Source organism: Patagioenas fasciata, chromosome 2, assembly GCF_037038585.1.
Source record: "Patagioenas fasciata isolate bPatFas1 chromosome 2, bPatFas1.hap1, whole genome shotgun sequence".
Lineage (NCBI taxonomy): Eukaryota > Metazoa > Chordata > Aves > Columbiformes > Columbidae > Patagioenas > Patagioenas fasciata.
Genome location: NC_092521.1, coordinates 9,329,289 through 9,401,377, shown reverse-complemented (window position 1 = coordinate 9,401,377; position 72,089 = coordinate 9,329,289). Strand labels below are relative to the sequence as shown.

The window sequence follows — 72,089 nt, the reverse complement described above, 5'->3', positions numbered from 1 at the left end:
CATCTTACAGGCAGTTTCCCATTGCCACCTCACTAAGCAAAAAAAAAGGCAAGCTCTGTCCATACTCTTGTATTCACTTTTGTGTTTGCATTTTGTAGTGCTAGTCAAATTTCATGTCAATTCATGCTGTGGCCTTGGGAGTTGTGGGAGTTGCAAATAGTAGACAGCAGACTCTGTTTATCAACCATATTCCTTCCACAGAGAGAAGAAATTTTCATCATAGCATATCACAATCTCTCACATTGCCACAGATCTGATCTTTAATGAAAATGTCTTTAAAGAAACTGGTCCTTAGACTAGAGTTTTAGCAGTCTCAGCACTGTACCTGTTCTGGTTTACTGCACTTAATAATACAAAATGCATCTGCAGAATCCTAGAGATGCTGCTCAGGCTGTAGGGATTCAATCAAAAGTATCTTTTAGTAAGTCATCAACATAACAAGGGTTCTGGTTATTTATCACAAATATGTAGAGGATTAATTTCACCTCATTTTATACCGAGTGCCTTAAACATATGCATCATCACAATAAACTTGTAACCGTCGTTATATACCTAAGGAAACTGAAGCAAGAACAATCTAGCAGCAATATTCCAAAATAGCACTTGGATCCGCAAAAGAGAATTAACACAGAAAGTGGGTGTTAAACCCAAGGAGATATCCACAAAACAGCCACTAAATAGCTATGATATTAGGAAATTAGAATTTCTGTTAAATTACCTTCACACCTTACATGCAGCACCTGTCCCTGCAGATCTACTGCTGCAGACTGTGACACTGAGGGTGTCTGCAACAGGTAGAAAGCACCAAAGCCACCAAAGCTCCTACACCAACTCTACAGTGCCCTCCACTGTGACAGCCACAGCCACGATCCCCCAGCACCAACCTGGAGCCCACATTCTGCCCAGGATCCCAGTGCCAGGGTGTGTGCAGTGGGACTGGTGAGCATCCCTACTTCTCCAAGCTGAGAAGACTCCAGCATCCCCGGGGGGAGGACATACTCATGGGAGGGGACATTGAAGCTGGGAAAATGAAGAATGGGAGAAAAACAATCTCTCCACTCCCCTTGAGGATGTACTGCCTAAAATACAAGATTCAGAGAACAATGAGGGCTGTGAGATACTGAGATGCTCAAGCCAGTAAGGAGATTTCCTATTCCTAAGCAGGGAAACCAGTTTTCAGTTTCCTTTTTGACTGTTTAGGCATTAAGAAAAAAAAAAACAAACAAAAAAGGGCAATAGAAGGCCCATAGAACCCATGGAAAGCGATTTCCAGGGAAAACATCATGTTAACCTGGAGTAAAAGCCACAGGGAGGTAGGAGGAGAAAGAGAAACCTCAGTGCAATTTTGTCATTAAAAGGAGCAAGCCACTCAGTTTATGTTTAACCACAAAATTCAGTGTGGCGAGAAGATTATGTCCCAGGGAGAGTCATGTCTCTGAAATCCTTCTGTATGCCCACAGCAGGACTTTACCCCACCCTGTGTAGGAAGGCTTCAAGCTTTCTTTAGGTGGCTGGTGGCAGTGTCCCAAGTCAACTGGAGGCCTTCAAGTTCAAAACAAAACAGAACAATCCCTTCCTAGGGAGTTTCTTCCTGTAAAGCATTTTTGTGAGGAGTCCAGACTCCCCCGAGAGATCTGGCAGTCAAAATTCCAAAAGCAAATGTTTAAGAGCTTCCTTTGCTCTTCTCAATCGCCTTGGCTGCTCTGGCGAGGAGGCCACTTTTATTGTGTCCAGGATGACTTCTCGCAGAGGGCAACAAATCCCCAGGGCATGGGACTGTAATTCCCAGGCCTCTTTGGGCCAGCAAAAGAAAGCTTTGGCATATTCCAAGGCTGTCAGCTGAGGCCAGGGCTTTCTTTCTGACCATGCATGGCCAACCTGGGACTGATTTCTCTTTGGTTTCTTGCTTGTTGCCTTCTGTTGAGACCCCTCAGCTGTAAGACACAGAGCCATATGCACCCCAAGGGATTTCCCACAATGTCACACCAGACAAACTGTCCTTCTGGGGAGGTAAATGCAATGAAGCACAGAGTGGGGTTTTAATGACGGTAACCTCAAGTACATCACCAATTCAGGAAATAAGAGCTGGCCAACATCTTTAGAAGATAGTTTGGGTGACCATGTACGTGGGGAGGGGAGGAACAGCTTTCTCTTCTGTTTCAAGCAGGAGGACAGACCTTCCTTCTACCTTCCCCAAGGTCATTTTTCTTCCTCGGACACTGCAGGAGAAGGAAACCAGCCTTGCCAAGGGCAGCTAGTCTGCCCCAGTGCCAGCTCAGGGCAGGGACACAGCAGGACTGGTTCTTGCATTGGCTCCTCTGTTGAGCTGGGAGTTTACCACCGTGCTGACCAAGGGGAAACCTTGTCCACTGCAGGTCTGAATCTGCTGGGATTCCCATAAAACTGAAACATCCAGTGCTTCTAAAATTGCTGCACAACGTAGACACTGATTTTTGCAGTTTCTGTTATTCCATATTTTTGATTCTGTCTGATTGCTTTAACTGCTTGCTGCCCATAGTGACAGCAACAGACATGAGTGAAATCCCAGTCCCAGCTCCCTCTGATCTCAGGAGAAAAAGATCCCTCATGTCACCTGTAGATCTTAGAGGATTTCACAAGGATTTTAAGGATGTTCAACCTTTACGTCTGTCTCGCAGTGGGATACAAAAAGCTGGACAACATCAACCCAAACGCTCCACAGACACACAAAAAGGTGCAGAGACCTGTCTTGACAGAACCATTCTCACCTGCCGGCCTGCCTGCTTCTGCTGGGAGCATCTTGCTTTCACAACTCATCCACCATCCCACTGGCTTTCCAGTGTTTCAGAATACCACTTGCCTTTTTACCAACATGCCCTTTAGCAGCTTGTGTAAAGTGGGCAACAAAAACCGTTTTATCCTCATTGGTCTGTGTTCTTATGAGGTCAAAAGCATCAAAAAGTTATAGTGAAGAGAATCTGAAAACTTATCAAGATGAGGAAGGCAACACTTTTCAAAGCATACATATTTGCTCCTTGCAATTACATATATATCTATTCTATGTGTGCATGCATGCACATTACATATGCATGTAAATAAAGATATATTTTGCACTGTATATTTGCAACAACAAAATCTGTTCCTTGAACATGGAGCATTGCTAGCATTCTCTATTGGCGTGGATCTGGTTATTGCATTGAACTTTAGTTGGACATATTTTCTGCCACTGCAGATTCTTTGAAGAGCTGAGGTTGAAGCAAAGTCTCCATTTGCACATTTTAGCTTCATGACCCATTATCCAAGGATCTGCAGTGCCTCACTTAAAGCTTAACATTGAATTTTATGTTCACTTTTCCATCTACAGAGATTTTGCAATCAAGTCTATAGACCAAAATGTGTAGATCCGAAGTTCCTACAAAAAACAGTAGACCTTAGCCAAACTACGAGCATGTCTATAGTGTAATATCTCATCTATTTGCTATGCTCTGATATTGGTATTAGACAATCATCTCCCTATCGTGATTAGAATGTGGAAGAAAATGAGAAATACAAAGAAACTTTAAAATCACTTGGAAAAAAAGTACTATGGGTTGTCCCTGAAGAGATTTTAATTAGGCTCACAGATTTATTTTGTTTTATTTAAAAGTTCTGTTCTTGCTGCCACAGACATATTTGTTTAACAAAGCTGATGCTTTCTTTTTCTGAAGCTATAATTATATTAGCATTGTAGACTGCAGATTTAATCCAAACCACATTTTTTAAAATTCAGGCAGTGCTATATCCAAAGGTTATCTCTTGGATTCAGATATAGCTCCCTTTAATCTATGGCTCAGATTTTCAAAAGCTATTTTATATTGATCTACACCTGCTGACTAGCAGGGCCATCACATCTAACAAGCTGAGGCCTAAACTAATTGCCAATGTCTCATTAGACAACTGCATAGACAATCCAGTCCTGATGTATTAGCATGTTTGCATGTGTCTTGAAAGCAAGCGCAAGGAAAATAATGTTGTGATTACTTCCAATTAAAATAATATTATGATTCCTCACAGTTATTAAATACTGATTGAGATGCTACAACTTTTTCTCCTGTTACCTACAGCTGACTTCAGTGATACAATTACCAAAAGCAGAACCTCGCTCATCAGGCATGAGTAAGGTGATCAGTGCTACATATAACACAAACAGATCCTGCCCGAAATTCTTATGATCTCAACAAGACAGTCACAGAGTAGACAGTGGGAAACATGACAAATGAGCTGGCTTAAGGGACAGATATCTATAAATTATTATAATAAGTATTATAATAATTTGCTATAGTTACACGAGAGACTGTTACCTGTTTGACGATACAGCAAGCATTGGTTTGGTTTCTGGTCAAAAAATAAGTTAGTGACAAAAGAGAATCCTAGCTGTCTTGCCTGGCTGGTAATGCCAACAGGATGTATTTGACGGCTGACTCTAATAAAGTCATCTGGCTTTTTTTTGAAGCTGGGGGGGAGGGCAGCAGCTTGATGGGTGACCTCAATTCGCTGAGCTGCAAGGCCAGTTTTTTAGACTTTTATAAACGCTGCAATTATCTGCTGTACATAATTCCAGTTACAATTCTGATTGGAAAATGGAGCTGCTTATGGAAGCTTACAACAGAACATCTGTTCAACAACAGACATTTGTGCCAGAACAACAAACCAGGGCTGCCCAAGGCGGGGTGCTCGGGTGAGATGTGTGAACAGCCCCACATCTGTATGCGCTGCCAGGGACAAATAGTGGTTCTTCTTCTAGCAAAAAGTGTTTGTAACCCAGACCAAGTTCACTTGCACTCTCTGCCTCATCTCAAAAGGCATCCTGACTTCATTTGTTAAGGAATGCTTTAAAAGAAATCTTACAGAAGAAACCATCTAGCAATTCCTTTAGTTTCTGCTCTGGCAGGGAGATTGGACTAGATGACCTTTCGAGGTCCCTTCCAATCCCTAACATTCTGTGATTCTGTGAAAATGACTTCCACAGCCTGCCATCCCCTACCCAGTGCAGAAAAAGAGCAACACTCTTTTATAGCTGGTTTTCAAGTGGCTTTTCCTGAATCTTTGGACTTATCCTCTTTCGCTAGTAGATGAGTAGTGAAATAGTTGATTTCTCCACTAACCCACCTCCATTCTACCCTGCCAGCCTGTACCTGCACTGTCTCTGACTGGGTACCAGCTGCAATCCCACTAGTTACATGTGGGTTGATTTGCCCTCGTTTAAGAGAAGTTGGAGCAAGTATCCCTTCCAACCTACTGGTGCTCCAGCTCAAGCCCTTGTGTTGTGTTTTGGGCTACCTGATGTATTATAAACAACTCCCACTGAGTTTTATACTAATTTTGATTGTTCCTCAGGTTTATTCCAACAGGACTTTCCATTTCCTGTCTCTTCTTGTCTCTGCCAGGGTAAAGTGCTGGCTAACAGCTGTGGATGGAGTCTGCATCTAATGACTCATAAATGCCAGCAGACTGGCCGGTTCTGCCTGCAAATGAGTATTGAAAACCATTGTAGTATGTGGCTTAAGTAAAATAAAGAATATTCTACTCTCCCAATTTTTCCTCCTCTATCCCCTCACTACCAACAGAGCAAAATTATTACACGACTCTCCTTATTTGGGCAAAAGTTACAAGAGCTGCTCCTAAGAAAGCAAGAACTTTTAAATCAGGAAACTAAATGAATAGATAAGCAAGCAGAAAAGCAAAGAGAAACACCTTTAACACTAAGCCATTTTTGAACAGAAGGATTATAAAACAGCCAAAATAGTTATTTATATGAAAAGACACAGCTCTAAGGACTCTCATCACATGAGATCAATGAGTTTCTTTTCCAAGGCTAGTTGAGAGGTGTAGTCTAGAACGCACTATAATGTGCATCAAAGTAATACTTGACATAGTGGATAATATGAGGAAGCTTCATCGTGTGCACTGTAAAGAAATATCACTGAACTGCCTGAAGAGTCTGTCCTGTCCCACATCCTTTCATTAGAAACACTCAGTGATGAGTGGCTCTAAAAGTCACAATTCATGTCATAGCATATATTCTTTCACAACTGACCCACCTGCCCTGTTGCAGTTATACTGCTGGCTGGCAGTGAATGGGAAATTTAAAATATCAGAGACACTTGAAATGGCAAAGCGCACTTTACTGGCTCTCTAGAAAAAAATGTCTGTTTGTGTCCATTTACTCTTTACCATGAGCACTACAACTGGCCTCAGGCAGGAGCAGATCCCATTGTACTGGGCTATGTGTGAACACCTACAAACAGCAATTCAGGACTGGAAGAATTTGAAATCTCTGCCAACCCAAATGCAAAGTTATCTCCTGCCAACAGATTGTGAATTTCGAATGATGATGGTCTGGTTTGCAAATACAAGACCTTCATCTCCAAAAGTGGGCAGATCCCCTTTCCTAGCACCTAGTCAACCCTGTCAGTACTACTCCCTCCAAATTTTAGGGCAGGATCTCCTGCAAAGACAAATGCAGGAAAGCCCGAAAAGACCAGGTCTGCCTGGGTCTTACTTCTGCCAAGAGTCTCTAGAATATTATTTGTGAACTGCAGATGAGTTAGCTGTCAGCCAGCAGATTCACTGTACTTTTTTGGCTGGACCATTTCCCCGTTGCCTGCAAGAAACTGGTTATTATATTGTCCCTAAATAAACCTCAAGAGTTTGGAGTGGAAGTGATTAGACATGTGAGCCGTGGTTTGGAAGAAATGCTTACTATCTGCCAAGGGACGTGCGGACAATCACGTAAAGCAGAAATGTACACACACAGAACTTTACTGAAGAAACGAAACTCGTATTGCAGCGGCCGTGACTCAAAGCAGCATTTGCATATCCTTGATGAAGAAGAAATAAAAAAGGGATCGGGAGCTGAAAAAGGGCGGGATGACTAGGGATCAACCAAGAAGAAGAAAGGCATATTCAGAAGTGGGTGAGGCTTTCCTCCCCTGGGACGTGCCGCTTTGCACCTGGAAATATCTGCCCAGGCACAACCCACTCTGCAATATTCATGTGAGAGCTGATACAAACAAGCAGGAGCTGTGGGATGTGGCTTCACCTTGCCTGATCGAGGTGAGCCTTTCGGGATTTGTATTTCAGCAGGAGGGAATTATGCACAAAATGGCTGTTATCTACACACATATTTTTTTACACCATTAAACTCAAAGATGGATGTTTAATTTCCCCTTACTCTGGTTCCCAGGAGTCAGACATTATAAGGCTGTTGACTTTTGAGATTTTCTGTTAAAGGCATAATTGCTGAAACCTCATGAGGTCTGAAATAAGATATTTTATTATTTTCACATACCCATGTACACAAAATAATTTTAATAACTGAAATTAAGATTATTCTCCTTAATTGACAGAACCTATAAAAAGAAGGTTACTTCTTAAAGTGTACTCTGAGACAGGGGTGTAAATAACCCCTTTTAGATGCACAAATAAATGTCACAGTACTTTTAAAGGCAGCTCATTTGTTTAACAATGAGATCTGGATGAAAGGGAGCACCACATTTTCACATGAGTGGAAATTCTTTTCTCCCTTACCGTGGTGACAGACAGAAATGTCCAGCTAGAGCAACATGTAACCAAAATGTTTATGTTGAAAGAATTCATCAGGTGCAATGAAGCATGTTTCATCTCTATTCCTAACAAAGGGAGACCCATTTTCAGCTGGAAATCTCATTACCAGTGATGCCTTTGGAAGGAAGGGTCAAGCCCTACCCTGACAGGGAAGGAAAGGGATAAGAAGCCATCCCAGAAGGGCTTTAACTAAAGCAGTTTTCTGAGGAAGGAGAGGCAAACTCTCATGCAGAGGGCACCTGAGAAGTTCCTTTACGTCATTAGTGTCCAAATGCCAGGTCTGGAGGCAGGTGTCTGCCCCAGAGTGTCCACACATGCAGCCTGGCACACCTCAAGATGAACCACCTTCCATGTCCCAAGAAGAAGCGTCTGTGACTTGGCAGTGTCTGGGGGGACAGGGTTTGCTGATCAGCCAGGAAAGCTAAAGGACACCTGTAGAAGACCAGAATAGGTCAACCTGCCTCTGTGTATCCTTTTGGCCTGAACAGTAGAGCTGCTTGTTAAATCACACAGAATCACAGAATCACAGAATGTCAGGAATTGGAAGGGACCTCAAAATATTGTAACTGTGCAAACATCTCAAGACTTCAAAAAGAGTACTTGTGCTAATGTTAAACCTTTTTTTGAACAGTCCCACATCAGATTCCTTTCATTACTTTAAGGTTACAGGGTTTATTCCATCAAATTAAAAGATTCACAGAATCACAGAATGTCAGGGATTGGAAGGGACCTCAAAAGCTCATTCACTCCAATCCCCCTGCTGGAGCAGGAACACCCAGCTGAGGTTCCACAGGAAGGTGTCCAGGCGGGTTTGAATGTCTGCAGAGAAGGAGACTCCACAGCCTCCCTGGGCAGCCTGGGCCAGGCTCTGTCACCCTCACTGAGAAGAAGTTTATTCTCAAATTTAAGTGGAATCTCTTGTGTTCCAGTTTGAACCCATTACCTCTTGTCTTACCATTGGTTGTCACTGAGAAGAGCCTGGCTCCATCCTCCTGACACTCACCCTTTACATGTTTATAAATATTAATGAGGTCACTCCTCAGTCTCCTGTTCTCCAAGCTAAAGAGCCCCAGCTCCCTCAGCCTTTCCTCACATGGGAGATGCTCCACTCACTTCAGCATCTTTGTTGCCCTGCGCTGGACTCTCTCCAGCAGTTCCCTGTCCTTCTGGAACTGAGGGCCCAGAACTGGACACAATATTCCAGGTGTGGTCTCACCAGGGCAGAGTAGAGGGGCAGGAGAACCTCTCTCGATCTACTGACCACCCCCCTTCTAATACAGCCCAGGATGCCATTGGCCTTCCTAGCCAACAAGGGCCCAGTGCTGGCTCATGGTCGTCCTGCTGTCCACCAGGATCCCCAGGTCCCTTTCCCCTACACTGCTCTCTAATAGGTCATTCCTCAACTTATACTGGAACCTGGAGTTGTTCCTGCCCAGATACAAGACTCTACACCTGCCCTTGTTATATTTCACTAAATTTTTCCCCGCCCAACTCTCCAGCCTGTCCAGGTTGGCAGCACAGCCTTGGGTGTGTCAGCCACTCCTCCCAGCTTCATGTCATCAGCAAACTTGCTGATAGTGCACTCTATTCCCTCATAAATCACTGATGAATATATTGAATAGTACTGGTCCCAGGACTGACCCTTGAGGCACTCCACTAGATACAGGCCTCCAACCAGACTCCACCCCATTGACCACAACTCTCTGGCTTCTTTCCTTCAGCCAGTTCATGGTCCAAATCCCTCTTTAGCCAAGGAAAAGGGTGCTTGTGAAGTGGCTCAAACCTGTGTTCACTGTCAGAAACCACACAAGTCCAGCAAAAGAGGCTCCAGCGTTGTTGCAGCCATCATGCTGCATCAGGTTTCATTCCTGCAGAACAAGCAGTGGTTTGCACATGACTGTAAGATTTTCTGGGTCAGGACTGAGTGTTCTGTAACAAAGGTACCACGCGAGGATTTCAGTGAGTCTACCTCAGCTTTTCAGATCTTCTGCAGAGATACCAGGAGATCACAGACCCTACAAAAGTGATCCTCTGACATAAATTGTCATCCTACAGATGCTGTGGTGTGAGAGCTATGGAGCCAGGCAGCTTTCAAAGCACTCCTGGAAAAAATATGTATAGAACAAGTGTGAAAAAATGATTAAGTTATCCTAGGGAGTTTAACATGGTAGTAGCTGAAAACTGTCAACCATAAGGCCTCACAGTCCTCCTGTGAGATACTTGAATTTTTTGCTTTGGTTTGTTTTGCAGATGGCTTTCTCAAGATCATCTTACACACTCATACTGGAGCAGACCACAGAGTTCTTATTATTCCCACATTCTCCTTCTCGCTGTAGGCCCTGGACTGCTGGGATTCCCATAAAACCGAAACACCCAGTGCTTCCAAAACATACTTTTGCTTCCCAAATTAATTAGGTTAGCTTTATTTCCTAATGTTAATGCAATCTTTGCTGTAAGGGAACGTTGCAACAGGATATTGATTTCTTTAAAGGAAATGACAGGTCATTTATATTCTTCATGAACCTCATCTTGCCTGTCGCTCCAGCAGAGCTGGAGGATGGAGGAGCTCCTCTTCCTCTGTCTGACCACATTCCAAATTTCTTCCCAGCCTCTTCTTGGGACAAGTCCTTTGTTCCACTGTGGTCACATTTCTTATTTTTGTTTTTTGATGGCCTCTTCCCTTTCTGTGCATGGCAGACCTATGCCTCCGTGTTCTGTTTCTGTTCCTTTCCTTCCCTTTTTCAGGCCTTTGAGAATAATTTTGGCTGAAGACTTCTACAAGAAACTCAAAGCTAACTTAAAACCACAAGGAAAACAAACAAAAAAGTCTTAAGATTCAAACCTCGAGGTTCAGATTCATTTAAGACATGGAAACAACATAGAAAATTGCAGCCCAGTGCCCTGAAATTTAGCAGTGTTCGGAGTAATTGGAAAAAAGGTTTAGAGCCAAAATGCCAAGTCAGTGTGAAAAAATAGAAGAGGTCCCAGGTCAGCCCATCACTGTTTCCATGCACTTTGATGGGAATGTCTGTGCTCCTGGCTCTCACCACCCAGAACACAAGCTGCCTAATTTTACTTGGGAAGCTGAAGCAGAAAGTGTAACAGTTCATTTTGGCACCTTATCGTTCTCATCCTCTACTTATCTTTTGCTTCAGTTTTTTTTCATATATAACAGTCCTTTCCTTCAGACTTTGCTGTTTGTTGTGTAGGTACTCATTAACCAGTCTAAGCTAGTCATTTGGACATCAGTGGTTTGGTTTCTTATCTTGAACATATACTGTGATCACATTTCACACGCCTATACAAATGCACTCACACAGCAGAAAAGCAGATCTGCTAAGTCTGGAAAAAAATACTTCCATTTACACACAACACACCCACAGGCCTCCTTGGTAATGCACATTTTCACCACAGTTCTTCCACAAGAAGTAAAAAAGGTCTGAGACTGCTTCATTTTTAAATGCACAGATTGTACCAAAGACGCTCCAGAGCCACAGACCAGTAACCATCAGTCTAAAAAGGCAGCTGTGGTTTGCCGGTAAATGTCCATGTCCGTGCAAAATGCACATTGTAAAAATAGGACTGTACACATGGGGTTTTGTGAGCAGATGCTCTACACCGTAAAAACACTTGCACGTTGGTGGTCCTCAAGTGTTTCCCATTCTCCATCAAAATGAACAAATCTTATATCCTGGGCCAGGATTATGGGCTTGTCCCTTACAGCGTCCCATACTCCACAGTGCATTGCAGCAACACAACCTGTCCCCATCCTGTTGTCATCTGTGCCACGCTTATGGATCCTGTAATCAGGTCATCAGCCACCTCAGTGAGTCATCAGGTAGATGGTGACATCAAGAGTGTCATCTCTTCAAGCTGGGGGGACACTGGGGAAGTGTGCTACAGGTGAGACCTACCCCTTCCAACCAAGCCCAGTGCATGAGCCAACCCTTCTGACATGTGCCTTGCCACATGGCTCTGTGTCCCACATGCTGCAGTGAGTCCTTCAGCACCTTCCATTAAATCCTTCAGCATGGTAATGGAGGCTGAGAAAAACTGCTGATCATGGGGAAAACCCCAGAAAAAGAGGAAGGATGTGAAGGTTGGTGGCTTAGAAGAAAGATGGAGAGGGCACCAGATAAGAACACCAAGCAGAGCACCCCAGAAAACAACAAGCAATGCTAGAAGGTCTCTGGAGATGCTCTGCTCAAAGGCATGAGTGGAAGTGGACCTATGACCACTGCAAACACAGTTCCCCTCCTGATGACAGGGAAGGCCAGGACTGGCAGGAGGTTGCTGAATAGGTTGTGAATAAACAGGACAATTCAGCCCCTCTAATTCTCTACCAAGCTCTTCTTGCTGAATTTTTATTAAGAGTGGCAATCCTTTGGGTGCCTCAGTGCTTGGGAGAAGGCAGCTGGTGCTCCAAATGATGGCAAGACCTGTCGGGGCACTGCAGACCTGCCATCACACAGAAACCTTCCACTAAGGGAGGGGAGCTCTGGTTGTGCTGCTCTTATTCCATTCTTCCCTGAGCACTGGTTCCTGAAAAGGGATCACATGTATGTGGATGTATTATTATTATTACTATTATTATTATTATTATTATTACTACTACTACTGCATTTTTTCCAATGAAAAAGTTCCATAAAACCTCATTTTTTTCCTCCCCTTCTCCTCATGTCTTTCTTTGATTAAAAATTTTCAGTGTTTTTTTCTTCTTAAAGAGAAAAACACTTCATTTTCAATTCCGGAATCCCAAAGAGTAATTTTCATGGTATTATTAGAACAAATATAATCAAAAACACAGACAAATTTTGGGGCCAGATCTGCTTGTCAGGATTATGTTGTATCTGTCCTACAATAGCGCATTTATGATCAGCCTGAGAATATCTCTGAAGATTGAAACTGGCGGTCCACTTAAGCCCTTTCACAGATGATTACGGCGGCACTGCTGACAGCAGGGTAGCAAGGTCTAAGCTAACAAAACTCATTTGAGTGAAGAAAAGCATAAAGAGCAATGCTACACAAAGACTGCTGTTTATTAACAGCTCTGCTCAGGCTACTCAAGAAAACCGGTTGGATTTATGTGATGGATGCGATGAAGATGGTGGATCCCATCAATCTGTGAACCACAGCTGTGTAGACAGGGCTGGCTGCTGCTGGCAGGTTGAATCTGTACATTCCTTGGATGACTATGCACCTTCCCACAACCTTCAGAGCATCAAAGAGAGGCATAAATTAGTACAAAACACATTGCCCATGCAGAACTAATACTAACACAAAGATTACAAATGATGAGCCTGGTTTTCAAACACCATGGGGAAAATCACTAGTGTTAATGAGGCATGTAGTGCCTGATCGATACCTTTTCAATCACTGTACCAAGGGAGCAAAAACAAATCCATAATATTTGTTTACAGAACACTCGTCAGGTATCATATAATAACCACTTTCAACCTAAAAAGGCACATCATCTGTGACTGCAAGGATGCACAGCTGCAATTTAAGGCTCGTGCTTTGGACATACTTGGCAATTCCAAGAGAAAATCAGGAGGATTAGCCAACACTCACAGACTTGGTTCTTTTAGCCAATGATGACACAGCTCATGTTGACAAAAAACATTTGATCAAATCTCCTCCTAGATTGCACCAGCTATAAAAATATATATAAATGAGCTCCTATTGCACGTGTATCTTGCTTCTCCGTGGTGAGTTTTGTGGGCAATATTACCATTCTAGTTCACATTATGATTCTTTCCCATTCTTCATCAATACAGTGATGACAGCAAATCTTCATATTTTAGATCTGTCCTAACCTGGAAGTATTTTAGGAGAGTGGGGATGTTTTCTGATGTGCTTGGATGCAGGCCACATGGTCTGGCCCCAACTCTTCGCTTGCAAAAGGTCAGGGTTTTGGAGGCTGGGCCTAGGTCTCAGCTAACATATTGAAATGTCATGTAAATTTATGCTGGCAGTTTCTGGCATTTTACTGTGCCATAAGGATCCAGGATGCTTCTGGATGAGGCCTGGCTGGGTGATGCTCAGACACTCAGCCTCTTTCACAGAGGCTGCTGGGCAAGGGGATCCCAAGAGATTGAACTATCACTTGCTTGTGTTCAGAGGATCAATTTTTTGTGTCTTCATTAAAAAAATAAATGCGAATAGCCCCAAGAAATACCTGACACCTGGCAATTTGTCTCCATATCAGAAACAAAAATTGCAAGGGTCAAACAGCCACTAAATAATGTGTGCAACAGGACATGAAGCATTATGAGCTCTTAAGTTTTTAAAAATCTATGAACTTACCTTAATCATCAAAATGTAACCAGGAGAGGGGCCAGATAATGTCCAGCAGTGGCCAGAAGACCAACTCCTGTTCAGCAATCTCATGTATTTCTGTTTCTTCTGGATTTTGCTCTTCATATTGTTTGCAATGAAGATTAAGGAAAGAATATTGTTTTAGCCAGGCCACAAGGAATCTGAGATACTTATTTTTATCATTATCCTCCCTACAGGTTTGCAATTATTTTTGCTGGCAAAATTTGATTTAAATTTTCATTTTAACGAATGAAGGAAAAAGCCTATTGCACTTCGTATTTTTCTTTGGAAAGTGACAAAAGCCCATTATTCTGTTCTGCCTTCCTGGTACATGCTGAGTGTCCATGGTGAAGAAGAGCAGCATATCAGATTTCAAGGAGAAAGTGAACTTCAAGTGCCTTAGACACACTTTTTCCTCCTTCAAAGTGTCCTCTGATACATAATTTCTCAAAACAGGATAAGAAAGTTTTGGACATGCTGTTGAAAAATTTCAGCTTTTAACTTGTGCTTTTCCATGTATCAATTAGTTTGTTGATGGAAAGAAATTCACTTTTTATGCAAAAAACTGTGTCTTGCATAGGATGTGGAGGCTTCTCAAACAGGCATGAAAAACCACAGAGTCCATTGACTTGTGCCTTATCAAGTGACAGGTTCATTTTAAATACAGGAGCAGCACTTGCAGGTAGCAGGCAAAGAAGGGCCCTTACCTGACCTGAGATGTAGTGATATTGTGTCACTGGTCCATATTCGAGTGTGTTTGCAGTGGTTTTCTACAGGCTGGCAGTGCAAAGCGTTGCTTCTAGGCGATGATGGGTGCATGCACAGCCTGTGATGTCCCTGATTTTCTCCTGTGTGCACTGATGACATTGTCACTCTGGCAAACCTCACCTCTCCCCCAGCTGTTCAGTAGCTTAACCACATTGCATAATGTCACCTTCTACCCCAGACGAGTTACTTTGGCTTCAGCAAGCACTGAAGACCTTCACAGCAGACTTGGAGTGCTGGTAAATAGTGATCTTGGGTTTTAAGCTAAATACTGGTAATACTGGAACGGGACGCGAGTCCTGACACCTTGAACCAGCTTTCAAGAAAGATTTGCTCCATAGACTACAGACAATAAAATACATGAATGACAGACCAAAGACTACCAAACTAATGAGTCACAATGTCAAGCTCTCTCTGTTTTAATGTTAATTAATTGTTGCATGTGTAGTGTTACTGATTAAACATAATTGGAGCAGTTGTACAAGGGAACATCCTGTAGACCACTAATTACAATACTCTCTGGGCAGGGGTGAACTTTTCTGAAGAAAACAGGAACACAAGACTAGATCATGTTAGTGGGTTTCTGGTTAAAGAGCATTGGCAGTTTGGATGTGATTAATTTCAATTATGTTTGACCAGCTTTGTAGGCAAGCAGTAAGTCCAAGCAAGCCAAAGGAGAGAGAGACGCTTCAAGGTGATGATTCATGCTCTTTTTAAGGAAAGCAAACAGAGCAAAGAAATGACAGGGAGGGAAGAGCAAAATAGAGTCGCAAGAAGTGGAATGGACATCAGGAAAGGGACAGAATAAAACCTTAGGAAGCTGTAATGTTCCAAAAATGTCACAGGGCAAAGCAACAAGATGAACCATGGCCAAACCCCGCAGCTGAGAAAAACAAGGAGTTGTCCACATTGCGAGTCTTGATGGGGCTTAGATCTGAAATTACACTGAGCCCCTTCTACACAGAAGTTTAAATAGGACAACAGACACAACATGGAAAGCATAAAGCGCCAGAAGTTCTAGGGATCTTCAGTTGCAGAAAAATTATTGTTAGTTTCTCTTGGTACTTGGACTGTGGTTTCCCCTTGTGTTTATAATCAATAAATCGAAATGACATCTAAGCTTTAAAAAAATATCAGTAACCACCCTAAATTGTGATCGCACAATCCTGAAGGCAGGCTTTTATTGTAGATAAAACAAACAGCTTTGCTAACTATAAACCTTCCTTTTAAAAAAAAGTACCAAGTGTTTTTTTTTTTTTTTGTGGCAGCTCTCCAGTCAGGTGAATCTATTTAATGAATAACAGCTATAAATATACACTCAGCAAAATTTTACGTAAATGCAAAGGGCTCAGCCCTTCCCAGGGCAGGGGCAGTCGGGCAGTTGTAATGTTGACAAGTGTCACAGGGTCAGATGTTTTTCTCATACACTGCTGAGGCAGCTGAGCTGCAGTGCAGAGTTGCGAGAAGTGAGAGTAGCCGGGCGTTGCCTCTCATCTGGAACTCGTCTGTGTGATTTAAAAGGGAGATTCATCTCTGCGAAGAGACATCTGTCATTTGCAGGCAATGCAGAGACACGTGCAAGATAATCCATCTCACCCTTGAAGGAGTGTCTAAAAGGAGCAGAATTATCCTCCCTTGTGTTTACTTTCTCCACTGATTACAGAGGTAGAGTACAAGATTAGTTTGCACTAGATATCACACATCTAGGTGGGGAAAAAGAGGTAATTTCATCCTTGATAGTCCTTCTGCAAGCTACAGAGGAAGACAATCTGAACCCCTTTTATGAGAGCAGATACTATAGTGAGACCTAGCAGCTAGTTTATAAGAGCTGTGTGAAAAGCCTTTGCTTACTCTGGCTTAAAATGTCTGAGCATCCCACATGGTGAGAACAGAGTGGAGCCCACAAGGTCCTGCTCTGCCTGTTCATGGTGAAGAACACACTGTGCCAGCCCAAGGCTACCACCCTTCAGCATTTTCACCACAACCGTGAGAGCCAGTACAAATTAAAAATCAGGATTTGGTTAGTCACAGGCTTCAAGTATCTCATAAAACAACCAAGCATTTATTTCACAAAAAAATTTGAGAAAATAAAGAAAAAGCCCCAGTGACGATACTAATGTTTGTTTATGCTGGTATTGCTACTGCCAAGAAAAAACAGAATCTGCCTGAATGAGGCTGCCAGAAGTTGAACTGTTTTGTCTTCGTGCAGCAGGGAGGTGCGTGGATTTTTGGTTTCTGCATGGAAACTTTACTCTCAAAAAACCCATACCTGTTTCAGTTGCTGTTTTTAAGTGTAATACTTCCCACCACTCGGGAAAAGGCAGATCAGCTTCTGCATATTGACCAAGGGATGAAAATCTCCATCTAGTTGCTGTGGAGGTGCTGGAGTTGCAGCACCAGCTCACATCTACATGTGCCCCCAAATACCAACCTCATGTACTCACCTGAGCCTGGGGCTGCTTCAGGTGTCACATAGGACTTAGGTGTGAAGGGCTGATGGGAATTTGGTGCAGTGCCTCCTTGGAGGTGCCCGTTAATGAAATCTCCTGCCACAGTCACGTTGAGATAAATGGTTAGAATTAGGCTGCTAAGAATCCTTCAGAAGCATTTTTCCATCCCTCCTTTTTGCAGGGAGTGCAGAATTCCCTTCCCCTCCCACTCTCTTTCTATGGTATTTGCACGGATACTTGAGATGAGGGTTTTGTGAGATGCCACCTCTATTAAAAACAAACAAACAGACAAACAAACAAAATACCCAACAATACTCATAAACTCAATAAAGTTTAAAAAAGAGAAAAAATTTTAAGCCTCTACCTGGGCAAAAATCAGAGTAAGGCATTCCTGTGTCTTATCTCAGGTTGTAAACAAACAAGAACTTTCTTAACTTACTAGTTTTAACAAGATGAACAAGAAAGAATGACAGTTTGGCAATTTGTGATATACAATGTTTTAGGAATAGTTTCCAAACAATTGTTATCAAAAACCAATTGCATTGTTGTTGGGTTCTTTTTGTTTGTTTGGATTTGATTTTTTACAATAGTTTTAGTCTTTTAAACGCATTTTGGTTTAATAGGTAATTTATTTCCTTTAAAGCATGTTAAACATAGGACTCTGTAGTCCACTAGCAAAAAAGAGTGAAATTAAAGCACAGTAAGAATTCAAATGGCCAAATTAAAATTTAAGATGGACGTGAACTGAAATGATGGATCTATACACAATGGAATTATTTTGACTCCTTATTTCAATAGAGAAATTTGTATTATACAACGGAGCAAATATCACAAAATTTGGTTTCCTTAATCTAAATGTACTTGAAAACCCCTCATACCTCAGACACTTAGACTGAAGAAAATTCAGATTTGAGCTAGATCTTGAAGGTGGAAAGTTCATTCCCAGAGCAGAAGTTCATAAATGAGTACCATGCCTCCCTGCAGTTGTTGCTTAGGTGTCAGTCCAGTTTATATAAAAATGAACTGAGAGTTTGCAGTTGATCTTATCCAATTCCACCCTATCCGATAAAGGACCAGTGGGCTAGAAACAGACAAGGTTCCAAAATCAACAAAAAAGACTTTCTAGTTTTGGGGTACTTAAATTCGTTAGACTTTTCAGGCATGATTCCTTGGTGACCGACGACACCCTAGTAAGCACCAGCTGGAGTGGCCCATCTGCTTTGGATCAGGTGTTATGGCTGAGGCCATATCCTCCAGCCTTCCCCTTCTGGCTATGTGCACTCCTAGGTCTTCCCCTCCTGTGGCCAATGTGTCCATCCAGAGGTGTCTAGGCTGAGTCAGTCAGTGTTTACATCCTTTCCAAGCTCACCAGGAATTCCCATCAGCTCAGCACAGGCTTGCCTGCATGACCCAGTCCCTTAGGCATCCTCAGAACACATATAATGCAGCAAGTGTCCTACCAAACACAGTCAGGGGTACCCTTCTTGGAGTGGGTGGGCTCTACATGTTGATCAGAACACTGGATAATCCCACATGTTGAGAGTGCTGTGACTGCTCTGGAGTTAGATGTGCTCCTGGCACTCTGTCTTTTGACACTAGGACTCTGGCTTGATATACTACCCCATGTCATCTTGGCATTTGGTGGTTCCAACCATTCAATGTAAAACCTCAATGGGGATTTGTGATCCCCCATTTCTTTAACCATTGAGTGTTATCTGAGAGGTGGACACTAAGAGCATCAGTACTCGCTTTTTAACAGGAATGGCCATACTTTGCTTTTGAGAGGGGCTTGATTTTTCCAGGATGATAAAGATCTTGCCTGGCACAAAAAAACAGAGCAGGACCTTTTGAGACTTCGTGAACATGGGTGAATAGGTACCTGACTTCTTGGGCCGGGCAGCTGAGTGCATGTGCAGAAACTGATCGATACACTGTTTAACTGGGTGGTTCTCAAGGATTAGTAAACATCTACAGTTACTGAAATCCTGATGTATATACCTCGAATATGCCTTGATCCTTTTTTTTCGCTAAAAAAATTAGGTGCAGTTTTAGTCCAAGCCTGAAAGGAGAGTATGGCAAAGCTTACAGCTAGAATTGACTGACCAGGACCTGTGAAAACATTTAATTTGGATGTCTGAGACCTGCACAAAAATACAAGGAGTAAACAATCTGCACTGGAAGATTAAGATGACCCAAAGCTCTAATAATTGCCTGACAAGATTAGATCTGATTTCTTTTTTCCTGAGGTCAAGATGTTCTTTGTTCTGGTAAATTTATTTAACCATATTAACCTCCTCAGAAGTATATTTTATGTACACTTTCCACGCACTGCAGCTAAACCCAGGTCATCCTTTAATATTGTACCTTGAATGGATACCTCCTTGTTTGACCAGTGAATAACCTCCCACTCCACTCCAAATAAATGTGAATTTTTTATCACTGTGGAAAGAGCATTTACTATTATTAGTGCCTTAGAAACATTGTTGTTGTTGTATATTTACGCAGGGGGATAGGCAGAAGGGTGTGAGCATGTATGTGTGCATATACATGTGTGTGCATGAAAGAGAACTCTATCAAAATTAATATCCTTGGCTCACAAAACCCTTTGGAGCTGTTTACATTCCTGAGGCAAATTCCTTAATATATCTGTAGTTGAAGTGTTCCAGAACCTCTAAACGCACGGCTTTGGTATGTTACCCACCTTCCCTGCACAGGGAATTGCAGAGAATACTTAGTATCTGCAGAGAATAAATATGTCCCCGATACAAACACAGCAGCAACGTGTTAATACGTTCTGCTAATGCTACTTAATCCTGAGGATAATGCATTGGATTTTCTACATATGATCTTAATATAGCATGCTAAGGGGAAATTGGTTAGGAGAGTGGAGAGGTGAGGAAGAGGGAAGGGACTGGAAAGTGTTTAATTAGTTTCAGTAATGACTTCAGTGCTGATGGGGGACTCCCACTCACATGAGGAGTTGAGTGTTTGCATTGAGCAAGATTTGGCCCAATGGGTCAGATAATTTGTAGTGTTATGGGCTGGGTAGGGCTCATTCAGGATAGAGGTAAGAAGCAGTTGTACTCCTACAGGAGAGCGGGTGAGGAGTTCCTTCCCACACCTTGAGGCTCTATCAGTGCCATTCCCAGTGTCCTTTCAGAGACAAAAGTATCAGCTGAAATATAAAGGTCTGGAAAATAACAACCAGCCTTGCTCATACGTCCCAAATTTTCTCACAGCAAGCTGGGAGCTGACCCTCTTCCACATGGGTTTGCAAATCAGGACAGGGCAGTCCCATGAGGACCATGCTGTCCTATGACCTTAGATAATTGAAATGGGAACCCCCATCTGCATGGGTGCCACGTGTGCAGTACAGGGCAAAGATGCTTATGGGTTCTTCTGTCTCTGCTGTCTGAGAGAATAAGAAAGGTCTGGAAAAGATGAAAGAGAAGCAGATCTGCAGCTCCAAACACAGTGACTTGAAGAAAACACAAGAGACAGCTTCTTTTGGGCAGAGTGCTGGGCTGAAAATGCAAACATGGGTCTGTACCCCATGTTTTCTGACTCGTCTTACTTGGACATGTAGGATCATCTCTGAGGAATATCTTGTCCCATTCATCACTGTGATGCAGTGCACCCATCATTTGGCCAAACCTCTCAGGTAAAGCCAGTAGCAACATGCTACAACCTCTCAACAGAATATATCTATACATCTGTTTGCTTTTCTAAAGTAAAGGTCCCATCAAAAGAGTCAGTTATGCAACAGACATGTTAAGTGGAGTAGCAAGGTACTCCTCCAAATTATCTTATTCTGCTTAACAGGCTACCAGGTGTTGGAGGCTGGTATTCGGTAATGTGATGTTCACTGGAATTTGTGCAACAAGTCATCTGGATATCACCTTGTCTGATTTTCTAATGTGAAGAAGTCAAAAATCCACTTCAGCATTATGGGAGTATATATTTGCTTTGGTGAGAAAAGGTGACTTATATCTGAAGTTTGTTTTATTTTGGGCACTTTTCAACTTGATGTTGGTCATTTTTGTACTGGTAAAGCCTAGAAACTCCCACACTGCCAAGGGCTTCCAGGATGCAGACTGCAGGAAGGATTCTACAGTATCTCTCCACACCTTTCTGGTTGTTCTACTCACCATTGCAGATTCACAGTCCATCTTCACAAGCAGCTGCAGTCACTGGGGCTTCCACATGTGGTTCCAGGTCCAAGGTGCTTCCAGAAGCCTCCTGTGCCTCCTTGACCTCAGCTTGGTGCTCCTTCTACTGCATCATGATGAAAATGGAGACAAGATTGAACATTACCTCTTTACAGTGAGTGTAGCTTGGAATAGTACCAGGGGGAGTGTGATGGGTCTTAGAAAGAAATGCCACACAACTGAAACAGACAACCAGGCCTGCATCAATGATGAAAACCAACAGAATTCACAGAGCCAAGTATACCCCATGTGTACCTACAGTAGGAGACCTTGTCTTTTTCAGGATGCTGGTTTGTAGCCATACCTGAAAGGGCTTGTGCAAAGGAATAGGAGTTGACTGAGATCACGAATGAACCTTTGAAGGAGACAATGCTTGCTCCTTTTGGGACCAATGTCTGCTGATTTCACCTTGTACATCTACAGAATTAGGGCTGCCATCTTGATACCAACCAGGAAACAAACCATTGTTCCTACTACTGCTCAGGAGACACTGTTTGCTGGCACACTTGGACTCACTTTCTTGCATGTGTTTATTTGGACCAGTCATGTGCTTGAGCAAAGATCAGTGGTGATTCGTGATGTCTGCTGAAAACCACCTAGAAATCAGTTATTGATTAAACTCTCATTATTATTTGTAGTAGATTACTGTGCTAGGGAGCTCTCGGGCACACTCAACGCAATTTGCCTGGGGAAGGCTTGGTCAACACCATTGTGAAGTTAAGTACCACTTTATTGTACTTTGCTTTCTGCTCAGCAGGCATTTATAAGAGTTTAAAACGTAAACATGAAATTTTGACTTCAGATAAGAAGATCTACCCAGAAATACGCAGTAACTACTCAGCCGTTTGTGTGCACCTGCCATCCAGTTCCTTTGTCACTTCAAAACATATGTCTTTATCTCTCCTGTATGTTTTAATAGTGGTCATAATCGTAACCACCCAGTTTACTGCATAGAGCTGTGTGCAGGGACCACATTATTCAATGCTGAAGCACACATGGTTGTGCAACTGTAACACTGAGAGGGATGAACAAAATCGAAGAAAAATAAAACTCAAGGATGGATTTAAAATGCCACAACTCAGCTGTCTGTGCTGCAACTTGGACCTGCCACCCCAGGACCTGAGCTGGGAAGGGATGAGGGAAGAATCAAGGTCAGATGGACTCCAGTCTGAGCAGAAGCCAGGTTTGCAGTGGCCAGTGTCCCCACCACAATGCAAACAAATATCAGCCTGTAGTTGAAAGCTGGCACTACTTACTCAACCGAACTGTTCAACTGCACCATTTACTGGGACAGTGTGGCCTCCAAGGGCTCCATCCTCCTCTCCAAATGGTCAGGGTCTGACCTTTCCTGGTCAGGGTCTAACCTTTCCTGAAAGACACGGGTATTTTGAAACCTTAGACAGCTGCTCAGTCTGCCCGCTGACCTTTGCTGAGAGGCTTGTTGAGAGTGGACACACATTTATTGAGACCTTGCACTGCATTTCTTAGAAGCTGAAATGTCCTGTAACACGATTCACCATTCTTTTAAGAAGTCTGCCTCAGGCTGACTCAGTTGAGGGGAAGTATTACTTCCCCCTTGTTATTTTTAACTAAAACAATGAACATTATTATACCCTTTGTTGTCTCTGGTAAGTGTGAGTGGGAGAAAGCAAGTCACGGGTTTTACTTACTAGGCAGTTTATTTGATTGTCCATTAAAAACACCCCTACAGATAGAAGAGCAAAGTTGCAGCCACAGCTAACTTTCAGGTTTTACATTCCTCCAGAAGAGGAATTATCACGTGCACTGATGGACAGATGGATGGTTCATCCCAGAGGATTAACCCTTTTGCCTTGTTTCCTGCACAGGCACAGGACCGGCAGTATGCTTTATGTTCTGAAATGTGCTTCTGCCACTTGGTTTTTCAGGTGTATTTTAGAGTTTAGAAAGACTGAATAAATAAACAAACAAGTAACAGAATGTGGGAAGCAAACAAATCCACTGAAGATTTCACGCAAGACCATGGTGGAGTATTCATTGCTAGGCAGGGAATGTGCTCTTAAGAGTTTCTGTGGCTACAGGTGTCAGAGTGTCATTTTAGAAGTGATGGGACATCCATGCAGGTCTTCGAATATGAGTGAGACAAAGTCTGTATGAAGAGGTAATATTTCCACCTGCTGCAGCTAAGTAAACCATACCAGCCTGGATAAGCGTTTGCAGTCCAGAAACACCCTCTGCCTTTTCCACTTGTGTCAACTAGCATGATAAAAGCCATGTTTCCCTACATTCCCTATCTTTAAGTCTAGTTCTGTTGTTCCAGCATCCTTCAAACACAGCTGCAAGGCTGGTCTTCTCTCTAAAGTGATCCCTGTCCTGCCTGCCATTTTCCATCACATCTCATCCCATCCCCATGCTCTTGCCCAGAGATGTCCTGCTCCACAGAGCAGGGCGGGCTGCCATGACACCAATGGCAATCATTATTCTGCTCCTTTTCCAGCTCCACACCAATTACATGTTCACTCATGCTTGTTCCAAACTAACAGGCTTCAAAACACCTCCCCTCCTCTCCCTTCTGACACACTTTCCACCCAGAGGTCTCCCAGGTTTGGACGTCTCTGCTAAAGTCTCAGTGCCAAGACATTGGTCAAAATCCATCAGGGGAAACGGTGGATCTCCTGAGATCTGCGTCTCTTGATCTTTGAGGGCTGCTTCCTGCACAGGTGGTGCATAAGGCTCCACCAAACAGCTCTGAATTACAAAAGAAAAGGCCATGTGGAACTGGAAATCCTGACTTCTTAATTTGAAAAGCAACCAAAACTTTTTGTTTGAGGTGATGTTTAAGGTTTTTTTTTTTTTTTGCACTTCTGTCTGAAATGACAAATTCTTTAATCACCCTTTCCTAGGATACATCTTGAATTTATTTGCATCTGCATTTTTCCATGAAAGATGAAGATTTCTCAGACGAATACCAGCAGGCTGTAATCACCACCACACAGCACCTGAAATCTGTTGCAGGTGCAGAGTATGTGCACACTTCCCACAGTGTATGTATAGACACAAACACACTCCCTTCTCCACCACCATCCCCCCAAAAAGGATATTTCTCCTGTAAACTGAAAAGAAAGATATTATTAATATTAATTTTCTATTAATTAACAATAATTAATATTTAGTGACATGTCCTTGATAGGCTGCTTGCAGTAGGCTGGGTTAGGAGTGGAAAAATCCCACCCTAATGGGATTCATGCAGACCTGTCATTGAAGGGAGGCATTACCCTCAGTAATACAGCACCGACAGCATCTCTCTGGCTGCTGTCAAAAAGTAGAAAATCCCAGATAAGCTAAGAGAGGAGAGCCAGTATCTGTAGGTCAGTACCCTGCAGATACCATACCAGATAACACTGGAATCCTTTACATATTCAAGCAGGGTGGACTCCAGGATAGGTGTGATGCACCCAACAAGTATTTCAGGAATGCACTTGGGATCCTGCAGGGAATAGCCCAGCCTGCAGCAGGTGAGGATCAACCTGTTTTTAATGAGAAAAAACTGAGACAGAGTCCCTGGGTAGGAGGCCAAGGCACTAGAGCCTGAAGAAAACATTTGCACTGAATTGCAAAAGCTTGTTCTCAGCTAATAAATCCTGTAATGTCTGATGGAAAATTAAACACTTGAAAGTAGATCTTAAAACGTCTTCTAGGAATTTACCTTCTTGTGATATACTTCACAAAAAGCTGGATAAAGAACTACATTCTTGCCTCACCGCAGAGAACCAACTGCTCTTGAATTCTATTGAAGTTTTGTCAGGGAGGGTAAAAAGCCAGGATTTCATATTACGGTAACATTTTTAGTGCATTATGTAGTGTCCACGGAAGTGACTTGTTCTGTCACAGCTGGGCCTGGTAGGATGCTCCATGCTAGAAGGGTTGGTAGGACCTGCCTGCCTGGTGCTGAGCAGGGTCTTCCAAGAGCCTTGATGGAAGGTAAACCTGCAGAGGAGAGTGGGGAAGAACAATTTCTTCTTCTCCTGAGACAGCTTTTCAGTTTTTTTGGGTGGAGCTCTTAGGAGGGATGAAAACAGTATGGCTGCCAGAATACTTCTGAGAAAGCCTGCTGTAGGCTGGATTTATTTGCTAGATAAGACCTAGTGTAGGTAACCTACAACCTTCTTTACACTGAAGGTTAAACATTCTGTCTGTCACAGAAATTCAATTTACAGGAATGCTAATTAATCCTCCTTGGGGCTCTCAGTGGAAGCTGAGAGACTTTGGGCCATATTTTATATTTTTTATCCACGCAAAGAGTATTTACATTGCAAAAAGGTCAGTCTTCTAACAACTAACACTGGGGAAGCTTTGCATTTCTGAAGGATTTGAATAGTGCTATTCTAGCCCATTTGCTGCAGGTTTTGTTTCCACAAAAATGACTTAATCATCATAAGTAGCCTTTTTTTGTATGCTATTGTGCATGCCTTAAATTCATATGGTAATTCCCTGAAGCATCTGTTCCTCCATATTCATAGGTCCCAGTCTACATGTATAGACCTTTGCATCCTAATATTTCCTGAATTCTGCAGAGTATATTTCTCATATGCGTGCCAGTGAAATATGGAATGTATTAGAGACACCTCAGCTGGAAATCCTCTGAAAGATCTTCCTAACTCTGTCCTCCTGAAAGGACTTTTTGGAGGATAAGGTAGAAGGACTATATGAAGTACTTTGTAAGGAGCTAGGTGGTATTAAGTCTGCAGCTGTCTTGGGAAAATTTGGCATCTAAAAGCAGATTTGGCAATGCTGACACAGAGTGATGCTTCCCAAAACCTGGTTAAGTATTTTTCCTCTCTCAAAAAAAACAAACAAACAAACAAACAAAAAAAAACCCAAACAACAAAACCCAAACCTTTTTCAGTCATAATTTAGACTGAAACTACCTGCATATTTAAAAGAAATCAGGCTGCTGCATAACAGTGCCTTTTCTGACACTGGTTTCCAGTGCAATTGCTGATTTACAGCTTTTGATAGGGTTTGTCTGGCTGGGGAGCTGGTCTGAGTTGGGCCCTGCAGTGCTTTAGAGAAGAAACAGAAGGAAAGAAAACACTTGGCAACTGATAAGCTCTTCAGACATCAGTTGTTAGAACAAAAAAATTATACCACTAGCATAAATAATACAATAGCATAATCATATAATTTGTTGTTCTGAGCATTACTGAGTGTAGCTCTTAGAGGGAGTTCGTGCTATAGCTATGTGTTTGGAAACTTTTATAGCAAAGGGGAAACCTGGGCTTCCACCAAGTGTTATTCATTTTTACATTGCCATTTCTGAATTACAGTAATGTCCAGTTACTCAACTAATCTGGTCACAAAGCCAAGACTTCCCATCCCAACTCACACAAAATCTCTGCTTTTCAGTAAGAAAGATTCTTAGTGCATGCCAGCAGCAAGAGTGGTAATAACATGAGTTGCATCTGGAGAACATCTGTTTTCCTTTCAGCATACAAAGATGTAGAGCTGGAGATGTGAGAACAGACACATCTTCCTGCTCCATGTCCAGATTGTCAATAATTTTGTTATGCTCTGTTTGTGGATGAAGCATATTCAAGACTTGGAGAAGCCAAAAAGATATTTACTTGCTATGGGGAATCACAGCTAACCCACCCCAAACTCAGAGACCCCACTTGTTCTAAAATAAAATCTACAATGAGTTACTAATTTCTCAGGCTCATCAGAAATCCCTTACTCCTCTGCCATACTCAGTCTCCCTGCTGCTAAAGAAAGACCCTCCTCCTAGTTATGACCCATCAAGAAGAACTGACTGGGTGGGGGTTTCATGTCTTCCCTCATCATTATCTCTTTTTTGCTGTTTTGTGAAGATGGTACCAAAGATAACATTTCAGGGTATTTAGTTTAGCTTGACTGTTTTTTTACCAAGTAATCAACAGTAATTTTTTGTTATGAATCCATGACAGGGATTTCCCATTCAAATCCTGGGCAGGTCCATGCTTAGCTTCTAAGAGCAAGGATGTTCAGACCATTAAAGATAAGCTTTTTTATATATATATATATTTAATTTATACATAACAGCAAAAAAGGACATGGTACTGCTCTGTCTGTGTGTGAAGGGTGATACTCTCTGTTCGCTACTGGGACCCATACAATCTCTATGTGGTTAAGAGGCCTAGATCCTGTCCCACACTCATTTCCTTAAGAAGATCATAACCTCTGTTCCCCTTGGTCACGTACTGAGATATTTTTATCTCCTGTAGATTTTAAGGAAGGGATTTTCAGAAATTACTTAAAAGAGTTTATTCTTGAATAATCCTAACTCTCCTTGTCCCTTAGCTCTGAATTGCAGTGTGCTCTGCTGTTTTGAATCACAGAACCATTTCGGTTGGAAGAGACCCTCAAGATCATCGAGACCAACCATTAACCTAACTCAGACACTAAACCATGTCCCTAAGTACCTCATCTACACATCTTTTAAACACCTCCAGGGGTGGTGACTCAACCACTTCCCTGGGCAGCCTGTTCCAATGCCTGAAAACACTTTCCATGAAGAATTTTTTTTTCCTAATATCCAATCTGAACCTTCCCTAGTGCAACTTGAGGCCATTTCCTCTCATCCTACTGCTTGTTGCTTGGGAGAAGAGATCAACCCCCTTCATGCTACAACCTCCTTTCAGGCAGTTGTAGACAGTGATAAGGTCTCCCCTCAGCCTCCTTTTCTCCAGGCTGAACAGCCCCAGGTCCCTCAGCTGCTCCTCATCAGACTTGTGCTCCAGACCCTTCACCAGCTTCGTGGCCCTTCTCTGAAATCTCTCCAGCACCTCAATGTCTTTCCTGTAGTGAGGGCCCAACACTGAACACAGGATTCATGGTGGGGTCTCACCAGTGCCCAGTACGGGGGGACGATCACTGCCCTGTCCCTGCTGGCCACACTATTCCTGATACAAGCCAGGATGCTGCTGGTCTTTTTGGCCACCTGGGCACACTGCTGGCTCATGTTCAGCTGCTGTCAGTCAACACCCCCAGATCCCTCTCTGCCAGGCACTTTCCAACCACTCTTCCCCAAGCCTGTAGCGCTACTTGGGTTTGTTGTGACCCAAGTGCAGGACTCGGCACTTGACCTCGTTAAACCTCATACAATTGGCCTCAGCTCAATGATTCAGCCCATCCAGATCCCTCTGTATGGCCTTCCTACCCTCCAACAGATCAACACTCCCACAACACTGAGTATCAGTACATATGCCCCACATAGATTATTAGGCATGGATCTGGTATGAGGAAACTAATATGTAAGTCAAGATTTTTCTCCAAAGACAAAAAAGTGTCTCACCTTGGCTAGAAGAGCAAAGTGAGTCATCAAATGTGATGACTGCATTCTACCCACACATGAGGCAATGTGTAATGATCACATGTCTTTTCATTTCCTTGTTTTCTGGAAGGCAGCTTGGAGGATGAAAGATCTCCCACGTGAGTTCAGGGGAGTACACAGAGTTTTAAAACAGAAGATAGAAGGAACCTACAGGAAGAGATTCATAGGAAACGCTTAGCAGGAGGGGGAAGAGGTGGACATTGTTTAATCAAGACAAAGAACTAATATTGGAAAAGGTGAAAGGCACCTGGGAATTCAAATAACTGTTATGGGAGACATGACCTGAACCTTCTGGTTTTTTTATTGCCTTTAGGTCTTAGTTTGTGGTTTTCATCATACTCATGTATGAGGAGAAACGATGACTTCAGAAACTAAGTCTGAAAGCCCTGTGTGCTGGAGCATGTGTGTGCACTGCATATTCCCCCTCTGTACCTCTCAGATTTGCAACAATGGTAAAAGCTATAGTGAATGCACATGGCAATCTGAAGGGTCCTCACACCTCACCAAGTTTAGATTAGGCCTTTGCAGGTGTGCCTGGAGTCCAGGGCCAGGTTAATGCTGAATTTCTGCTGAGAATTCACTACGGTTTAAATCAAACTGAGGCTTGGGGATGCCTTGGATTTGGTGAGTTTCTGATCTCAGGAAGAAGATGAAAATGGGACCTAGAACTACCCCTCAGGTGGTTATTAGGAGCAGCCATCTCCAGACTCCTGCTCTTGGACTCCTAGTCCTTGGAAGTGTAAATGCACAGTTTGGAAATTCTACATCTGTTTCTGCCGTTGGCAGGAACTGAAAGCATTTTGCTTGACTGATTGGTTTTCCCCACGTCTGGTTTCAACTTTCCAGAAATAAAGCAATGAGTAGTAGCACAGGAAAATAAGCAAGGAGAAAAGTGCAGGCAAAGTTGAAGGTTAGCAGATTATAAACCTGGCTAGGCTTGGTGAGCTCCAGGCTGAGCTATATAGTGTTAGGAAAGTAAAACTTTAACCCAGACAAAAATCCCAGTGGTGAATCAGCAACCGATTCTCTAAAATCTCATCCCTGCAAGCACGTCCATCTAAAACGCCCCTGCAAGCACGTCCATCATGTCTCAGAGGAGTGGATGATACCTGTTCCTGGGACACACACCTTTCATGTGACATTTCTGAGTTCAGTGGTGAAAGAACAACAATGCTGCCTGGCGTGTTTTGACCTGTAGGAGCTCTGAGCACAGCATTGCCTCTGATGAACTGTTCTCTTTCATCCTCCCTCCTTACTTCTTGATTGTTTTTGAGAATTAAGGGCTATGGCCATAAAAGGTGCTTCTGCGCAAATCCTTTGACTATGGGTCCAGATGTGATTTGTTTCCATGTGAACACATTCAGATGTTCCTGGAACAGAACGCATTTCTTGAAACACAGATAAAAAGCCAACCTGTCTTCAGGCAAGGCAGGCTATGAAGTAAAATTTCCCAAACACAGCAGATTAACTTTCCTGATTTGCAGGTAATATGTGCCCATGTCACCTAGTTCTGCCATGAACACTGTTTATCAGAGGATTTCAGAAGAGATTACAGCTTAAGGACATCTATTTGGGAAAACTTAGTGGGAAATCAGTGGGAAACTAAGACATAGGGAATTTACTGTCTTGACCCTTGGCTGTTTCAGCCATCCAACCGTTCTACCTCCACTGACAGCATATGTTCTGTATGTGCTTATCTCACCTGCAATCACCTGACTGAAAGTACCCAGCAGAAATAAAGACACATCAGCAATTGAAGAGAAAAGATGAATTGGTGGCACAGGCACTAGCTGAATGTAGATAAAAATGTGCAAAGTTGTTACTAGCTTGTTAACAATTACTGATTAGGGCAACATGGTGGTGGCTTCACCATTGGCCTTTCCCAGCCATCAGGAAGGCTGATGCTACATGCTCAGGGTCTGGGCACATGAAGGGTCCCCACAGTTTCAACCTGGAATTTCTTTGTATCTTCAAGTGAGGCTCTCTCTCCACTGCTGCTCCTCTCATTTCCTCCTGCAGTTTTTTCTATCCCAAACGAGAATGAGTAACAGGTTCTCCACCACCTAGATGTGCAGCCTCCCTCTTCTCCCTCCAAACCCAAAAGATCAAGCAAGCTGCAGCACCGCAGGAGTGACTTGTGCACCATCACCCTTTCTTCAGATGCTCTGTAGATTTTCTCACATTGAGCTCAGCTTGGACAAGGTCAATCAACCTGGGAGCCTCCCCAGTTAAACGCACCAGCAGTAGCAGCCACTTGGGACGTGCGGGTTGTAAGCACTCTGTGCTGGAGTGTAGGAAGGCACCAGTGACTTCCTGAGCCTCAGCTTCTGCTGCCAAACAATTTCTGTTGTCACAAGAATTAGGTGACTGACTCAGTGCCCTACCTCTCACCCTGCTCCCAGGAGTACTTGTTGGCCTTAGGTCCTGTCTTGCCTTTGCTATGCCTCATCTTTCCAGGAACCAGCTCAAAGTGGAAGGTAGTCACTTATATCACCATCATAAGACAAGAGATCTGCCTTTTGGCATGTTTTTGGCCACATGCGAACAATAAGGTAACTGCTGACTCAAGCTTGGATGCCTCAGTTCAGTGAGGTGCCACCTGGGTATATAATTAGAAAACAGACAATTGAACTATATTAGAAATGTTGTGGTGCTGTCAATGGTATACAAAATACTGCATTTCAGATAAATGTGCATGCACTCACTGTTGTCTCTTACCACAATAAAATCAAATCTGTTGGTAAATACGTGAAGACAGAGCAAAGTTTTTAAGGTTTAACACTTTGGAGAGCCCATGCAGCGTTTTACACCTGGATAAAGCCTCAGCAGAGAATACAGTTTTTTCTAATTGAGCACTTTGGACCTGCAAATGGCTGTTTCCCTTGATTACCTGCAGCCTTATGGAAAATGCTAAAGAAAACTTCGCATCCAGGGATGATCTTGGCTTTCATATGAAGCTTGTTTTTCCTAAGATAAAAGCTCTTCAGCCTGACCAATGACTTTACATGGCATTTGGGTGCTCAACAGCAGACATGCTAAGGAAGACCAATCCATGCAACACCATCAGCCCCTTAGTGCAGTTACAGGTTTTCTTGGCACGTTCTGTGGAGACTGATTTCTGCTTGTGCTGCAGAGCATAGAGATTTGATTATTCTTTATTCTTCTGTTATCTGGGACCAAATTACTACTCTACCTCAAGCAAATGGAAAATTACTGACCCCTTTTCTCTGGTGAGATCTCACCCTCTTGCTTACTCTTTACTTTTGTCTCCTTCATCCTACTTCATACAACTGACAGAGTTAATAAAAAATCAATAACATGAAAATATTGCTCCCTTTTGTCTCACTAGGGAGCTAGGGCTTTTCAGGCAGCTTAATAAATAGTACTATGAACCTAGGGTTGTTTTTGCAATAGGTGGCTTTAATTGGTGTTTAATTTAGGCTGGAAAGAGAAAGAGGAATTTCAGAATCAATGCTAGGAAGATAATAACATCATTGCCAGGTCAAAAGAACTTCTTCTCTCAAAAGTAAACACGAAATTTGCCCTGTGGAGTTCCAGATTTGTTGTTCTGGCTTTCTGTGGTCAGACTTTTTCAGTCTGCAGGAAGAATATGCCTGTCAATCCATCCTTCCTTTCCCAGGACCACTCCTTTAAACTCTGCCTGGGCTGTTGGCATCCAGCTGTGTGCTTTCAGGCTCAGCCAGCAGCACCAGGAGTAAAGATTGCAGAATCGTTCCTGCCCTCATTTAATACTTTTATGCCTCTGGCTTTTACTTTGTTTGTGCTCAGACCCATGTTCGCAGCCTATGTCTCTGCTGGAGGTGATGTGGGTGAGCGGAGGCTCCAGGGCAAAGACAGCCCTAACTGGGAAGATGAAAGGTAAGTTAAAGATAGCAGCTGTAGCACTTCTGCTGGGCAAAGAAGAATTAGATCTTGTAAAAGATGTTGTTATCGGTAGCAAGAAGAGTGGCTTATGAATATGCACAAGGTTTTGACACCCTGAACCTTTTAAACAGTCATTTTAAGAGCTGTATTTTGAGCACACACAGAGAAAAGCAACCAAACACAGTGAGGACTGGGAAGAAATGAAACACAAAGAAATCAGAGTGATAGGGTGGGAAGGGGTACAGAGAGGTCAGCACATCCCTTGCACAGGAAGAATTGCATAAAAAGATAGTAATGCTTTGTATTGCCTTAATAACACTGTTTTATAGATGTCCAAAGACTTCGTACTCAACTGATTTACCATTATGGTAAAGAGACAGGCCACATTGCTTCAGGTTACATGTGAGCAGGCAGAGTTGTTTACTTGCCCGCATTCACACAGTTAGGAATGACAAAACTAAGAACAGAGCCGAGTCCTCCCCTACCAAAAACATCTAATCCAAAATTCGCTGTACAACCAAATTCATTCACCTCCTCGCTCCTCTTCCAGTAGATGGAATGACTGGTATAGGGCAGAGAGAAGATATATGGACCAGATAACCTCCAGAGATCCAACTGCTCCAAGTTTTTCTTTGGTTCTATGTGAACAGGAGGGAAAGAAAGAACAGCAGGAAACACTGAGAGAGTATACAAGGCCTAAACTCATACCAGGGTGCACATGGAGACACACGCCTGCAGAACAGCACTGAAGCTGGGAATGTGCCAGACTAATCTGTGGGAGGGGCTGGTCTGGACTGAATGGGATAATGTTTTTTTTAACATAGAAACATTTGAACTTTCCTTTCTATGTCTCAATGTACGTGGGATGAATCTGCTTACAGTCAAAATGGCTACCACTCAAAAGTCCCAAAACGTTGAGAGAACAGGTGTATTCAATCCCCTTCCCAGTAGTTACTCATTAAATAAAGGTTAAAAAAAAAACAGGCAGGTATTGCAAGGGAGGAATAAATAGTTATATAGGCAGGTGATAAACATCTGAGTTACTGATTAACTCCTGGCTTTTGTAAACCCAGCAGTTCTTAAGTTGGTTTACTAGGAGACCAAAACATAGAGCTGTGCCAAAAAGGCCTCAACCCTGAATAACAAACATTACACTTTATCTCTCCTTGCAACACGTGCCCCTGGGCTGTGACAATGAGGACAGCTCTGCCCTCTATTGATAGAAATGATTCAGATCTGTTTAAACGTTAGAGAGTCAAAAAGGCAAGAGAAATCCAGGTAGGGCAGGACAGGTTGAAATATTACCTCCTCTTTAGTATTTTGACTGCCAGAAGCTAAGAAGGAAAAGAAGGAACAATTGACTTACTCTGTGTGCACATGTCCAAGCACCTTCTCTGGGCTATTCGTTATGATGCGATGCTAGGGTAGCTGAGCCTTTGGTCCAACACTGTTGCCAGGCTTATGGTCTCAGGGTAAAATCTGGGCTGGAAGGGAAAGGAGAGACCTACAGGAAGGACATTTCAGGAACAGTTGTAGTTGCTGAAATCAATGCAGCATGCTTAGCAGAGTGGAAAACAGGCTTGTGCTCATCTGTGAATAAGATAAGGGTGATTTCCAGTGTCTTTGTCGGCTTCTTCCATGTGGAGCAGCTTGCTTGCCCTCCTGCATCCAACCAGCTCCACCCAGTCTGGAGTGCTGCCTCAAGCAGTATCTCTCCCTCACTGTTACTCTTGATGTTGACACTTGTTATTGCAGCCTGTTACTTGGTTAAACTGAGAACATGCTGGTTGCCATCTACAGGAAAGTCTGAGAAGTGAGGTGCAACAAACACTGCGATTTCTAATTTCAGCTGAGGTTCAGCTGAGGCACCTCAGAAGCTGGTTTTTCTGTATGATGGCTGACTGGAGGATCCTGAGCTCTTACAGCGATGTGAGGAAACTCCTTAAGATGTGTGTCCCTGAAGAGGGACAGCTCTGCCCTGTGGTGCAGAGGGAGTCCTTCCAAGGTTTAATAACTATGTTTTAAACTAATATAGCTGTGCTTAAGCAAAGTTGCTCTGGCAAGGAACTAATCCTGCAACACCGCAGTCGTTGCTTCACTCAGAGGTGGCAAACGTGAAGAAATGAGCAGAAGCACTCAGCACCATCAATATAGATGGACACAGGCTTGCTGGAGGAGCAGGTTGCTCAGTGATGGTGGGAGCCAGGGGCCCAGCAAACAGGGAGTGGATGATAGACCATGGTGAGCTGAGCCAAGAAGGGTCCAGCTCTGTTTCAGGGGATAAAGGCTGCCCTGTAAATGGAGCCTGAAAGGATGAAAGTCTGATTTGGGTTTTGTCTTTTACTCAATCTCTAATAAAATCCCTTATTACTCAGCCAAAACCAACAACAGCCATTAAAAAATACCCACTCTTGTTCATCGCCATCAGCTTTCACAGAAAGCAAAAATGCCCATTTTCTGGGACCAGCTCATTCTGCTGCTTGACCTGCCTTTGCTATGCTCAGCTTTAATTTTTTTTTCCTTTAACAATTTCACAGTAGGGCTCTATTTTCCAGATCTCAAACAAACAGCAGGGTGCACGCTGAACAATAGTGAAGAGTTTGGCAGCACACAGGTTCCTTGTCTGTGCCAGAAAAGCTTCTCTGATGGCCCCGAGTTCCTCTTTCCCCCCCTCTGCCAGTGGCTGACATCAGGGAAAGAGAAAATACAATTGAAAGCCATCAAGAGTAATGTCCTGTTTATTTTCCTGCTAACAGAATTATTTTCAGGACATCTCAGAAATCAGAAATGGGAATGAAAGAAAAGGGATGCAGGAAAATCAGAACAAGCGCACATTGGGATTTCATTAGCCGTTAGTAGAGAAGAGACTAGAATTGGGACCAAAATGCAGGTCAGGGACAGGATAAATGAAGCTGTACATATGTCATGTGTCCTTGTTTACCCTTCTGGGAGATGACCATAAAGAGCTGGAGAGGTTTCTGTGCCAGAAGCAGGATAACATAAGCTGTTCATTATGTTTGTGACCATATTCCAGTTTAGTTATTGCTGGCCCCTATAGCTGCATGGGACCCATTCTAGAGCAGTGCCAGCACGGGTATAGATTTACCAGGGGAAAAAAAGAAAGGAGATTTGAGCTCCTCATAGGCAGTGGGTGCTGCTGTTTGCCCTTGTGTCAAATGATGAGGTTGTGCAGCTGCACAGCTTCTTTCTCGCTATTAGGGTAAAGTTACACAAAGTGGGAGAGCCAGTCTGGCATCTCCTGACTGCTGAAAGGTGCAGGTCTCGCTACCTCTCTTTCCACCTTTTCTCCTTCCCTGCCCATAGTTGCAGCTGTACTGTCCCTCTCTCCTGCACCAGTTCTGACTGTGCCTGGATGTGAAGGGGAAAAAATAAGTATATGTGGTTTAGGCTTTACCAGCTTCAGTAAAAAGAATTTATTTTTTTGTTCAGTATGACTTCTGGGTTAAAACATTCGTCTTTCACTCTTTTAACAGTGAAGATTCTGGATTGTTCTTGTTCAGTAAAACCGCTCTGAGTTAAAACCTGCTTCTTTATCTCTTAAAAGGCAGGTTGTTAGGATGCTGAGCTTTCTTAAGAAGCACAGAGCAGCAGGACACACAGACTACCCAGCACAGGGTTAGAGAGGTGTGCTGTGTAACATGGTCTTCTTGTGTCAGCAGGGTCTTCTTGTCCAAATGCTATGTGGCTGTCAGAGATACTCAGTCCTTCTTCCAGGCTTTCAGTCATTCATGTGGACTTCAAGGGTTCTCTCTGTTTTGTGCAGGCCAGGAGAAATGAGGTGGGACACCCATATGATGAAGTGTGGTGTGAGGAAGATGGACCAGTCTGTGTCCAGGCATGGTTTGCAAAGTGGAAATCAGAGGCTGAATACACTGCTTCTGACCATTTTGTCTCTGGACAACCTCTGCCCACTCCTGCCTGGAAGATGTGCCTCTTCTGGTAACCACCACCTCAGGGTAACAGGTTATGCTGTTCTCACTGCTCTAATTGCAACTCCCATCTCTGCAATTACAACTGCTGTAAGTGACGTGGATCAATAACAAACTGATGAGCAAGAGCTTTTCCTGAGGCTACTGCATTGAGCAGAGGATGAAGAACAGAGCAGGGGGCTTTCCAGCTTTCACTACCTCCTATCTAGCCAAGGCCAGTGACAACCCAGAATCAGGCACAAACCCTCTCACTGGGGTTCCTGCCTGCTCCCCTCTGAGCCTGGCAGCAACCCTGCAGGTCTGCCCCGCTGAACTGGCCACGCTGGTGATGATGGTGAAGAAAAGATACAGGGACAGTATGTTGGAACTGTCACTTCCTCCTGATGCCAGACTGATATAGGCCATGGATTTAATTGGGGGTGGGTTCATGGGCAGGATGGGGGACTTGATCTCTCTCTGTTTCCCTTCCCCAGGCCAGTTCAGGGATGTCTTACCACAGCAAACTGTGCTATGAAATGAACAGATAGTTTTCCAAGAGAAGTAGTTCTTTCCATAGGAAAGAGTGAATGAAGCCATGAAATTGTATTTCTGTCTTTCAATACATCATCAAAACCCGCACCTCAACTAACCTTTTAACCTGGACAAGCTACATTACTAATCAGTGTATTGTGAACTCCCTTCCCTTACCCATTCCCATTTAGATAGGGACTGCATTTGTGGTATCTTTTTCCTTCTACATCTATTTTCCATCATAAATCATTTTCCATTGTTCCAGTTCAGCCACCCAGTGGAAAAGCAAACATGCACAGGCTTTGATTTTCATCTCTCTTGTTAGTAAAGGAGAAATGCAAAACCTGGTCTCTGAGCCAAAGATAACAGTAGATGGCCAACATCTGCTCTGCTGTGGGGAGGAAGGGTGATGGTGATGGTAAAGAACACAGAGAAGGCTCTACCTGTCCCTGGCAGAAATGGCCTTTCCCGCTGCTCAGGAGCACATTGGTGGGATTTTGGTTTGAGTTGCCTCAGGTTGGGCCTAAACTGGTAAATAAAACAAAGCACAGGCTGAAACCCTGTCCCACAGTTGTTCCTTCTGCTTAGCTTGCACATTTGCTGGCCAGGTTTTGGGGGCCATTCCCACGAGGCAGCACCTGACACATGGGGTTAAATGCAGGTAGCCAGGTGGATGAGAGCTGTGTTGTCTCACAGCGACAACAGCAGGGAGAGGCCCATGACTTCTGTTTGCTGTCATGGGCATTACCTGCAGTCCTAATCTAAACCCACTAAAGAGAACAGAAAGATCTCCTGGTGGCTTCAGTATTCTCTGTGTCATGTCCTAAACTGAATTCAGGCCAACACAGGATCAGACCAACTTCACATAAGCAGCTTTAGGCTGATGTCAGTGGAGCTGTTGATACGAATTTTCAATAGCAGGGTTAACGTTGCAGGGTGAGGGCTTCCTGAAAGCCAAGTCTGCACGACTTATATCAGGTCTACAAATTTATAACTGTGAGCATGACACAGCCCAGTCAAGGTAAGCTTTAGAAGTGTGACCTGGGTAATAGTTAACGACTGACCTATACAGCAAGAATAAATTCTCGTCGCATGAAATCTGTTGACCCCATGCTTAAAGCAGCCTTGCTGCACTCTCCCTCCACAGATAAGGAATCTTTCAAAAGGGAATGGAACTTCATAAATCATTAATTTTTCCAAGGAAAATTTTCACTATGCTCCAGTGCTTTTTGCTACATTATAAAAGCAGATGCTTTTTATTTTTCTCTGACTTTCAAAATTCTTCCACTACTCAGTGTTTGAAAGGGGGTGAAAAAAGATTGGGACAATGTGTAGAAAAAAAAAATCAAGCCTGAAGGATGGGTGGATATTTGATGTGTAAATACATGAATATATCTATATGTCTTTCTATATATTAGGCGTAAGAAAATTTTGAAAATTATCTTGTCATAAATGCCATTTCTTTATTATTCTTGGTAACACAGTGGACAGATTAAATACTTACCTACTCCTTATATCTTGGGGATAGGAATTGCTTTTTGTTCTGAGTCTATAATCTCCTGGTAGTGAGGGCAGACACTACAGTACTGAAGCTCCTGGATACTTCTGCTATGGCAACAAGGACTCACCATATCACTATAGTTTTAGTGACAAGTCATGACCCCACTGCATGCCATTATGTGATATGATTTTTATGAAACTGTTGAGTTACAGCAAAAAGCCTGACTGGCAGACAGGTTTTTCTGGTTATTTTCTTCATGGCTACTGATTAGATCAAAACTCTGATCAAGGCCCAGACTTTCCTGTGCTAAGCACTATATAGAGGTGTAATAAAAAACAAGCTCAAAGAGTTGAGGGGAAAGGATGCCAGGGTATGGACTGGTGTAAACTGATGTAGCTTTGGCCTCTGGGAGATGGAGCTGATCTACATCCACTGAGAACACGGACAAGTAATAACGTACTGCCTTGGGCTCTGCAATAAGCGGTTTTGCAGAGCTGATGAGTTTATTTTGTTTAGGGGGTTGGTTTAGGTGTGCTGTATTGCAAAGGAGAGGAGGCTCTGAAGGAGGTTGTTACCAAATGAACTGGATGCCCAAGACACAAAGAGCTAAAGCTGTTCTGTACAAGCCATGAGGCAAGCCCTCACTGCTGAAAGCACAGTAACATTTCTGTCCTTCCTGCGAAATACAGCCTCTCCCAAAACAGCTGGATGCCAAGGAATCTTTGCTGATGGCTTTAAAGAAATATTTCAGTCTTCCTTTCAAAACTCTGCAATTTCAGCTGGTTTACCAGATCCACTCCACTCCTGGGGAGTCACACTGCCCAGACATAAACCCAGCCTTGCCAATCATCAGCAAAAATGCAGTAGATCTGCTGTTCACCAAAGATTCTTAGAAGCTTTGGCTGAAAGTGCTCTCTGAAAGTTTCTAATCCAAGTGGGAAGCTCCCGTGCTGGATCAGATCAGCCGTGGCTTTGTCTAGCCAAGCCTTGGTGCCTTTCAAGGACAGAGGTCCCATTTCTTCTCTTAACTGACCTGTTAACTACTCACCCTCCAAGCAAGAAAGACATTTTTCCTAATCATAGAATCATTTCAGCTGGAAGAGACCCTCAGGAGCATCGAGTTCAACCATAACCTAACCTAACTCTAGCACTCAACCATGTCCCTAAGAACCTCATCTAAACACCTTTTAAACACAGTGCTTAGGGCATACAAGAGATACAATCAGGTGCTAAGCAGCACAGGAATGGTCAGTCAGTTGGAAAGAACTAGTCCTCAGCAATGGAGGTGAGGCCACCTCGAGGAGATGAACTGTCACCAGAGCTGATGTAGCCACAGGGATGAAGAGTGTGTTATTCATGGAAAGGTGTCTTGAATTAGCGAATTGAGCCTTAGTGCGCTTTCTGTTAACATAAAGGAAGCATTGGGCCAAGAGCTTGGCCTTACTCTTTTAAATGACTGTGAGTATGGTTGCCACAATGCACCCCAGCTGCTTCTAAATGCAGGTGACCTGGGGTGGGGGTTATTCTCAGTAGTTATACACTCAGAAGGGAAAAGTCCAATTACAAACCTCAGCACATCCTTTCCCTACCTGCTCTGGGATTTTGCTACTCATGGGCTATGAGTAAATACAAGTTACCACACCACTTAGAAAAACTGAAAGCTGAGCAAAGCAATAGTGACTATAGCATCTGTGAGCCAAATTGGTGAATTTTGCCCTGGGCTGTAATCCTGAAACACCCGTGGTCAGTCATTGGGATCTGGTCAATGAGATGAGAGTTACTGGGCTTGATGAATGACCTCTGAGACATCTTAGAGATGGGCAAAGAATGAGAATCACAAATAAAAACTCTTCAGCTCAAAATGACAAGGGGACTATGGAAGTATTCAGCGGAACAAGTGAAGCAGAACAATTGTTCACTGTACTGATATTATAATATTGAAAACCCAGGGCCCTAATGAAGTGTTAGGCTAGGAAATCTAAAACCAAAGGCAGTAGCTGTTCGAATAACACATTTTTAAACTGGGGCTTTTACTGCCACAGGCCCCGGGAAAAGTCCAGCATCTCCACGCAAGGTACATCTTTCCCACACGTGTTGAGTGTGCTGCAGCAGGTCACCCTGTTTTGTGAGTTTCTCTGGCTTAGCACAAGCATCTCCTTCCACAAGGTGGGTGGGAGGCAGCTCTGCATCCATGTGGGGGGATGATGGGCAATGCCAGTGCCAATGCCGCAGCCAGCGTTGTCCTCTGGAGCACTTCGGACGGGCGTGCTTTCCTCTGCAGCAGACAGGCAATGGGACTTGGTGTTGTCACCCAGCAGAGCCATCCCAGAATTCAAACCAGGAACCAGGACCCTGTGGTGCCTGCCCAATGCTCTGTCAAGTGGTCCCCTCTGCTCCCCTCTGCCTTGACTGTGAGGCACTGCTGAACACATGCACATGCACACGAGCACTGGTGGACAGCAGGTTGACCATGAGCCAGCACTGTGCCCTTGTGGCCAGGAAGGCCAATGGCATCCTGGGGTGTATTAGAAGGGGGGTGGTCAGTAGGTCGAGAGAGGTTCTCCTTCCCCTCTCCTCTGCCCTGGTGAGACCACACCTGGAATATTGTGTCCAGTTCTGGGTCTGTCAGTTCCAGAAGGACAGGGAACTGCTGGAGAGAGTCCAGCGCAGGGCAACAAAGATGATGAATGGGGTAGAACATCTCTCTTATGAGGAAAGGCTGAGAGAGCTGGGGCTCTTTAGCTTGGAGGAGACTGAGAGGTGACCTTATTAATGTTTACAGATATATAAAGGGTGAGTGTCAGGAGGATGGAGCCAGGCTCCTGTCGGTGACAACCAATGATAGGACAAGGGGCAAAGGGTTCAAACTGGAACACAAAAGGTTCCACTTAAATTTGAGAAGAAACTTCTTCTCAGTGAGGGTGACAGACACTGGACCAGGCTGCCCAGGGAGGTTGTGGAGTCTCCTACTCTGGAGGGATTCAAGACCTGCCTGGACACCTTCCTGTGTAACCTCATTTGGGTGTTCCTGCTCCGGCAGGGGGATTGGACTCGATGAGCTTTCGAGGTCCCTTCCAATCCCTGACATTCTGTGATTCTGTGACATGCTCTGCTGGCAGGCAGCAGCCAGATAGGGCTTCTGCTTTCATTGAACCCAGCTAATTAGTTTGCAGCATTGATTGCTTTTTACAATATATTTGCCCCTCATTTACCATCTGGGTGCTACAACTGACAACAAGCAAATGCAAAACTACACAAGTTGATTACATTGGTAGCACAACATACAAGTCCTGTTAGAAACAACTGAGTTGCCTTTATGATCCACAAAGGCCATTTTCATCTGCTATAACTAAAGCCTTTTACAACCCCAACTAAAAAGATTTGAGCATTACCACACAGCCAGGAGTCCCAAAGATTTGTCTCTGGTCAGGGAATTAAGTTTCAAAGGAAGGGTAACTTTTTGTTTGTTTGTTTGTTTCAATTATGAGCATTTCTAAAGGGTCAGTGCAGAAGACAACACACACATAGCTGAGAGTGTCATCCCGTTTCAAAGCAGGAAAGGAAAACTGCTTGGCTGACAACACTGATGTAAACTCTCAGGGTGTGAAGCTTTGCAGCACTTCTCACATCTTGTGTTTCCCCATGCCTTTCATGGTCAGCAGGCTCCTGCATTTAATTCTAATCCAGAAGCCAAAATACATAGATTTAGCAAATAAATCCCGAGCCTTATAGCTATGAAGATGTAGTAGTGTCAGGAGGTAACGAGCTCTAAGCTGGTGATGAGACACACACTAGTGTAAGAGAGCTGTGTGCTCAGAAGACACGATATAACTCATGGGAACAGGAAAACAGCACGCTCTAGTGGGGAAATTATTAAGATCTGCTAGAAAACAAATCACTGCAGAGTGCACCATGTGAAAGCAGCTGTTGCTCTGTATCTCTATCCAGTATTTCTCCTCCCTTCCTTATGCGTCTCCAGTCGCTTGTTGCCCCTCATACCCATTAGCCCAGGGATGGGGATGATACCTTTGAGGCTGTCCCACCTACTGTCATCCCACTTGAGCTGATTTATTTTTCAGGAGCCAGGACTGGGTCCTCTCCTCCTGGCTTGCTGAGTGTGTTTAGCACATCACACATATACTCGTGACGAGGCATCAGGACCAGTTATAGCGGGGCAAGGAAGACTGTCGGGTCAGAGATGCTGATGGCAAGGTGCCCCATTAGCAACTTAATTAGAGGGTTCCTTCTCTCTCTCTCCCTTTCACCATCACCCAGTGGAAAACTCCATCTCCATTAAGAAGAACTCATTACTAAACAGAGACACTAATCAGATATTAGTTGTAACCATTAATGAAAAAGCTAATGAGGTGCTGAGATCCCCAGTGCTGACTGAAATGAGTTAATCACATCTCGCTGCTCAGAGACCCATTAATCAATGTACATGCTGATGTTTCCCATTCCTTTGCTTATTACAGGAAATAAAAACATCGTTCCAGCTTCATTTACTTGTGTCTGCTGGATCTCTCTGCTAAACTGCGAAGTCATGTAGCTATGGGCCAGTGTCGTGGTTTAACCCCAGCTGGCAACTAAGCACCATGCAGCCGCTTGCTCATTCTCCTGGTGGGACGGGGGAGAAAACCAGAGGATAAAAGTGAGAAAATTTGCAGGTTGGGTTAAAGTCAGTTTAACAGGTAAAGCAAAAGCCATGCATGCAAGCAAAGCAAAACAAGGAATTTGTTCACTACTTCCCAGCAGCAAGCAGGTGTTCAGCCATCTCCAGGACAGCCAGGCTCCATCACATATAATGTTCACTTGAGAAGACAAACAACGACACTTCAAATGTCCCCCCTTCCTTCTTCCCAAAGCTTGCTTTGCTGAGCATGATATCACACAGTATGGAACATCCCTTTGATCAGTTGGGGTCAAGTGTCCCAGCTGTGTCCCCTCCTAACTTCTTCTGCACCCCCAGCGTACTCGTGGGTGGGGTGGTGTGACAAGCAGAGAAGGCCTGGATGCTGTGTGAGCACTGCTGAGCAATAACAAAAACATTCCTGTGTTATCAACACCGTTTTCAGCACAAATCTCAAACACAGCCATATATTAGCTATACGCAGAAAATTAACTCTGTCCCAGCCAAAACCCGCACAGCCAGACTTGGAACCGATAACAAGCAACGAAGTTCTCTTAGTGCCTCAAGAAGACACCACAGAGGACTATTACTTGTGGGATGGTACACACCTTCAGGGAAGGAAGCGCTGTGGTGACCCAGGGAGGGAAGCAAACACTATGCACACAGCCACATAAAACAGTGATTTCTCATTTCTCATTGCCTCTGGCTGTTGGTTTAAAATATTATTCCAGCTTCTACAGTGACAAGAACTGAACTGTCCCCGCTGCCCTGGTTGCACTACTCCTGAAGAAACTCCTAGGTTTTCCTGTTTGGATCATGTCATTCCTGCTAGTGGTGGGTTGTAATCTCACCTGATTGCTAAAGCATTGTTGATATTGCCTGCTCTCAGATGTCAGGAAAGGTCTTAGCACCTCTTGAATCCATAGACTTCTTTAAGTCTCTGGTTTACTTTAGTCTCACTGGAATGGAGTTAATTTCATAGCCGTCCATAGGATGCTGTGGTTTGGATTGATGGCTAAAACATTGCTGACAGCACACCAGATTTCTGGCTGTTGCTGGACAACGTCTGCACAGTGTCAAAGCCTTCTCTGTTTCTCACTTTGCCCCCATCCAGCAACTAGGCTGGGGTAGGCAAGAGTTTGGGAGGGGACACAGACGGGACAACTGACCTGAATTAGCAGACAGTTATTCCATCTCATGTAATGTAACCTTGACAATAAATTGGGATAGAAGAAGAAGATGTAGGGCTGCATTCCAAGGTGGCTCAGTCACTAGTCGGACATTTGTCTGCTGGTGGGAGGTGGGCAGTGATTGATTGCCTTTACATAGCTTGTTTTTTCTTCTTCCTTTATTGATTGAATTTATCTTGACCCAGAAGTTTCCTTGCTTTTGCTCTTCCTAATCTCTCCCCCGTCTCACTTGGCTGAGGGGGAGGGAGCGAGTGGCTGGATGGGTGTGTAGCTGCTGGCTCACAACCCACAACAACATTAATTGCCCCAAAGCATCACCAGCCTGATTCAGTCCTGGCCCATCTACTTTGGCAGACCAAATAAATAGTTAAAAAACTACTTCATTTCTAGAGGTTTTCTAGAAGCTCAATCCACTTTATTTTTATTTAGCCATTTTTGATCTTTACTTCTGTTTATTTTATTTCCTTATCTACCTATTCAAACCAAGCCCTCAAAGGACAGAGCCTGTCAGCTTACAGAACTTCTCCCCACAGCCAATAATTTGTTGTACCCATTGATGAACTGTTGGTCACCAGTCACTCCCATGACTCTGCCTGTGATTCCAACAGAAGTTGAGGATTCTGATGAGGCAGAAGCTCTGTGTCTCATCAGCATCCTGGGGAGCTTGCTCAAACATACCTACGCTCTGAGTGTGAGGATGTGTTATACAAAATCCTTCTACACTCAAAGGAGAAATAGGAATGGAAATCACTCTTTCCATTATTTTCTACCATACGAAAACTTAGTCATGTGCACAGGCCGAACACATGATGTGGCTACAAACTGGAAATGTTTCGAATCACATCTCAAGTATGGCCAGTCCTTTCAAACACCCAGTCCCAGACGGCAGGTTTGGGGCCGGGGCTGGGGGAGCAACGTGCACCTCCTCTGGATGATGACAGCTCTTCGGGTCTAGTCCCAGAAAAGCAAGGAGGAGAACACAAAAATCCATATGGGCAGAACTTGCCATAAGGGGCTCCGTGATGGAACACTTGATTTGGAGACTTGCTTGGGGTATCCTTGGAGGAACATTATGGTGCTGCAGGATGCAGTGTTAGTGGCATAGGCCAGGATGCTTTTCTTACTGACTTTTTGTCTGGGTGGACAGAGCGGCAGCTGGTAGTTGCTGGGTAACTCTGGCCTTTCTGATTATTTGGGAAAAGTAACTATTCTGGAAAATATCCTGTCTTAGCAGGAGTGTGTCACAGATCAGACCAAATTCCCATATGGATCTGTTTGTATTCTGCCAGTCAAAGAAACTAAGGGGTAAGGCAACATGCTGCATTCTGTGTAGGAGAAAATTAAAGTGAAAACACAGAGATTTACCTCTGCATAAAAGTACCTAACCTTGGAGAACTTTTCACGGTGTGAACAACATTTTATTTCATATTGCCTGAAGACAACAAAATCTTATAAGATCTGAAAGTCTGTAGGAAAGACAAGTGAAAAAAAATTTTAAACATGGCAAGGGACTCTCTTGCCTTTTCATTTGTTGGGTTTAATTGCTATCCTGAATGTAAGCCATATTGTTCCCCTGTGGGTACTTTCTTTCTTCATTTGATGGTACAAGCAAAGTCCTTTGTCCCATTCCTGTGGTCGGTCCATCTGTCTGGATGTTGCTGTTGTCACTGCTTCATGTCTTACTGGTCCCAGGGGGTCTTTAGACTGTGTTTTTTATTCAAACTAATTTCCTGACAAAATCATTTCAGACCTGGAAGCTGCGTTTAGTGCACTTCTTGTGAGTGGAAATGAAGCCAAATGAAAAATTATTTTCAAGAGCAACCTGTTCCCCAGTGTTATTTCGCTTCGCTGAGGATGACAGAGGAGCAAATGCTTTGCATCTCCTGTGCACAGCGACAAGCATGAAGCTACAGAGCCACTGTGAAGGACAGTCCCATTCCATAGCCATCCCAGGTTAGCACCCCTGTTTGGAACAATTCTGTGACCAGCCTGGTTATAGAAGCTCTGGGCAGAAAACAGGCTTGGGGACCTGAAGTGGCTGGGATAGCTCCTCAGACATCTGCACCTCTACTTCCCACCCACTTACAACAAGTGTGATACTGACCACACTGTATCCATTAGGGGTACTTAATATCTCACTGATGCAGCTTGTTTAGAACCTGGCTTGAAAAGCACAGTATAAAGTAACTCCTGAGAACTTGGTCCTCTGAAGGTCTCACTGCAGAGCAGCTCTTACTGTGACCATCAGACCATTGCCTATATCTGAACAGGAGCTTCCTGAGCTGCCCAGTGATGACTTCTTGAGCTCCTACCACTAAGCAGTGAGGCTGATTAAATTTCAGTGGGAAATTTGCATCATTGCTAGTCTGTGTACCTCATTCCCTTAAACAACAAATAGAAATGGCAGATAAGGAAACTGAGCAGCTTATGAGGTCCACAAGAAATAGTTAAGGTGGAGTCTCCCCAAGCAAAACCATAGTCACGCAGATGAGGCAGTGTGGCATGCTGAAGGGACACCTGCTGACACCAGCTCTCACTGAGGGCTGTGCTTGTAACATCAAAGATGTCCATCTCCTAGATTGGGTTGTCCTAATGGACACCCTAGGCCATTCATGACTAAAGTGCTTGTGTGACCACAGCAGCTAAATTTGACTCTTGAAACAGGGACCTAGGATGGATCCTTAACATCTCTCCCATGATAGGAGCCAGGTCTGTAAGACCCAGAGAACAGTTGTGTTGACTGTCTTCTCAAGTCACTGATTTCTGAGTCTTTCAGTTTTCCCTTATGTATCACCTAAATACAGCATAGATCCATCAGGAGATGACAGGCATGTCAAGTTTGTTTCTTCTCCAGAGAGGCCTACAGCTGCCATAACTGAAGCAGTGTGATGCCCATAACCACAAGCTTTCCAACGGTCTGAAGCACACATTCCTCTGCTGGTATCACCCGAGAGATGGGTGGGAGGGCAGTGGAATAAGGCTTGATTACACTGCTATGTGACAGAGAAGGTTCTAGGAGCTAATGGAAATGTGGGAAGAAATATGCACAGGGAAAAACACCTTCAATTTGATTACAATAAAAAATTTATTTTGATTCATATCATACTGAAAAATTAAATAAATAAAAGGTCAAAGAATGATTGAGACTCCCCACCATCAGAGAAAAAAATTATTATCATAGTCGATCATGTAGTCAAAGAAAAACAGGAACAAAATCTGGTAATGGGAGAGAAAAAAGTGCTCAAGAGATTTGGCTTTGGTAAAAAACACAACACACACTCAAGGAGTGTTTCGGAGACTTTGAAGTGGTGGCAAATACAGTTCAAGAGTTCGAAGCCTTGACATGTTGCTATATGTTTTCCTTTGTTGTTCCTTTAAACAAAACAAACCCATAAAGTTTCTAGCAGGAACACAGTCTTCAACATTGACAGTGGGAATGAATTCTTCCCTCAACATCATCTGTTGGTATCTATCTCCTTATCCTGAAGGCATTTGAGCGAACAGCAAAATTGTGGAGAAACTGAAACAAAGATCTAATACAACAGTCATTTGCCTAAAGGACTCTAGAAAATGTTCCTCTGGAATAGAAATGTGAGGGCACAGACTATCACTCATCCTGCAGCTGAAGAGGACCACTCTGCTCATCTCGTGCTCTGAAAAACGGACACCAGTGGTACACAGTTACCGCTTGCTGTCAACAAGAAAATTAGATGGGATTTGCAGCTTGTTCCATGATGAAGACACTAAATCTATCCACAACAGTATAAGCCACAATGTTTCATATCTGCTGTCAGAAGCAGAATATTCAGGGGAAAATGGGAAATTTAATTTGGACAACAAAAGGAAACTTGCAGAACAACATGGGCTAGAAGATAGCTATGTTTTGCCACGTTATTTGAGCCCGAACTGACACGTGATAAAAAATAAAAAGAAATTCAGTGGGATTTGGGTACCAAACCACCATGAGTTTTCTTCCAAGTGATGACAGAAGAATGACTGAAACAGCAATTAAGTGTTTCTAAATTACTGAGAAAAAAAAATATTAAAATATTTGAAGCTTATGATCAAAAAAGTATCTCTAAAATCCAGCCACAGGGTGAAGAAAGCATTGGGATCTTCTGTAGAGTCCTTTCTCCCTCTTACAGTTGCTTTGCTTGTATTACTGTGATATCTCACCAGAAACATATTGATTAACAAAAACTGAAACAGTAAGACTGCTTCAAACAAACAAATGAGCATGGTTCAGGTAGAAATGTTTCATTCTTTTACAAAGGACATGTAGAAGACAGTAAGGCCATTGAATTTGCTGTGCCTGTGATATCCAGGTGAGTTCTGCTGGCCACCTTGCTTAGAAAAGGCCTTCTTGACATGAGAGAGGATCATGAACAGGTCTAAGAATGACGATTTTAAAGTCCTGCCCTTTCCATATTGCTAAACTGAAGGGTCACATATGTACATCAAAGGGAACTCAGTTCCCCATGTAATGTTTGGCATCCTCCTCTCTTTATACACTGTGAGTCCAGCAATACTCATGCAGGTAAAGCAGTTTATGTTGGTGAATTGTACTGTGGCCCAAAATACCACCTGACCGTGCCTCTTTTGCCATGAATTGCTGCCTTGGAGGGGAGTTCACATTTAATAACTGGCACGGAAAGACAAGGGGATAAATTTTGGACTGAAGCACATCATTGAGCGAAGGGCGAGGCTTTCGCTGAGCTCAAATACTCATCAGCTTGGATTTGCTGCCACAACTGATGCAAGAAAGACGAATAATTTAGGTGATGATTTTGAAATTGCCACAAACCTCAATCATCATAATCTATTAAAAATGAGAGTGGGACAATAATCCATTAATCTTATTTTCATGATATCAGGAAGAAAAATAAAACTGTTGTCCATTCTTCAGCACCTGAACATTGTTCTTGGATTCACACTTGATCTGTCCTTGGAGATTAAATGTGCTAATTCCAGCAAAAATCTGTGGATATGAAATCTTGCCTGTCACTTCCCTCCTCTCACTGCCTAGAGGTACTGACATAATACTCTAATTCCTCCAGAGATGCACATAATTTTGAAGTCTAGTTTACACTGTAGGATCAGCTTGTGTAGATTGTGTCCTTGTAGATGCTGCTACAGGGCAAAAGATTCCTTTTGTATGACTAGCTAATATCCAACCCATAATAGTTCTTCAATTTCAAATAAAGACTTTGCAAAGAGCTACCACTTTCTAAATTTGTAAAAAAATAAGAGGAAACGTTTCCTTGGAACTTTTGGATATTTTCCCATAAAAAAAAAAAGGTAAAAGTTACCTTTAAAAATTAGTATTGTTTGTGTTTGCTCAAATACAATATAGGAGCTGTTATTCTTGGTTTTGACTACAAAAGTATACCACATGGAGGCAAAACTTTGGTTAATTTTTCCCCCTTTTATAAAAAAGTTTAATTTAGGGTTTGTCATCTTTAAAAAAAAATCACGTCTGTTGCACAAATATAAAGGCACATAGAAATGACTGAAAGAAAAAAGTCCACTTTCCAACCTTAAATTGATCAAATGAAAATAAGCATTCCAGAGTAATTTCCACCAAAAAGAAAAAAAAAAATCATATATAACCGAACAAGACAAGTGGCTAAAAAGGCCATTTTTTGCTGGAGTTGTCAGTATTGTTTTCTCTCTCATTATGGCTGTATAGGAAGCAATATTAAATAATATACAATCAGAGATGATTTGATACATATCTTCTAGACACTATCAATGCGGAATGAAGCAAGGGTTGAAAAATGTGCTACTCCAGGCAACTTCATCACGTTTTTGCTTAATACAGCATGAAACCAGAAATAATAAATGAAATAGAAGAGACAGTTCAAAAAGAAGATCAACAGCAGAAGTGAATTCATTTCTTTGAGGTAATCCTTACTATGATGTTCAGAGCTGCCCTAGCTGGTCTTAAGTCCCAGAAGTTGTTTTGACTCCTCTTCAAGGATCTCCTGCCTTATTTGAAGAAAGAACAGACACACAAACAGCAGTTCCTGTGCCCAGCTTTCCCCTAATAGCAACAGGTAGATCTTTCATCAGTAATTCAGAAATCAAGCCATAGAGCCTAAGCAGAGATTCATTTATTCCCACAACTGATTGGTAGATTCCAGGTATCTGGAGATTGGAAATCACGTGCAGTGTGGAAGCTGGTCCTTGGCCGAGCTCCCTGCGGTGACCATTGCAGCAGCGAGACGCTCCAAATCCATCGCAGATTCACACGTTCAAACCTGGCCGGTGCCCAGATCATCTTCATTGGGCTTTGTTCTGCCGCATGTTGGAAATTGCAGCCCCCACTTCTCTCTGTGCTCAGGGTCATCTCCCCTTGAAAAAATTGATTTTTTCAATGGAGGCAAGAGTCAAAGTTACGTTGAACTCAAAATCCCCATCATGGACACCTGTCTTCCGGAAAGCCCCAGCTGAACCATTGTTTTCCCAGTAATGATGCCAGTGCCCTCTGCTGTCTGCTCCAAAACCATACACATTCACCTAGGAAGTAAGAGAGAAATAGTGTTATAGCCTGGAAAACAACTGGTCTTCATCTGAAATGTTGAAGAATCTCTCTTGATTCTCCTATCGGCAGCAGGACCTCGGTGGTGTCCTAAGCTATTCTGCTGCATGACATGATGCAACCACAGAATAATGGCCCAAGGCCTCCTCAAGAGACACTACATCCGAAGCTATTCTGACAACACCCCCATACCTGAACCCAGACAGAAAAGGAAATTTCTATCCATGAATTCTCATTTGGCAATTATGAAAAACACATTCCTGTCCCCTAAGCATGATGCTTGACCTCAGGAGGTCAGTGGTTTGGGATGGAAATCTCTTATTTAGCTGATTAAGGCCAGAAAGACTGGAAAAAATTTGGTTTTGCTTCTAGTCTTTCAAATGATGACCCATGCCGATCGTCACTTACATGCTTAATTATATGACATTTGCAGTCACTCTGGAGTCAGACGGACCTTATGTTCTTCGTGTGTATACTCCTATGGCCTTTCTCAATAGGTCATTTGCCAATGGCTATGCCTGTCTGCTCTGGTGGCGAATGTCCAAAAATACAGTTGACTTATTTAAACTGCGAGTGGCCATATGGCTGGTTTTGAATGGGTTATAGCCCACAAAACAAGTGTCCTAACCCACCCACACTATGATCAACCAAAATATGATGTTGTTTTAAACTGGTTTTGGTAATGTCAGAGCCTGGCTCATTGCCTGCTCACCAGAAAACAGGCTCCACCCAACCCACCCACCCTATCTGCCTTGGCTGTGGTACAGTTTCTGTCAACATCATTAAGAGCATTTCAATCACTTCTTCAATCAACACAGGCCTAGGTGACAGAAAGATCTCTTTCATCATCAGACCTGTGTCCAGGACAGGGATTTTATCAGTACAGTGATTTTTATCCCCCATGCTGACAAGCTCATGCTAGCAGGATTTTGTAGAGCTGATCTGGCCTTACACTAACTAGCCAAGTTTCCTGTCATGTAGGAGCATCTCACATCACTCAAGCCAGAGAATTTTCTCAAGTAACTGCTGGGGCAGAGGCATTTATCACAACCTACTGTATAAACCCACAAGGTTGAGTTTGAAAAGAGACCATCTGCACTCCCCAAATTGGCTAATGTAAGAGATGATCATTGAAGTTCTTCAGGTAGGATCATGTTTAAGATTAAGATATCTAAACGGAGGTCCCTGAACGTCCATTAGTCAGTGGTGATTCAGGCAGCACGGTCGCTGGAACCCAGGGAGCAATACTGCTCTCCTAATGTCTTATCATGCAGTTTATTTGCCCCACTGATTAGACAGATAAGACCTCACTGCAGTTGCCCAAACATAAGTGCCATTTGAGATGTCCTTGGGTGCTCAATACATGTATTCAAGGCAGGCAGATGTCACACAAAGACAAGAGATTCATACTTTTCTGGCCTGGCAGATGGAGACAGAAGGCATGCCCAGGGCAACACCAATGGCTCTAGATGCCTAAACAGTGAGACAAAATGTAGTTTGGGATTCCACTGACAAAATGGGCACTAACACCATCCATATTTATATGCCTTTGAAAGCCAAGTGGAATCTCACTTTTTATGTTTAATTACATTCCCCCCAAAAGCGTCTTAAACCCTACAGCTTGCTAACATGAAAAAAATCACTGTCAGTTGAGTATATTTGCATGTTACTGAGGACTCTGCATCTGTTTGAAGAAGCAAATGGTAGAGAAAATGGAGAGAGAGAAATAAAGGCTGAGTGGCCAGGGCACGTTCCTGGCACTTCAGTGTGAAATGTCCTGAATTTTTATCCATATATCCAAACACAGACCTCATCGCATACATGGAGTGCAAATATCAAAGACAGAAGGCCCGTGGAGGGGTATCTCCCATGATGCTGGAGCCAATTTTCATAGACGTATTTCATAAAAGCTGGATTATAAATGAGGATCTAGGCAAAAATGGAGAGAAAGACTCATTAATAAAATACCCTGGGGAAAAATAAACAACAAACAACAAACCAACAGTAGCATGTCATCCCTAAAGGACACTTGGGTAGGGGAGGAAGGGAAAAAGAAGTAATAGTTATTCCCTGAGGGCAAGTGAAAGAGAAAAATAAAGTCCCAGAGCTAAGCGCATTCAAGGATATTTCCCATGTGCAATTACACATTAATATTCCTTCTTTGGTCTTGATATCCCACCTGCTTACACTAATGTAAATCCTGGATGATTCTTATTGAAACCAATGAGCATGAAATGGCACGAGTTGGAAGAAAATTATGCATTCAGCTCTCCCTGTAGTGTCCTGCAGGTGAGCTCTGGGGAGTTGGAGGCCTGAGCAAGGCAAGTATAAGATTCCATCCGATATTTGATAGAATCATAGAATCATTTAGGTTGGAAAAGACCCTTAAGATCATTAATTCCAGCTGTAATTCATGCAGGAACGTAGGAACAATTGCATATTCTGCACAATACGCTGACCATGCCTTAGTATCGCTATAGGTACAGATCTAAGGAAATGAGAGGTCAGGTGTAAAGTATCAGGAAGCTTATCAGGTTGCATCAGCTGCATTCCTCCCATTTCCAAAACATGCTATTTTTCTATGCTGTTTTGTTTTGTTTGTTTGTTTTTTAAAGATGTAAATAGTACTTGGTTATCACCTGGGGAAATTGTGAGGCCATCTAATGGAGACAGAGTGCTTAAGATCAGACCTGAGTGCACAGTAAATCCGAGAACTGGTGGGAGCCGTTGGTTTCAACCACCTTCTCGCAACCAGGCAAAGAGAGGCTTTTCCCTCCATGCTGCGTTTGTAATTAGAGTGACTGGTTAGCTGCAGGGCTTTTCCTTTTACGAAGTCAGAGGTTAATTGCTGATATTGTATCTGTGTGTAATCGCTTCTCACAGGGTGTTTTGCATTGCACGACGTGGGAAGAAATACAAGCTTCTCATCTCTCTGCTCAGGAAGCTACTGCAAATCACCAGCCATACCCTGGGCTGGTGCTACTCAAGAGTGACATGAGTTTAACAACCTGTCATAGTGCATCTCACAAGGTTTTTGCAGAGGTTAATGTGTTTCTCACACCAGGTAGGGATGAGCTAAGTGATTATTTAATAGCCCCAAAAGTCCACAGTTTGGAGCTCAGGGATATAAACTAATATTGGTTAAAGACCTCATCTGAAGCCTTGGGCAAAACCCGACCTCCTGAATGAAGGACATGTGCTTTAATCTTTAATTTTAATGCTCTGGGGCTAACACATATTACCAACCCTTGAGACATTAGAAGCCTGAGCTCCTCTGAAAATCAGCCTCTCCAAAGGCTGAGAGAATTATACATTTTGCTGGAAGGCTTGTGGAAGAGGAAACATCTTTCACCTTTCTCTACATAGCCTGCCTTGGTTATGTCCCCAAACCATGCAGCTACAGAAGACAAAAGTCTTCGCACAGTGGCTAAAGTTGCAACATTGGAATGACTATCCTGCCCCATGGGAAACCCTGCCATAGGACACGTCTATTAGACCATAGTAAACTTGGGCAATGAATCATTATGGATTGGATGGACTATCTTCTGAGCACTGTAAGTGGGTAGTAGGTTTGTCCACCTTTGACCTCAGAGAGTTGAGGTCTGCTGACCGATTGCCTTCTGCACATCCACACAATGAAATAAAATGAGTCAGAAGTATTTTGTTAGCCTTGAGGGAAGTGCTACGGCACAGACCCTGCCCACATTGCTCAATTCTGGCCCTGTGCAAAACAGGGAATATTCCCTGGTCCGCACTATTCTTCAAACCTTGCTTGAACATTGCCTGGAAGAGTTTTAATTCATCTGTGACAAAATCAGTGTGGATTTAGCCTGAGCCTAGTCTCAAGGTTTGTTTAATTGGGTGCAGACAGTTATTACAACTGTGGGTTAGGAACCTTCTCCAAGAGCCATCGATACTATCTTGAATTCTCCCCTGACTTTAAAACACAGCATATTTGTTCAGAGTTCACTCAGCTCTTTATTCCAAGGAACTGAGCTGGGAGTGAGAAACATCCCTGGTGTTCAAATAGTCAAATTATTTTTAAAGAACCCCAAAGGCTTTCCATAGCTCAAAGTGCCATTACATCCAAATGACTGCAACGGATGGGAACAGCAGAACTGCTGTGGATGGTGAGCACAGTTGGCCAACTGTGAGCCTTAAATCTCCCTGAGCAGTACCAGAGGAAGCAAAACAACCTTCAGAACAGTGGTAATGCTCTGGTATAGTCACAAGAATAGTTTCTTTCCAATCTCAGTTATTTAGTGGTTGATCTATGTCCTGAAGGGCACACAGGGGCTAAACCTTTAGTTCACCTGAGCCTTGTGAAGTGTGTGTTCTGATTGTAGTTTTTATGAATATCAAGGGGTTCTTTGGATTCTTGCAGTCTCCCAAAGTGGCAAAAGACCTACAAGTAGATTAGCAGAACAAGTTCACAAATCAGCATCGCTTACCTTGTCTTTTTTGACTTTGATTTTCCGTGGAACCGGAACATACGTGCTGTTAGAAGAAAAAAATAACACCAAGATTAGTAGAAGTCGAACATGTTAATATTTTCCTGTATTTCCAAAGATAGAATATTCTCCATGTACAGAAATAATTTCAAATTATTTGAAAGCAATATATTCAAGCAATTGTTGGAAAATGAGGCTGCAATTAAGTAATACAGCATAAAAAAGAACTGAGGTGTCACTGAAGCAAGTTTATAGGAGTTAATTATTGACAGTTGTAAAGTCAATATTACGTGGAGATCATGACTTCTTGGCCTGTGACTGTTACAATCTTTGTGCTTTGATGAAGGAAAGGGCTTTGCATTTATTTTCATGGCAGGAAACCCTTTTCCCACCAGGGGGAGACTTCTCCCCTCCTAATACTTGTGGCTACCGCATGATTTCCAGAGAAGGTGGTAGTAGAGTTTGTAATTTCTGTGGTTATGTGCAATTCTGGCATTCCCAGTACACGGCCCCTCACCAACAAGCTATCCCCCTCTCCTCAGGGGGATGCTGAAGGCTTCCTGCAGTTCCCAGCGTCAAACTTCCAAGTCAGACCTTATGACTGGATCAAAATCACGAGTCATGTCTTGAAAACAAAAAGATCTTTTCTTCCCCATATCTCATGCACAGTGCGGGCTGGCATTGCACAGCTCATCACGAGTGCTGTAAAAATAATAAATCCCCCTGACTTTGTTTCAAGTAAGAAAATTCTAAACTGGCCTTGTAGCTGGACTATATCCCCAAATACACTCCGCATACTTTTTAGACAGGTTGTCATAAACCACCTAAACCTTTCAGTAATTCAACCTAAATGTTTTTACTTGTGAGGTTTTTTGTTTATTTTGATTTTTGTGGGGGCTTTTTTGTTGATTGTTTGGTTTTTCACTTGTGCTTTTGTTTTGTTTTGGTTTGATTTTTGGTAACAAGGTTCCTGTGATTAAAGTTTTATTTCTTTTTGAACCATGGATCATCAGCACTTCAAAACATTTGTCTAAGTCTTCCCAGACCAGTGGTGACCGAGCAATGTCCTCATCTCCTTAGGTATCTCCTTTTGCAAAACCAAGTGGAGATACATGGAAATTTTTCACTGTAGAGATTCCTGGAAGACTCGGAGAAGTCAAGTTAAGGTAAGTAGGCTAAATATATGACTGATGAGGTCCTGAAGGTTTTCTGTACCAAAAGGCTTTCCTAAGTCTTTTCTGGGACAATGCTCAGTCTTAGAGAGCCACTTTGAAATAGGACATCCATCAGTCAAATGGGACATGTCCGACTCATTCAGCTATCAATTCGAGCCAATATTAAGGCCATCTGCAGTTTGGCTTTTCTTTGGAACCATAATACAGGATGCTTATCTTTTTTATTTATTTATTCTCTTCTAAAATACCCAATTTCAGATTTTTTTTTTTTTTAACTTGATGCCTTCTCCTCTTTACAAATGTACAGTCAAGAATTCCCCTATACACTGTATCTAGCATTGTGTGTTTAAGGTATGCTCATAGGTTTATTCTGTTAGCCTAAAAGTTTTGTTAAATGCATTATGATTTGTGAGCTCATGATTTTCTGGTTTTATTGCTCCAGCATGTGCCAGGTTATTAATTATGCAAATTCCCTGCTCTGAGTATGGCAAAAGCCTTAAAATACTGGCATTTCTTCCATGGGGTTAAATTCTCACACGCTAATTTATACCAGATGCTTACCAAGCCCGTGTATACAATCTAATTACAAATATGCAATATATCCTGTGATTTATTAAGCAAAGATGTTCTTCCTTACATGTGCTGTGACTGCCTTGTAGTCAACCACTTATATCTTCCTGACAGGCTAAGGGGCTTACTCAACTTTACTGCTGCAACCCACTTGCTGCCACTTCTGAAGGTAAATACTCCACAAAAAATAGCGAACGGCTTTGCAATCTGGGCACGGAGCAGTGACAGTGCTGGAAATATGGATGGGTGACAATGGCAACAACTGGTCCTCTGTAGGTGCCTTTTCCGAGCACAAGGATGGATTTGATAAAGAGGCAGCAAGAGGTTTCAGTCAAAGGCAACTGAAGGCAGCTGGGAGCTTTCCATTGCTTCTGATAGGGTTTGCTTATAGGTTTAAGAGCAGACTTTCTCAACCTTTTTCATCAAAACACTTTCTAAAAGAAAAAAAAAGCCTTTCAAAAAAGGTGAAATCTTTCAGCCAATTTCTAAGTGTGTGCTGATTTTTCCAAGATATGAGTGTGTCCTGAAGATGGATTTTTTGTTTACAGACAACTTATGGCTGTATATACTAAGTGCTGTTGGAAAAAAAATGATAAAAAGAGACTAAACAAGATTTGTTACAAGCTAAGAGAGTCTTAATAAGAAATGAAAAGAATCTAAAATGTATTTGCCAAGAGAGAAAAGAAAAATGAAAGAAATAAAACTCCATTTGTTGTCCCATCAAAAAGTTTTCCTTAAAAATGTCAAGCAGGACTTATCCTCAGTCAGCTTGGACATACTTCTCCAAGCTTTAATCTTCTGAGGCTCTGAAACTGTGGTGAAAAAAAAGCTTAAATGTCTTGAAATACTTCTCTCTGGAATAATGCAATCTGATCTGCTGTTACTGTCTATGTGTAGCAGGGCACCACTGAGCAACCCCACCAGGCTGTGGCTTTACATCCAGCAGATAACCTCACACACAGTACAAATGTCATGTATTGCATTCTCTGGATTAGGAAAAGCCATTTTATAGGAAGGGAGAGAATCTGCTAGCAGGCATCCAGAAGAAACATGCATTTTGTTCACATTTCTAATTCTAGTTTTGCCATAAATGCATTAAGCAAGACAACATTTTCTTCTGAAAACACGAAGAAATGGAGAATAAATACCAGCATTGTGAGGCAAAACATGTTAAGTTAAATCTAAGGCACACAGGTGACACAGGGAACAATGGTGTCTCTTTGACACAGCTCTCAATCGTCTTCCATCAGGAAAGACGGACAGAACTCCTGACCAGGGGAGGATGCTGTGGATGGAGAACCAAGTGCCCCAGTCTGCTTCTGCTCTCACTGCCTTCTGTGAGCAGCCTGCACATCGCTCTTTGCCTCCTTGTCCTCTTCTGCAAGTGGAATAATGTATGTTGGAGGATGACTTGGCCAGCCAAGTACCTCAGGTGGGGTAATCCAGGTGTCTAGGACCACCAAATACCTGATTTTGCGACAGTTTTCTGATGGGTACCACTGTACTGCCAAGGGATGGGAGAGGAGGAAGGATGAGCAGAACGTCAAAATGAGGTATTGAACCCCAAAGCCACTGCTCAAACTGGCCACCTCCAGCAGCAAAAATTGCCTCTTTCTTTTATCTGAGACCACTGTGTGGGGCTGGAAAGAGCTGGATCTGGATCTTCTCCTCCAGGACTGCACCATAACATTAAGCTTTTCATAGAATGCAAGCGCTCAGGACTGAACCCTGACTGGAGAGGGTCTGTAAAGCTCCCCTAGGCCTTGTCAGAAGCAAGGATTTTCCCAGCATGGGCTTCTGTGTCCTACAGCAATGTATGGGGGCTCCCATCCCTTCAGCCTGTCCACTTGGGGCTGCCCTTACTCACAAGTTGATGGTGCCTGTGGTGAGAGCGGTGACAACCCAGCGCAGGTCCAGGGTTTTGAAGGGGATCAGGATCATGCTCACGTTTTCTGCCAGTTCTTTGTAGCTCTCGGGGTAAACGAAGTGGTGAGTGGTCTTGCTCCCAACATCTGATTCGTAGCCAGTGGTGGGGGCACGGTTCATTCTGCAGCCCAAATAATAAGAAGTCAGAGAGTGAGGAACCTGGAGATGTACTAGATACGTGCAAACATGTGTGATTCTTCCCCAAATCATTTGCTTCAGGTAGTAGGGAAATGCTGTTGTGGCTAAGGAGAGTGCTGTAAGCAGGTTCCTCAGACAACCTTAAAAAGGTGTTAATGGTCCTCAAGAAGGCTGAAATGACCATCACCCATGGTGGTTAAATTAAAACAAAATGAAAGCTCAGCTTTAGTGTGGGATTCCTTGGACTGAATGGGAGTTTCTGCCAAGCAAGTGTATCTCTGAGCACATCACTGAGTACCCTTTTCAGTCAACGGAGCACTGATCAAAAGAGCAGTGGGTCCATGAGGACATATCTCCTTTCATCCTAAAGCTGAAGCCTCCAGTAGGTGAGAAAGACATTGGCCTGAAGTCCATTGGGTTGACTTCTCACAGTTTCATTCTCCCCATCTGTACAGGTGTATTTGGATGTCTAGGGTCAAGGTAAAAAACATGATATGTGTGATAGGAAGCAGCAGATATTTCTTATGGTCCTCCCATGAAAATGCATCAAAGCCACAGTGACAAATCCAGGACCTTCTGCTGACACTTCATTTAATTGAACCTTACTTTGTAGTATGTCCCCTAAAACTGGTACCTCTACTTAGGATTGCTCTGCACACACATGGTTTGCTTTAGTAACTCTGGGTCCAGTGCATGGAGATCTGTTCGTGGCCCACCAGGGCTCAGGCAAAATGTGTTGGTGAAACAGGGCTACCTCATGTTGGGTGTATCAGGGAACAGAGCCGGCGGTTTCCCAACTCAGAACTGCAGAAATACCTCTACGCTTGTGTTCACTTCTGAAAGCAAAACTGGGCACACATCAGCAATTACTTCCCTGATGCATTAGCTCACTTCTAGTAGAGATTTGCATGTTTCTGTGGTGCAGTGTGATGCACATTAGGGACCCCCAAAATGGCCCTGCATGAATCCACATTGCTGTGCAACACCATGGAGAAACCCCCAAGCTGGCTCAGAGCAGAATGGAGTTTCTCTGCAACCCAGTGCAGTCTTCTGCAGAGACATTAACTCAGCTCCTGGAAGAGTGCAGGGAAGACAAGGAAGGATGTAGCTGATGAGGTGATGAGGAGCATCATACATTGCCAGACAACATGCTGCCCTGGTCACTGATAATGGGGGAGGTAAAATCTGTTATCAAGTCTATGCCAGGTTATGCTACTGTAGTGCTTCCTGAGGTGAAATAGTTAAGTTTCTTCTAACTTCCTCAAACGGAGTTATTAGCATAGGTAGAACAGCCTGCCAACCCACATGGGCTTGTTATTGATGTAGCCTCTTCTGTGCCAGTGACCCACATCATATTGTGTAGAAATACTCAGTAAAGCATGAGACTTACTATATTTTTTCTTGAGATTAGTCAGTCTAAGGTATAAAATACAGGGTTTTATTTCTGTCAGGACAAAGCCAAGGGTGGCTTCTTAGCTATTTTACTCACATCTTGCCCTTGGGTTTATGTACCTTGTCCACCATCCATGGTGGGGCTGCCTGCATGATGTGACAGAAGGCAGTGTTCACATGCAGGCTTAGCAAGAAGGACCAAGCAGGAATTTCCTTCCAACATGAAAGTAGATAATTAAACAAATAAAAGTGGGCTGCAATGTGGTGTTTGGAAGGAAAAGTGTCCTCTCAGATACACTGGCTCTTCCCTATGCTTGGCTGTATATACTAGGGCATGTGCAAGTGAATATCACGTCACCAGAGAGTTTGTTTGTTGGATTAACACACAGAAGGGTCACATTCTCTGCACAAATTTCCATGGGGAATCCTAAAACCCTTCAGATCCGACTTGATATCGCTAAAATATAAATGCAAGACTGGAAGTTTCAGTTCCAAGTTACAGAGAGTTTCTCCCTTGTCAGAGATGCAGGACTACAGGCAGGGCAAGGCCTCAGAGCAGAAACACTCTTCCAAGTGCATTAGTCTTTCGCTGCCATCCAAAAAAACAGCTTTTGAGTCTAGCAAAGGTTTTTCTGCATGAATCTGGAAACAAAGACCAGGCATGATAAGAAAGTCCACATGGGAATGGGGCTGTCTCCACAGCTAGGAACACGGAGTTAAGAATAAACGCACCTCAGCTGCCTCACATTTGCAACGTGCAGGACTGATGTCTATAGCTCTTCCCTTTGTGGATCTGAAGACCAGGTTGGCTGCCTCTACCTTTGAGGAGGTACTTTTAGCAGAGGGCAAGGCATGCAAATGAAGGAAACAACTCGCAAAATGATTTATCATTAATATTTAGACGTCATCTAAGGACTCTACAGCATGTCCAGGTCACACTTAAGCCAGGCAGCTTAAGGTGGCTTTAACAGTTCAAATAGTGGTGATCTTCTGCTCACGCAGTCTTGACTTCAATGCACAGCTTCCTGCTAAAAGTCATGTTGTTTCTTGGACTGTAACCCCACATACGTGCTATTTTCAATAGTAATTCCTCCCTTCCAGGAACTCTGACCTGCCCTGTGTTGATCCCAAAATTGTGCTGTACTGGCAGCTGCGGTGTAAAAGCTGGACATGTTGGAGATTAACCTAGCCCAGATATCTTGGCTGCCCTCTGGGTGATTAGCTCTGCTTACCTAGTTCCTGCTTGCGTTTCAGTGGGACAAAATAGCCAACCTTCATTATCTCGAAAGGAAGAGGCAATGCAACACTTAACAAGGCAGCTGCAGCCAACCAGTTGTCTCCTGTCCTCTGCAAAGTGACTTTGGCTTTACTACCCCACCATTGCTTAAGAATGAACCAGTGATAGAATGTCGAATCTCATAACAGTCAATTAAGTGTGTGAAAGATCATTTGTAAGTAGTAGTTGCAGAAATAAGTTTTACTCAAAACTGCAGGTTTTTTTCAGCTATATTTCATGGGCAGTTATGGATGGTGCAGAAGAAGCTACAGTATCAACACCAATACATGTTATTTTTCCACGCAAACACATGACATCATATCTCCAACACACACAGTTTACATCCCAGGAACTTAGATTTGATCTAACTACCAGCACTAGATATCCCCTGAAATGTTGTTTACTCACTTGTCCCCAAAAATACCTGTAAATCTTAACAGAGACATCTGGAGACGAGGTGATGCTTACTCACTCACCTGAGCACAAAGTCATGGGAGTCAATATCTTGACCATACTGAGACTGCAGAAGGTTTCCAGAGTTACCCACGACGGCACACCGTCTGCACGTGGAGGTGCCTCGCTCCTGCAGTGGATCTCCATCCCCGGGAATGAACTCAAACAATTCCTTCAGAGTAGCATTGATGTTCTTCGGAGTTTTCTCCCCTTGTAATTTCTGTTAGGAAGAAAAATCATTCCAGGTTGCCAATATAGCTAGATTTTCTGTGACCAAGATGTAGCTTCAAATGTCTTCTCAAAGACCAATCTTGCTTCTACCCACAGACACTGTTTTCTACAGTATGCAGGCTTTGGGCTGGGAGCAGAAGTGTGAAAAATAAAGTGAAAAATCCCTTCTAATTAACTTCTTAAACTTCGTTCCCATTTTCCCTTGCTTTTCCTTGGATTCCCTTACCTCCTCAGTCTTCCTAGCCATGGTGGCATAGAACATGGGTTCTCCCCAAGGCTGACTTTAGCAGAATAAATGTTCCTCTGGTGTCTACGAACCTAATCCCACCTTGGACCAGATATCTTCTGTTAGGGCACGTATAAGATTTCTTTTGACCCCCCAGGAAGGACAGAAGAGTCCCAGGGAACCTGACGGAGCACAGAAGTGGCTGATAACACCTTGTACAAATTTTGGCATATGCCAGAAGTGGGAGACGATATTCCAGACTGTGGAGCAACCAGCTGCTAGTTTAATAGAAAACTTCTGTAATTATTAGCTCCGAGGGTGGTAGATGCAAAATAATCTAAAAAATTCTCCAGGACGAAGAAAATCACCCAGACTCTGGTCATTGTATCTGTTTCCATGGAGGGAAACTCTTTTGTAGCAGCTCTGTGGTGCATGGTGGAAACAATGGCTGGATCAGGAAGGTACAGGCAAGGTGCAAGGCAGGTGATGGTTGGACACTCCCTTTCTGGAGCTCTGTTCTCTGAGGGCTACTAAAGAGGTTGAGCTGGCAGGCTCACAAAAAGCATTGCCCACTCTTGTGGTATCGCTTGTTTGCAAGTTCACAAAGGGAGAACAGCACCTAACACAAAATCTGCCCTTGCTCTGCCAGCCCAGGGAGGGAGAGAGGAGAAACACCTTTTCCCACGACTCCTGGCAATGGCCTGGGGTAATTTGGCTTTAGTTTCTGGTGCACTTCTCTTCCTTGTACCAAGAACTGCTAATTTGTCCTGATCTCTCCCTCTCACACACAAGCACACAGATGTATAATTTAATTTTCGTTTAAATTTTGTGCTGCCTTTTTGCAGATTTATGTAAAGTAACCTTCTTTACACTGAATTGAACAACAGATCCATGAAGCTCCGAGCTGCAAGACAACACTGGTGCTAAGGGCCAAAGACAAAAAAGACAAAGAAATTATATATAGAATCATAGAATAACTTGGTTGGAAAAGACCTTTAAGATCATCAAGTCCAACAGTTAACCTAAACCCAGCACTAAACCATGTCTCTAAGGAGCCTCATCTACACATCTTTTAAACACCTCCAGGGATGGTGACTCAACCACTTCCCTGGGCAGCCTGTTCCAATGCCTGACAACACTTTCCATGAAGAAATGTTTCCTAATATCCAATCTGAACCTTCCCTGGTGCAACTTGAGGCCATTTCCTCTCATCCTATCACTTGTTACTTAGGAGAAGAGACCAACACTCTCCATTATACAACCTCTTCTCAGGTAGTTGTAGACAGTGATATGCAAGACTTAATCTTCTTGCTAACCTACATGCTCATATATGGACTGCAAAAGGTGGTCTTCTATTAAAAGAGGTGAGCACAAAACTCTCACTGGGTGGAAGTAATTAAGCATGTTATTAATTTGGTTCGTCTTTCCCCTGCTATAGCTGATGCTGAGCAGTGGTAGAGACAAGAGCAAGGGCTCAGGTTACCCCAAATCTGAGTCCATTAGGAAGTGTTGAGAACTGATGCCAACCATGACATTGTCAAAATAGTCACTGCCTTCTCCAGGGCAGACACATTAATAGAAAGTACAAGTGATCCCTTTACTTAATTTCATTCCCTTAACCCACCCTGAGGGCAGCACAGTACAAAAGCCAGGTCAAGCAACCAAATGGCTGCACATGCAGCAAAAAGATAATCAAGATGCCCAGACAAGCACTGTCATTATTACCACGCATGTCAGTATTCAGCGGATGGTTCCATTATTTAAATGTAAAGTCTTATCATCTTCTAAATTTCTGTGTGATGCTACAAACACACGTTCATGTGTCTCAACTTTTGTGTATTCTTTATTAATCCAATCCAACCTGTTTTTACTCTGAATATATGAATAACAATGTTAGAAAGCCCACAGCCTTCAAAATAAATAGAGACTTTGTAGATGTCTTAGAGTATAGTATCAGGTGTGTACTATAGAAAAATCCAGGCTTTTTTAAAAAAGGAACTTATTTTGAGTTATTTGAACATGCACGTACATACATATATGCATAATCTCTTTCTGTAAAGGTGAACTGACTGTCTTTACGAAATGAAAGGGAAAACCACCAAACATGCACCAAAACATTTTTAAGAACATTATTCTGGGGGAAAACCAACCAACCAGCCAATCAACCAAAACCACAAACAAGCAAACAAACTATTCTTGAAGTGATTTTGCCTGAGAAAATTCAGATGTGGAAGGTAATTATCAGAAAATTATAAGAACCTCAGCCCCCTTTTTAAGATAAATTGTCTTTTCAGCCAGAGTTATAGCATCAGAAAGCATCTCGAGTATTGACTTCTGTTTGATGCATTAAAATGGTAAGAAACATTATCATGGACAGGCACCTCCATTTACAGAATCACAGAACCACAGAATGGTTGGGGTTGAAAGGAACTTCTGGAGATCATCCAGTCCAACCCACCTGCTAAAGCAGGTTCACCAGAGCAGATCACACAGGAAGGTGTCCAGGTGGGTTTGAATGTCTCCAGAGAAGGAGATTCCACAACCTCTCTGGGCAGCCTGTTGCAGGGCTCTGGCACCTCGAAGTAAAGAAGTTTCTCCTCATGTTTAAATGGAATCTCCTGTGCTTCAGTCTGTGCCCGTTACATGGACAAGGGATCTGCCTTTTCATTCTGTTAGGCTGCAATCAGTCTTGAGTAAATCCATTGCAACCAAATGAAAACATGGGCACCAACACCAGTGAAAAAGTAGGACACCACTGTCCTGCAATCCCTCGGTTGTACACAACCTCCACAGCAGAGATTATTACTTATGTGAGAGATTCCCACAATGACCTCAAATAGGATGAGGACCTTATTGCTCTGTGTCCTGAACATCCATACATTAAGACATTCATTCTCAAACTCATTAAAAGTGTTCTATTTTAATTTCTGCAGTGATTATGTGATTGGACTACACTTTTCAGGCCTCATCTTCAGTCAGCACTGGTTAGTCTTTGACATTTCAGCAAAACAGAGCAGAGCAGGCGATGAAGTTGATTATCTCCAAGGCAGATAGTTTTTAAATGTTCAGACTTAATGTGCAGACAGTTCTTTATTGCACAATGTTTACGTGACTTCTTGAAAAAGACTTTTAATAGCATTACAATTACAGGCCAATTATCCTTTGCTTTTCCACACCAGTTTTTTTTTTTTTTTTCCTTTTTTATTTTTAACAAGCTGCCACCAGTCCAACCTTTCCCCTAAATCAACAAAAGCACTGGGTGAAAGTGTCTCCATGCCATGCAAGACAGAGCCACATCAGTGCCATGTGGCTCTACTGGGACAATATCTTGCCTCCAAGTTCCTAAATGTGTGCCAGGGATATGTGTATGGATCTAGCTGCTAGAAGTGAGCTTAAATACTATGAAATAGCTGACTCCTGTGTCCTGAGTGAAGTGACTGCTTTTCTCAGAAGTCTACGCAAACAACAGCTGTGTCTAACGAAGTTTAACCTCTTGCCCAAGTCCAAAAAGCATCTTAACCCACCTTTTGTCCACATATAAAATATCACTAACACTGCAGCTCCCCTACCGAAAATATTTGCATGTCACTTGAGAGTCAACTCTTCACCTTAGTTTTTTTAAAAACTATAATTGGAAGTCCAGATTGAAGAGTTTCCTAATCATCTTTACAGGGAAGACAAACTACCCTGCTCTCCCTGCTGTAGAAACGCCAAACTTCACATACTGAAGTTTACTAGTTGGTTTTGCATATTTTGATTTTAAAAAAGAAAAAAAAAAAAAAGAAGAAAAAGAAAGTAACCAAACCAAAACCCCAAGAAAAAATAACCCTTACAATTTATCCACTTCCTTTCTTTACCCATGAATGGTTTTCTGAGGAACATCATGTTGCTCCTTCTTACACCACACTGTGCACAGCTCCATTAAGGATGACAATGGACTTTGCGACTTTACAAACTTCTCAGAAGGCTTACCCTGGGCTCTCTGGTACCATCACATCCCCAGTGACCACCAAGGAGCAATGCCCAAAACTCAGCTAAGGGGATGCAAGAGGAGGATGCGAATTCAGCCAAGTCTGATGAGAGGTAATAGCCTGGAGTGGTGAGGACATAGATACAGTCAGGAGAGCCTCAGAAGAAAGTTCTCATGCTGCCTTCGCATAAATCACAGATTCATAGAATGGTTTGGATTGGAAGGGACCTTCAAAGGTCATCTAGTCCAAGCCTCCTGCCATGAGCGGGGACATCTTCACCCAGATCAGGTTGCTCAGAGCCCCATCCAGCCTGGCCTTGAATGTCTCCAGGGATGAGGCATCCACCACCTCTTTGGGAAACCTGGGCCAGTGTTTCAACACCCCCATTGTAAAAAATTTCTTCTTCATGTCTAGTCTGGACCTTCCCTTTTTTAGTTTAAAATCATCACTCCTTGTCCTACCGTAACACGCTCTGCTAAAAAGTCTGTCACCACCTTTCTTATAGGAGCCTTTAAAGTACAGAAAGGCCACAATAAGGTCTCCCTGAAGCCTTCTCTTCTCCAGGCTGAACAACCCCAACTCTCTCAGCCTGTCAGTTTTCGACAGTGTATTAAATACTTCTTCAAAATCACAATTTATTAGCAGGTAGAAAATATCCTTCTTAATCTGTAATCACTGGTGTGATGTGGATGCAGGTGGAGCATGAACTGAGACACAGCCTTTGTGATGGACAGACAGGTGTAGGTTTGGGTCTGGTAGCAGCCAGACTACCAGGGCAGCCCTCTTGTGAGAACACACCCAGGCAGCCTGCGGAAGCTGGTGTAGTAATACTGGGTTTTGTGGTTTTTCTAAGTTTTTAAACTGTTTTTAAAAGATAAAGAGGCAATAAACCCCCATAAGAATCCCTTTTGCACAGCTACTAATTGCCTCACTGCAGCAGTTTGGAGGCATTAAGACTTGTGCAGCGCTTCCCAGCTGTATGATGTTGTACAAAGATTAATCCTGGCAACAGCCTGGTGGGGCAAGTCCAGGTAATCTCCATTTTGCAGAAAGAAGGAGAGGTGAAAAGGAAACCATTAATTTTAAAAATGCCTCCTTGGTCTGGAAAATATGACATTACTATTGTTATATTTAATGTCCTGAAATTACTATTTGTCAAAGAGATTAAGGTGAAGAACATAGGGGCTTTCAAGAGTTTGGGCTTTGTTTAATGATTTGTGTCTGTCAAAAAATATGCATTCTCAAATAAGAATGTAATGTGCATATATTACATAAATAACACACAATAATATGTGTACGACAAATTCTATGATTTATGACTACCATGGCTGGAACGAGTCACTTCCGTGATACTCTAAGGAGCAAAGACCCTGCGTCCTCCAGCTTTGTGTGTCCTCGTTTCTGGCTGTAGGACTCTTGCAGCTTGGCAGAGTGCATTGTAGTGCTTAGAGGGATTCATGATCTTGGACAACCTTCAGATCCACCTGTCTTTGCTATAGAAGACCCTGGAGCTGCAGCCCAGCATTGTGTACCCAGGGGCTGACAGGGTGGGTAAGGGGTAGCCCAGAGTTAGGTTCTCACCCAATGCTACAGGCTTGGGGAAAAGTGGCTGGAAAGTTGCCTGGTGGAAAAGGATGTGGGGATCTTGGTCAACAGACAGCTGAACATGAGCCAGCAGTGTGCTCAGGTGGCCAAAAAGGCCAATAGCGTTCTAGCTTATATCAGGAATAGTGTGGCCAGCAGGACTAGAGAAGTGACTGTCCCCCCAGCAGGACTAGAGAAGTGACTGTCCTCTTGTGCTCTGTGCTGGTGAGGTCCCACCTCGAATGTTATGTTCAGTGTTGGGCCCCTCACTACAAGAAAGACATTGAGGTGCTGGAGAGAGTTCAGAGAAGGGCAAAGAAGCTGGTGAAGGGTCTGGAGCACAAGTCTGATGAGGAGCAGCTGAGGGAGCTGGGGCTGTTCAGCCTGGAGAAAAGGAGGCTGAGGGGAGACCTTATCACTGTCTACAACTGCCTGAAAGGAGGTTGTAGCATGGAGGTGGTTGGTCTCTTCTCCCAAGTAACAAGCAATAGGATGAGAGGAAATGACCTCAAATTGCACCAGGGAAGGTTTAGAATGGATATGGAAAACACTTGTTCACTGAAGGGGTTATTAAGTATTGGAATAGGCTGCCCAGGGGAGGGTTTGAATCACCATCATTGGAGGTGTTGAAAAGATGCATAGATGAGGTTTTTAGGGACACAGTTTAGTGCCAGTGTTAGGTTAATGGTTGGAGTTGATGATCTTGATGGTCTCTTCCAACCAAAATGGTTCTATGATTCTATGATTCTCTCTCAATATGTCCAAGGCTGGTATCAATGTCACGCTTGCATCCAAGCAGTGTGACACCAGCTGGGCCTGGACATGTAGCAGGCACTGGGACTAGAGCCTGGAACCTGGGCTGGATTTGGTGTAACCTTCTGCAGCGACCATGCCACTTTCAGGGAGGTGAGCTCTTTGTATTGCTTTCAAAGTATCACAGACAGTGTCCCAGTTTTAAAGAAGACTTCTGGTGATCAAAGTATTTGGACAAACTTTCTACAAAGAGCAATCAAAATGTATGACTGAGATGCCAAGTAGCTCTGTTGCTGTCTTAAAAATAAGTGCAGCTTCCGTGACTTCCCCAGAGCATATGTTGGGGATGCCCTTTCGTTCACTGTCTGCTTAACAAATCTTTAAGCCATATATTACATTTCTTCCTACAAACACAAGGACTAAAAGCTAACATTTCTTTTAGATAAGCTAATCACATGGTCCCAAAAGCCAAGCTTTCTTCCAAAAAAAAAAAAAAAGAAAGCAAATCCCTCAAATATCATAAGACTCAAGATACAAGTTTTTATAACGTGGTAGTTTGTGAACAATGTGCTACAGATAAGATTGCCAGGGAACTCTGAGCCTCGTTTTACATCACAGTTTTAATCCATCAGCCTCAACAGGGTTATTTTGGATTTAGAACGGCAGGTTCTGATATCATATTTTCATACTTTCTGACCACCAAAAAGAATGCCAAAAGCCCTGAAAATAAAACAAGGGAATTATAAATTGTATGCTGTGTTAAAGCATATAATTCTTGCTGCATTTCCTTATATACATGTTACTAAATTTAGTGAAAACGTCCACAACATTTGTGTCATGGAATGATTAAAAACTTGCAGGTGAGTCAGCTCAAGGAAGTGAGAAAGAAAATATAAACAGAAAGAAATTCATCACGTAACCTAAGGTGCCAAATTCCAAAACACTGAGACTCTCACAGTCCCTGAGTGTAAGATGATGAAAGAAAGATGGATGGACAGACAGAGAGACACACAGGTAGAGAAGAAGAGTGAGAACCAAAAAGCAGTCTGGCAGCCATGTGAAGAGCTGCAAACAAGTGAAACCACCCCATCCTTTGGCCACAGATGTAATTTCATCTCAAATACTGGTCATCAGGCTCTGAAAATCAGTCCTTACTTTCCTAGGGATATTAATGCTACAGGACTGTTTGGATGAAAAATCCTTATTCGCATACACAGCAACAGGGGTAATGGGAAGGGAAGGTAGACTGAGCTTGGTAGACAGAGAGGTCTCTGGCAAGGGTTCTGCCTGTGTTTAGTTCAAGCACATTACATGAGTCTCCCCATGACAGGAAAGTCACAGCTTTATAATAAATAGCTCCAGTGAAGTCACCATCATCTCAGTTATGCATGATGAAACCACCACGTTGTCTGAAGTCAGTTCCCGAGAGTGAACGCATAGTCATTTCTCCCCTGAAATGTTTAAGGAATCTTAGGTCTCCCCGTGCCTTATCTTTCAAGTACAAATATAGTAAAAAGTCACAGATTACTGAGTTGGCAAAGTAAGCGACTGTAAAACATGGCCATGAGCAAAGTTTTTTCTAAGACGGACTGAAATCTCAGAATCACTTTGAAGATGAGCCTAAAAATGAACAGTGAAAAGGAAGTGCGGTCAGGATGCACCTGGGAATTACTCGCTGTAGAAATTACACTGTCTCAGAAATACTCAAAGCAATATATATAAAGGAAATAGATTGCAATGAGCTGAGACCACGTCATGTCTAAGTTTACCCAGAAGCATCTTCCAGAGGATTAAGGCAAGTATTTTCAGTAATGAACTGATTTCCAGTAAACATAACAGTTTTGTAAGACACCAAAATGTTTCACACATTCTAGTTGAAGAAAAGTTCTGGATGAAAAAAAAAATGATGGAAAAAGTGTAAAAATCTAAGAAGATGTATTTTTACCAACTAAGAAAAAACTACTTTGATTTTGTGTTCTGAAATGCTGTATTGCCTTTGAACTTGACCTGAATTCAAAAAATGAATGAAAATACTAAGAATAGGGTTAGACAGCCCTGAAAGTTAACGGACAGCTTCTAGTTGGGCTAGGGAGGGGGAAAGGAAGAAAAGCCTTTGGGCTGTCCTGAAAGTCACAATTTTTTAAAAAAGAAACAACGCTCACAAAATAAAATAAAACACCCTGTTTCAGGTTGAGCTGAATTCAGAATTTTGTAAAGAAATCCCAAGATCTTTTTGTTTGTTTGTTTGTTTGTTTTCTTCCTTTTTCTCATGTTTGAATGCAGCGTGGCTTTGCTCAGGGACAATGTACAACCCCTGGGGAGCAGAGCCCCCATAGCAGAGGCACCTTCCCCACCCAGCTGCATCTCATGGGACATCTCCTCAGCTGAATGCTGCAGTGGTGCAGCCCCCACAGTAATGCCAGGATTTGGGATTAATTATCCCACCCTCTCCTCAGCACCATCTTGAGATGCTGAGTGCTCCCAGTTTGGACCTGCTGGAGAGGGGCCAAAGGAGGCCATCATAATGATCAGAGTGCAGCAACAGCTCTGCTATGAGGACAGGGTGAGAGAGTTGGGGTTGTTCAGCCTGGAGAAGAGAAGGCTCCAGGGAAACCTTCTTGTGGCCTTTCAGTACTTAAAAGGTGCCCACAAGAAAGATGGGGACAGACTTTTTAGCAGGGCCTGTTGTGATAGGACAAGGGGTAATGGTTTTAAACTAAAGGAGAGGAGGTTCAGGCTGGACATGAGGAAGAAATTTTTTACAGTGAGACCCTAGTCCGGATTTCCCAGAGAGGTGGTAGATGCCCCATCCTTGGAGACGTTCAAGGCCAGGCTGGACTGGGCTCTGAGCAACCTGATCTGGGTGAAGATGTCCCTGCTCATTGCAGGGGATTGGACTGGATGACCTTTGAAGGTCCTTTCCAACCTAAACCGTTACATGATTTTTATTGTTTTATGATTCTATTTAGAGGCCATCAGAAGGCACTTTACAACCAACCTTCCTGCTAATGCTGTCCACAAACAACCACATCACCTCATCTTCTAAGCTTGATTTGGGTTATC

General features: G+C 43.1%; 1 protein-coding gene and 1 long non-coding RNA gene across 3 annotated transcripts in view; both read right to left on the bottom strand.

Moving 5' to 3' along the window:
- Positions 1–12,605: 12,605 nt before the first annotated feature.
- Positions 12,606–34,269, bottom strand: LOC139827124 (uncharacterized). The gene is made up of 5 exons (XR_011737333.1): positions 33,925–34,269; positions 21,266–21,392; positions 17,112–17,213; positions 13,891–14,001; positions 12,606–12,795 (listed from the first exon to the last, which is right to left on the bottom strand). It is a non-coding gene; the product is annotated as an uncharacterized lncRNA (long non-coding RNA).
- A 13,136-nt stretch (positions 34,270–47,405) lies between these two features.
- The window catches only part of ST3GAL1 (ST3 beta-galactoside alpha-2,3-sialyltransferase 1), a 79,468-nt gene continuing 54,784 nt past the window's right edge, over positions 47,406–72,089 (bottom strand). Inside the window, exons 3-7 of one of the 2 annotated variants that reach the window (XM_065831030.2) lie at positions 62,285–62,481; positions 58,944–59,123; positions 55,332–55,377; positions 52,690–52,809; positions 47,406–50,858 (exon numbers count right to left, since the gene is read on the bottom strand). In XM_065831030.2, the coding sequence (XP_065687102.1) occupies positions 50,685–50,858; positions 52,690–52,809; positions 55,332–55,377; positions 58,944–59,123; positions 62,285–62,481 (717 nt within the window). In that variant the 3' untranslated portion in view covers positions 47,406–50,684. The remainder of the gene's footprint in view (positions 50,859–52,689; positions 52,810–55,331; positions 55,378–58,943; positions 59,124–62,284; positions 62,482–72,089) is intronic. The other variant, XM_071803782.1, reaches the window with a different exon arrangement.